The sequence below is a fragment of the Sarcophilus harrisii genome, chromosome 2 (genome assembly GCF_902635505.1).
Source record: "Sarcophilus harrisii chromosome 2, mSarHar1.11, whole genome shotgun sequence".
Taxonomy (NCBI): Eukaryota; Metazoa; Chordata; class Mammalia; order Dasyuromorphia; family Dasyuridae; genus Sarcophilus; species Sarcophilus harrisii.
In genome coordinates, this window is record NC_045427.1 from 661968260 (window position 1) to 662040348 (window position 72089).

General features: G+C 37.9%; 2 protein-coding genes across 2 annotated transcripts in view; both read right to left on the bottom strand.

Moving 5' to 3' along the window:
- Nucleotides 1–29219: 29219 nt before the first annotated feature.
- On the bottom strand, nt 29220–56748 carry LOC111718922 (zinc finger protein 180-like; the record flags this gene model as incomplete). Its single annotated transcript, XM_031957086.1, has 5 exons — nt 56699–56748; nt 55952–56031; nt 32506–32632; nt 31489–31584; nt 29220–29776 (listed from the first exon to the last, which is right to left on the bottom strand). Coding segments are annotated over exons 3-5 (687 nt in total), but the record flags the coding sequence as incomplete, so codon positions are not given.
- A 7663-nt stretch (nt 56749–64411) lies between these two features.
- Nucleotides 64412–72089, bottom strand: part of LOC116421054 (zinc finger protein 2-like) — a 14933-nt gene continuing 7255 nt past the window's right edge. The window contains exons 4-5 of the mRNA XM_031949409.1: nt 70435–70814; nt 64412–64528 (exon numbers count right to left, since the gene is read on the bottom strand). Of these exons, the coding sequence (XP_031805269.1) occupies nt 64412–64528; nt 70435–70814 (497 nt within the window). The remainder of the gene's footprint in view (nt 64529–70434; nt 70815–72089) is intronic.

Here is a 72089-nt window from a genome sequence, read left to right on the forward strand (position 1 = left end):
GGTTAGGTTCACAAGCCACAATAGTCAATGACTATAGTAAGTTAATGTTTGATATTTGGAATATCAGCTTTTGGAATAAAACTCACTATTTAATAAAACAGTGTGGCAGAAACTAGGCATCAGCCAACATCTAAAACTCTATACCAACATAAAGTTGAAATGGGTTCATAACTTTGACATAAGACAAGTAGATTTTGTCTACTACAAGTATATTAGAGAGTAAAGGATATTCTACTTGCCTGATCTGCAAAGAAGGGAGGAATTTATGGCCAAAGAAGAAATAGGGAATATTATGAAATGCAAAATAGATAATTTTAATTATATTAAATTAAAAATGTTTTGCACAAACAAAGCCAGTGCAGCCAAGAGTAAAAGGGAAGCAGAAAGCTGAAGGGAAAAAAAAAATCAGCCAGTGTTTATGATAAAGACCTCATTTCTAAAATATGTAGAGAAGCGAGTTAAATTTATAAGAATGCAAGTCATTCCTCAGTTGATAAATGATCAAAGGATATAAACAGACACTTTTCCGATAAAGAAATTAAAGCATTTCTAATATTATGACAAAAAATGCTCTAAATCATTATTGATCAGAGAAAAGCAAATTAAGACAACTCTGAGGTACCACCTCACACCTCTCAGATTGGCCAAGATGACAGGAACAGATAATGACAAATTTTGGAAGGGATGTGGGAAAACTGGGACACTAATGCAGTGTTGGTAGAATTGTGAATTTATCCAAACATTCTCAAGAGTAATTTGGAACTGTGCTCAAAGGACTATAAAATTGTGCATACCCTTAGTTCCAACATTCTCATTACTGGGTCTAGATTCCAAAGAGATAGTAGGACATGATAAAGAATCCACATGTGGGAAAATGTAGCATTTTGTACTGGCAAGGAACTGGAAATTGAGTAGATGCCCATCACTTAGAAAATGGCCAAATAAATTGTGTTATATGAAAGTAAAGGAATATTTTTGGTCTATAAGAAATGATGAAGAAGATGATTTCAGAAAAGTCTGGGAAACCTTAAATGAACTGATGCTAAGTGAAGTGAACAGAATCAGGAGAACATTGTATACAATAAAAACAAGATGTGGTGCTCAGCTGTGATGGATTTGATTCTTCTCAATAATGCAGTGATCTATGGCAATCCCAATAGACTTGTGATGGAAAATACCAATTGCATCCAAAGAGAGAACTATGGACATTGAATGTAAATTGAAACATAATATTTTTACTGTTTTGTTTCTTTTTTTTTTTTTCCCTTTTGGTCTGATTTTTCTTATACAGTGTGACAAATATTGAAATATGTTTAAAAGGATTGTATGTCTGGGAAATGAGTATGAACACTACATAGAATTCCCAATCCCTCTATTTTTGTCTACCTGCATTTTTTATTTCCTTCACAGGTTACTTGTACACTATTTCAGAGTCCGATTCTTTTTGTACAGCAAAATAACTGTATGGACATGTATACATATATTGTATTTAACTTATACTTTAAGATATTTAACATGTATTGGTCGACCTACCATATGGGAGAGGGGGTGAGGGGAAAGAGGGGAAAAATTGGAACGAAAGGTTTTACAATTGTCAATGCTGAAAAATTACCCACGCATATATCTTGTAAATAAAAAGCTATAATGAGAAAAAAGCCCCCCAAAAAGAATATGAAATCTATAAAAATCTAAAAAAAAAAAAAAAAAAAAGGATTGCATGTATTTAACCTATATGTAATCATATCATTGCTATCTTGGGAAGGGGGGAGGTAACAGAGGAAGAGAGAAAAAATCTGGAATGCAAAGTCTTACAAAAAGAAATGTTGAAAACTATCTTTACATGGATTCAGAAAAATAAAATGCTATTAAAAAATAGTTTACTGGTACATCTGCCTCCCTCAAAGCTCTCTTTCCTCTAAGCCATTACCCAGTCAGCCAGTAGAGTGATTTCCTACAATACAGTTCTTATCATGTCACTGCCCTACTCAATGAATTCTAGTGCCTTCCCGTTTATTTCCTACAGGATCAAATGAAAATTCTCTGAGGGAGAAATTGGGAAGATAGTGAAGTAGGTCAGAAAATTCCAAGCTCTCCAGATTTCTCCCTCCTCTTCTCACCCACAAAACAAGAAAAGTACCTCAGGGTGAATGTAGACTGGTGAAAAACAAGTAAGAGTTGGGCAGAATAGTGGTCCTCCTGGGACAACCCGAGAAGACCTGAAGAAAGACCATAGGATGATCCTAATTAAGTACTAAATTAGATATTTTAAAAATCTAAGGAGGGATAAATTCTTTTTCTTCCTTTCAACAAATGGAAAGTAAGAAAAACTTTTAAAACTAGTAAATAAAATTAAAACTTGATGTTAAGAAAAAATAATAAAGCAGATGAAGTTTTGGCTAATTTGATTAGAAAAAAGGAAAGGAATGCAAATTACTAGTATCAAAAATGAAAAAGAGTGAAGTTACCAGCAATGAAGAAGAAATTAAAGCAACAAATAGGACCTATTTTACTAACTGTTTGCTAACAAATCAGACCATTTAATTGAAATGGATGAATATTTGCAGAAACATAAATTGTCCATATTAACAGAAGAAAATATAAATGCTGAAATAACTCATTTAAAAGTAGAACTTAAACAAGTCATCAATGAATTCCCAAAGAAAAAAAAAAAAATCTCCAGGGCAAGATGAATTGCAAGGATATTCTACCAAATATTTAAAGAACACCAATTTTGGATACAATGTAAAACTACTTGAAAAAAAAAAAAATGGGTGAAAAATGATTGTTACCCACCACTTTTGTGACACAAATATGGGGGTAACATTTAAAATAGGAAGAGCTAAAACAGAAAGAAAATTATAGACCACCTCCCCTAATGAATACTGATGCAAAAATATATAAATAAAACAATAGTAAACAAATTAGATCAATGTATAAACAGGACAATAATATAGTATAACCAAATAAGATCTATACCAGGAATGCAGAACTGATTCAATGTCAGGGAAAGTATCAGCATAATCATATCAAGAATAAAACTAACAGAAACCATCTGATTATATCAATAGATAAAGAAAAAGATTTTGAGAAAATACAGTACCCACTCCTATTAAAAATATTAGAGAGCATGGGAATAAATGGAGTTTTCCTCAAAATGGCAAATAATATCTATCCAAAACCATCAGTATGCATTATATGAAATGGCTATAAACTAGGTACATTCACAATAAGTTCGGGGGTTGAAACAAAGATACCTACTATCACTACTATTGTTCAACATTGTATTAGAAATGTTGGCTTTAGCAATAAGAAAAGAAAAGAAACAGAAGGAATTAGAGTAGGCAATGAGGAAACAGAACTATCCCTATTTTCAGATGGTATAATGGTAGATCTAGAGAGTACTAAAGAATCAAACAAAAAAAAAACTATTTGAAACAAAAGCTTTGCAGGATACAAAATAAACCCACATAAATCAACAGCATTATTACCATGAAACCCAGCAGCAAGAGATAGAAAAAGAAATTCCATTTAAAATAACTGTAGACTATATAAAATATCTAACAGTCTCCCTCCCAAGACAAACTCTGAAATTATATTCATACCATTAAAAAACAATTCTTATAAATAAATTCAGACAGAAACAACTGGAAAAAAAATTGTGTTTATGGGTTGGCCAAGGTAATATAATAAAAATCACAATTCTAGTTAAATTAGTCTGCTTATTCAGTGCCCCACCAATCAAATTGCCAAAAAAATTATGTCACATGCATAGAAATCAATGATAAAAAAAATTGATCTGTAAAAAGAAAAGATCACGAATATGGGGAGGGGAGGCAGCTAGGTGGCACAGTGGATAGAGCACCAGACCTGAGTTCAAATATGGCCTCAGACACTTAACACTTCCTGGGTAAGTCACTTAACCCCAATTTCCTCATAAAAAAATAAAAAGAATAATAAAAAGAAGACTATCAAGGGGGTTAATGAAAACTAATGCAAAAATAGCCTAACAATACCAGAAGTAAAATTATATTTTAAAGAAGCAATCAACAAAACTCTCTAGTTCTGACTGAGAAATAGAACAGTGACCATTCAGTGGAATAGGTTAAATATATAAGGCAAAATATTCAATGACTATATTAATCTATTATTTGATAAACCCAAAGTCTCCAGCTTATAGAATAAGAGTTCACCATTTGCCAAAAATTGCTGGGAACAGAGGAAAATAGCATGTCACAAATTCTACAGAGAACTCATCTAACACTTCAACCCTCAATAAAGTGAAAATAGGTATATAATTAAGTGTAAAGAGTGACACTGTAAACAAATAAGGAGCGCAAAGGATAGATAGATCAGATTTTTAGAGAAGGAAAGAATTTATGGCCAAAAAAGAACAAGAGAACATTATGAAATGCAAAATGGATAATTTCAATCACATTAAATTTGGCTCAAATTTTGATTTACTGCTCAGGACTGAGCCTCATTCTAGAACCTGTGTGCAAGACTTGTGTTTTACGACACTCACCTGAACAAGCAGTATGTCCCTGTTAGGATTGTCACCTCCTAGGGCTTTCACTGGTAGGGAGCCCACAAGGTTGTATCATAGTTAGTGGAACAAGTTCCTAGACACACACAAGGTGACTTTCTGGACCGTGTCCTTGAATGAGCGCTCACTCTCTTAGTGTGGTGTTCATTCTTGTTGCGGCTATCCTGATTGAGAGCTCCAAGGATAAGAGCCTTTTGATCTCAGAGGTGAGATGAATGAGGCAGGACACTCAGAGACTGTGAAAACCAGTTCATCATGCCACACAGCCTTGTTGATGTACATTTTTGTAAGTGTGATCAGCCCGTGAACAGCAGGCAATCCCCAATCACCTTTCAGAGAAGCAGCTCATGGGCTTTGTGTGTGCATGGATCTGCCAGTGGGAGGAGAGCCCATCCAGACATTCCAGCAACCCACTCACAGGCCAGAGGCCCTGTCAAGGCATCTCTGCTCACAGGGCACTGGCTGTGACTCTTGGGCCCATCCCTTTCCCACGACACACATGAGCGTTTCTTGCTCAACAAGGTGTTTCTGCAACATGGCAGAAAACTTAATTGTGCACCACAGGTGGAGGTGGCCTCTATACTCTCTCTCAGCAGGGTCCCATGCCCTAGCACATCCTGTTGGCAAAGCTTTCATTTGGGGAGATGTGAAAAGAGGCAGGAAAAGGCAGAGCATGATCCCACTGAGGTCTTCTCTCTTTTTTTTTTCATAAATTTTTTTTTTGATTTACTAGACTTTTATTTACAAGTTATATGTATGAGTAACTTTACAGCATTAACAATTGCCAAACCTCTTGTTACAATTTTCCCCCTCTTTCCCCCACCCCCTCCCCCAGATGGCAGGTTGACCAGTAGATGTTAAATATATCAAAATATAAATTAGATACACAATAAGTATACATGACCAAACCGTTATTTTGCTGTACAAAAAGAATCAGACTCTGAAATATTGTACAATTAGCTTGTGAAGGAAATCCAAAATGCAGGTGGGCATAAATATAGGGATTGGGAATTCAATGTAAAGGTTTTTAGTCATCTCCCAGAGTTCTTTCTTGGGGCATAGCTGGTTCAGTTCATAACTGCACCATTGGAAATGATTTGGTTGATCTCGTTGCTGAGGATGGCCAGGTCCATCAGAACTGGTCATCATGTAGTATTGTTGTTGAAGAATATAATGATCTCCTGGTCCTGCTCATTTCACTCAGCATCAGTTCATATAAGTCTCTCCAGGCCTTTCTGAAATCATCCTGTTGGTCATTTCTTACAGAACAATAATATTCCATAATATTCATATACCACAATTTATTCTGCCATTCTCCAACTGATGGGCATCCACTCAGTTTCCAGTTTCTAGCCACTACAAAGAGGGCTGCCACAAACATTCATGCACATACAGGTCCCTTTCTCTTCTTTATGATCTCTTGGGGATATAAGCCCCCACTGAGCTCTTCTCAAACACCATCTGCATTATTGCACTCCATGCTGGGCACCTCAGGTGTTTTGTGAATGAAGGGGTAATAGAAAAGATATAATGATTATAGCAATGACCCAGCTTGGGAGTTGATTCTCTATGAGAACTTAGAGACAGTAGAGAATTATGAATAAATCTCAGGTTATGAATTTGGGTGACTAAAGGAATGATGGTATCCTCAGGTAAAGACATTTGGAAGAATCATAACATTTGGGGGTAACATAGTAAGTTTTGTTGTGGATATGGTGAGTTTGCCAGGCCCACTGGCTATCTAATCCAAATTTCTTGAGGGAGAGTCCAAAAGCTAGAAGATTTAGGAGTACTGACTTATTGTTAGAATAGAAACCCCCTAAGGTCAGGGGAACTCAAAAGTATAGCATTCTCCTCTAGAAGCTATTCTCCTTCAGGGAGTGTTTAAAAATTCCCCATTTAAACTGAATCTGACAAACACAGAGGATGTGGTGTGTGCTAAACAGTATCTTATATCATGGAGGGAAAAATAAGATTGCAATTACTAATAAAGAGACTTGTGAACGATGGACTATTATGTTTGTATGCCCCCTTTCAATATCCCTATTGTGCTCATTAAGAAATCAGATGAAACATGGATTAATACAAAACCTTGGAGGAATAAACGAAGAGGTCTAATGTAGCTAATTTAAAAAAAAAAGCTTTTTATTTTCAGAACAATTTGGTTCACTTTAAGTTCTTTAAATGAATCTTTGATCTTGCTTTGATATGTTAAATTTCCCACTGAGCTCTGGTTTGGTTGATAGAAAGTTCAGAAAATCTGCATTTCTCATCCCTGAGGATCCTTAGTTTCAAATCACACCACCTATACTCTCTTGGGGAAGGTGGTTAGGCTGGACCTGCTCAAGCCCCTTATCAGCCTGAACCAGTTAGTGAAAATAGGCCTTCATCTCTAGCTATAAATGAATTTGGGATCCCACTTTCTGTGAGGGAGAGAATGGAATTTTAACTGCTGTCTGCCCCCAAATCCCCACAGGACCTGTTGAACAAATCGACTCTGTGACTTTTTCCCCTTGTATCCCTGATTTGAAACCAATCCAATCACAGGGATTTTTCTATAAACACAGATACCAGGATTGCCCAAAAGTATGCAAAATCTCTTCTGAAAATATCCAATTATTTTTCTGTTTCTTCTTACTCTCCCTTCTACATGACCTTCCGATTCTACTGTTACCTCCATTAAGTGTTTTCACTGGCAAAAAGAGACTTTTGAATCTGACCTCAGAGGCAACAGTAGAGAGTTATTGGAGTGACTGAGTGGAGTTGACATTTGTTTTTATGTGGAAGGAATATCGGTGTGGCAGCTTCCTGGAAAGATTGGAGAGAGGCTTCATTCAAATGAATGCCTGAGGAAGATGGGATAAGAACTTGGATTGTGACCAAAGCAGAACTAGAGATCATTACTGATCACAAAATAGAAAATTTCGATTATACCAAACTGAAAAGTTTTTGCACAAACAAAGCTAATGCAGACAAGATTAGAAGGGAAGCAATAAACTGGGAAAATATTTTTACAGTCAAAGGTTCTGGATAAAAGGCCCTCATTTCCAAAAATATATAGAGAATTAACCTAATTTATAAAAAAATCAAGCCATTCTCCAATTGAAAAATGGTCAAAGGATATGAACAGACAATTCTCAGATGAAGAAATTGAAACTATTTCTAGTCATATGAAAGATGCTCCAAGTCATTATTAATCAGGAGAAATGCAAATTAAGACAACTCTAAGATACCACTCACACACCTGTCAGATTACAAATGACAGGAAAAATAATGATGATTGTTGAGGGGATGTGGGAAAACTGGGACATTGATGCATTGTTATGGAGTTGTGAACGAATCCAACCATTTTGGAGAGTAGTTTGGAACTATGTCAAAAAGTTATCAAATCAGCATACTTTGATCCAGCAGTGTTACTACTGGGATTATATATCCCAAAGAGATTATAAAGAAGGAAAGGGACCTGTATGTGCACGAATGCTTGTGGCAGCCCTTTTGTAGTGGTTAGAAACTGAAACTGAATGGATGTCCATCAGTTGGAGAATGGCTGAATAAATTGTGGTATATGAAAAATTATGGAATATTACCGTTCTGTAAGAAATGACCAACAGATGATTTCAGAAAGGCCTGGAGAGACTTACACGAACTGGATGCTAAGTGAAATGACAGGACCAGGAGATCATTATATACTTCAACAACAATACTAGATGATGACCAGTCCTGATGGATCAGGTCATCCTCAGCAACGAGATCAACCAACTATTTCTAATGGAGCAGTAATGAACTGAACTAGCTATACCCAGAAAAAAGAACTCTGGGAGATGACTAAAACCACTACATTGAATTCCCAGTCCTTATTTATGCACACCTGCATCTTTTGATTTTCACAAGCTAATTGTACAATAATCAGAGTCTGATTCTTTTTGTACAGCAAAATAATGTTGTGGTCATGTATACTTATTGTATCTAAGTTATATTTTTAATATATTTAACATCTACTGGTCATCCTGCCATTTAGGGAGGTGGGGGTGGGGTAAGAGGTGAAAAATTGGATCAAGAGGTTTGGCACTGTTAATGCTGTAAAATTACCCATGTATATATATCCTGTAACCAAAGCATTAAACAAAAAAAAAAAAAAAAAAAAAAAAAAAAAAAAGAATCACATGGAATAAAATGAAGTGGAGGAGTAAAAAAAAAAAAAAAAAAAAAAAAAAAGAAATGACCACCAGGACAGATTTCTCAGAAAGGCCTGGAGACCCCTACACGAACCGATGCTGAGTGAAATGAGCAGGACCAGGAGATCATTATATACTTCAACAACAATACTGATGATGACCAGTTCTGATGGATCGGGCCAGCCTGTGCAACGAGATCAACCAAACTGGTTTCTGGTGGAGCAGGATGAACTGAACTAGCTATGCCCAGAAAGAACCTGGGAGATGACTGAAACCATTACATTGAATTCTAATCCCTATATTTATGCAATACGCATTTTTGATTTCTTCACAAGCTAATTCGGTGTACAATGGTTCAGAGTTCGATTCTTTTGGTACAGCAAAATAACGTTTTTGTCATGTATACTCTATTGTATCTAAGTTATATTTTTAATATATTTAACATCTGCTGGTCATCCCGCTGATCTAGGGAGGTGGGGGGTAAGGTGAAGAATTGGAGCAAGAGGTTTGGCAACTGTTGGTCCTGTGAAGTTGTCCATGTATATATCCTGTGTAGTAGAGATAGAGCTGTTGAACAAAAAAAAAAAAAAAAAGAACTTTGGATTGTAATTCAGTTGTTGTTGAATTAAGGGGCTCATAGAGTAAAATATAGTGGTTAAAGGAATGACAGAATTGGGCAATTGATTCCACATGTGAGTTGAGAGATAATTCAGGAGTTCATAAATTGATTATTAATTTTGGTGACTAGAGGAGTGATGGTATGTTTTGATGAAGGAAACATGGAGAGGGGTATGATCTGGGGAAAAGATATTAGGTTTTGTTGTGAATATGAGAGTTGGAGATGCACATTGCTATCTAATTCAAAATGTCTGGTAGCTATTTGATGTGTGCAATAGGATATTAGGCTGTGTCCTGTAATAAATTTTACATATTGCTGTAATTGTTGGAATGAATTATTTTTCCCAGATTTGCTTTTTGTACCTCATCAGCCTCTAATTATTTTTATTTTAGTGTTTTATTTAAACATTTACTAGTAAAGCTACTTTTTAACTTTCATCTTGATAAAGTTTCAAGTTCCAAATTATTTGACTTCTCTCTCCAGCTCCCTCCCCAAATGACAAGTTGATATGTGGATATAGAATTTACATATGCAATCATGGTCCACACTATGCCACATTAATCACACTGCCAGAAAGAACCATAGCCCACGTTTCTTCTTTCATTTAAAAGTGCCTGATGGGAACTGAACATTTGATGTCACGAGCTGTTTCAATTTTTTAGCTCTTTGAAGAGGACTGAGGCCATCAGAGTGTGATAAGTTTGACCTGCAAGTGAATTGGATGTGGGTAAGGCAGGACTGCTTACAGTCATCAGCCTCACCCTTTCTTCTGGAGTATTTGAGTCAGGTGAGTCGGTCCAGACAACCAGTGGTGATGGTTCTCCACCACCCACCCCTATCCCCGGCCATTTCGCCCAAGGTATGCTTCAACAACGTGACAAACTATAGGTCCTGAGAGTAGTGGTTTTCCCATTGTCACCACGCGTTTTCGTGAGGCGATTTTAAGGTTAATGGAACTCAGGCGCTGGCTGCCTCCATTGCTCTGGCATCATGGGTTGCTGATAAAGCATTTCTAAAGTTCCTCTGCTGATGTTATGTTATTCATGTTTCTCATGAGAATTGTAGAAGACATGAGCCATTTCACGAAGAAGAGCACTGTTAGGACAGCCAGGATATTTCTGCCTGCCCCTGAGATGTCAGGAGAATAAAGGAAGGACCCCATGGGATGGATCCTCTGTTGTTCTTATGTGAGACATAGGCAGAGTCACATTTGATGCACAGATGTGTTGCTTCATTTTTATTAAAAGCTTTTACTTACAGAGCAAATGCATGGGTAATTTTTCCAGCATTGACCCCACAAAACCTTTTGTTCCAAAAATTTCTGCCCTCAGTCCTCGACGATCTGGCAGGTAGTCCAATACATGTCGAATACAGACAAGTTTCACATTGCTGGAAGGAAATTCAAATTCTTTTTCAAAGTCATGGATATGGAGATTTTTCAGCTTTTGCTCACTTCCATCTCACGTTTCTTACATTTTCCCTTTACATTTGCATAAATCCCTTGCTTCTCCACATTCTTCCCAGCCACTGCTCTTATGGCACAATATTCCATTATGTTCATGAACCAAAATGTGGTCTGTAGACTTTCTCCAACTGAAGAGCTCCCATTTTCTCTACTTTTGCATCTATATTATTTTTCACTAATCCCACAAAATATAGAAACCAAAACATTGCAATTAATATTTTAGTGTAGCTAGAACCTGCTCCACTCATGTCCTTATATTAGACCCCTTGGTTTAAGTTCTTTGTGTCCCAAACATGGACATCTGATCACCTTTTCATAAATCCTAAACAAATGGTTTTGAGAAAAGTTGGACCCATTCATAAACACATACACATTGCACCGTTGTGCCTCTTTATGTCCACTCTGGGGTCATCTCCACCATGTGATGGATGAAAGCTGAAAACCTCAGAGTGGAAATCTTTCAGGAAATATCTTAAGGGAAATATTTTTCCTGAACAAATATGACAAGAGACCTATTGCACTAACTGCACAGGACTTGTATTTAGGAATGTAAGTTTCCTGACTCAGCAGGATGTAGTTTAGAATTTCTGTCTTTCTATCTCTCCAAACTGCCATTCATAGCCAGAAAGTTTGGTGAAGTTTAAGAGCCGAGCTGGGAAAAGATCCTAACCAATCTAAAAGCATGAAGACCTGTGGGAGCTGAAATAAGTTCACATGTCACAGAAGTTCAGAACCAGAATTTCAACCCTTGTACTGGAGTCCTGATCTATTTATCTTCAATCCCACTGTACTGCCTTCGCTAGGACCAGGGGAAAGAAGAACCAGTATGCTTCTGAAGCTGTCTCTTATCCCTAGTCACTGTTTCCTTAACCTTCCTCATCCTCCCAGAGGGTGAAATGTAAGAACGCTAATTATGGAAGGCAGTCTCATCACCAATCTCCCAATGATACATTCATATCAAATCGAAATTTGTTCCTTATTTTAATGTTCTTGGACATTTCTGACATATTCGTGGTGAGTTTTTATGCAACTTTTTCCATACATCACATTTGGTAAGGCTTCTTTCCAGTGTGGGTTTCGATGCACATTAAGATCTCCTTTGTTCAGCCCACACTGGTTACATTCATAAGGTTTCTCCAGTGTGGATACTTTTGATGTTTGCAAGATATCCTTAGTTCTAAAAAGGTTTTCCACACTCATTACATTCATGTTTCTCCAGTGTGAACACTCTGATGTAGATCAAGATGTCTCCTTTCATCCTAAAGTTTTTCCACACTGGTTACATTCATAAGGTTCTCACCAGTGTGGATTTCTGATGTGGAATAAGAGATTGTTTACATGTAAACCCTTCCACACTGGTTGGCATTCATAAGGTTTCGCCCAGTGTGGATTCTTTGATGTTTAGTAAGATGCTCTTAATTTAAAAGCCTTCCAATAATTGGTTACATTCATAAGGTTTCTCCATGTGCACGCTCTGGATGCAAAGTGAGAGAGTGTTTGAATGTAAAAGCCTTTCCACACTGCTTGGTATTCATAAGGTTTCTCTCCACTGTGCAATACCTGATGTAACACTGATATTGCTGTAGTTTAAAAGCCTTCCACATTGGTTACATTCATAAGGCTTCTGGCTCAGTGTGGAGTCTCTGATGTGTATTAAAAGCTCCCTTGTTTCTAAAAGCCTTTCCACATTGGTTACATTCATAAGGTTTCTGTTCAGTGTGGAATCTCTGATGTAGAGAAGATATCCCTTGTCTCTAAAAGCCTTCCACACTGGTTACATTCATAAGGTTTCTCTCCAGTGTGGACTTTTGTGTTTAATAAGATCTCTTTAATTCTAGTAAACCCCTTTCCACACTGGTTACATATATGAGGTTTCTACCAGTGTGTGGATTCTCTGATGTACAGTAAGATATCCCTTTGTCTTGAAAAGCCTTTTCCACATTGGTTACATACATAAGGTTTTCCAGTGTGGGTTCTCTGATGTACAGTAAAAATATTTTTATATATAAACCCTTTTCCACACTGGCTACACTCATAAGGTTTCTTCGCAGTGTGGATTTTCTTGATGTTGAGTAAGAGCGGCCTTTACTTGTGTAAACCTTTCCACACTGGTTACATTCATAAGGTTTCTCTACCAGTGGATAATCTGGATGGTATTTGACAGATTTTTTTGGATGTGGCATTCTTCAATACTGGCTACACTTATATGTTTCTCCCTGCGTGAATTCTCTGATGTCCAGTAAGATCCCTTTATATCTAAAACTCTTCCACACACTGCATTCATATGTTTTTCTCCAGTGGATACATTCTGATGTACAGTAAGAGATTGCCTTTCTTAAACTCTTTTCCACACTGGTTACATCTATAAGGTTTTCACCAGTATGGATTCTCTGATGGAATAAGAGATTGTTTACATGTAAAATTTTTCCACTGGTTAAGCATTCATAAGGTTTTTCTACCGTGTGTATTTTCTCATGTGCAGCACGGATTTCTCTCCAAAGGAAGCTTTGGTTCTTGAATACTCTTTCTTCACTTCAAGTTCGACCTCACATCCTGTAAATAATAAAAAAAGGGCAACAACAAACAGAAAAGAGACCCTCCACATACATACATACACACACACTTCCCTCCATCAACAGAATAGAAGCTCACTGCACCCATTCCCAGGCAAAGAAAAACTCTTATGAGGGCAGCATCAGTCCCTTAATGATCCTATTAGTTGACATTCCAAACATGACATAATTTTAATGGACTTTCGAAGCACAACAAATTGAATCATAATGGGAACTTTAGACAACACAGAATACTTCCATTGTCACTACTTTCAATTCAGGCCACCACTTCAGAGGATAGAGAGATTGAGCCAAAGCCCTGTAGCGGAGACAGGAATTCACACTCAGTGAATGGGCAGGCTCTGCCTTCAGTATTTGACAAATTAGTTCAACTCTCATTTTTTTCCCCTTTTCCTTTCACAGTACATTTGGTGATCACTCTCAATTTTATTTTTGTCTGTTACATTATCTGAAGCCTGACTGTGAATATGTTTTTTAACCCGAGACGATTTGTTCCTGATGCAATATTTTTTTTTATTGATAGCAACAGCTCATAATCATATCCCCCTTGCATATCCTTTTTTAACAAACATAATGTTTTAAAATGTTGGAAATCACCCACATCTGAAAATATGTGTCATGTAGGAAACTGAGTTGCTAATCATCCTGTGGCATGAAGGGTGATGCTTGTTATTGCACCTCTTCTTCCTTTTGAAGTTCACAAGCTCCTTGAAGGAAGGAAGGAGACAATAATCCAAGGATTTGACCCAAAATTTGTTAATACAGAGACTGTATGAAGTTGCAAATTGTCTCCTGGGATAAAAAGTAAGTGTACATGTACATACCACCCTTTTAACAAATATCTTTCTCAGTAACTTAAATGATCATGATTGGGAATGTACAGCTTTGGGGTTCATGGGGTCCTTCCTCAAACTCTGATGCATCCCAGTGCAACAGATTCTTTCAGATTCTCAGCTGACAAAAAATCATTTCCAAAATTCCAGAAGGTTGGACGTTCATGCACAAAGGGCCAAGCCTGCAAAGATGCTTAGTGGCCTTTTGCCGCCCCAGAACAGTTCTCCCCTTCGAATTACCGAATAAGATGATCACATCTCATTAAACCTGTAATTCCAGATCAAGATATTATCTTGGGAGAGAGGATTCTGAGAAGATGGTGAAATATGTTGCAAAATTCTTAAGCTTCCTCCTTATTCCCCACAACAGAACCAATTTCGTCTGAGGGCAAAGAGATAGTGAAAATCAAGATATGGAGTAGAAAAGGGGTTCTCCTGATCCAATCTGGGAGGATCTGAAGAAAGAGCCGAGACAGAGGATTAACTCTGTGGCTACTCCTGTGGAAACATCCTGTGGGAATCCTTTGGGAAAGTTGGGTATGGTTGCAGGCCTCAGCGGGAACCAGAGTTTTGCCTACTGGGAAAGTAGAAATAGAACAGAAGACTGGGAAGACCAAGGGAACCTTCAGATTAGAAACTCTAGGCTCAGCTGTGAACTCAGTTTCAGTGACTGACCAAGAATAACAGAAAAGAGATCTGCCTAAAAAGTATCTGAGAAAGAATTCCAAGGCTGGTCTTCCCAAAACCGAGCATTTACTTCATGGTAGCTTCCAGAGCCCCTTAAACCACAACTCTTACACCCCTCCTCACCTCACACTCACCTGAGAGCAGCTACCCAGCTATTTCCTTGGTCCAGCAATCTAGGTGCTTGCTTGCTTAAAGTAAGAGATCATATCTTCTCTGGGAACTGGAAACCCCTGTGCATGGAAATAAGGTAGATATCAAGGAAAGAAGCTTGAAAATTAGCTCATCATCCTGTTGTACAACTTTTATTTGTGACAGAGAGTCAAATAGCCCTTCCCCCACTTGTTATTCTATTAGGTTAATTTATGGAAGAAACTAGAACCCCATTCCTGGATAAAAAGGGTAATTGTAAAATTATTCTGTACATATTTCTATTAGTTCTTTATCTGGATGCAAATCACATCTTTGTTCACTTCAGCTTTTTCTTAATTTGGTTATTTAGAATCAAAGTAACTTAATTGCTGTGAAGTTTTTCCTCAACATATTGTTGCTAATGTATTTAAGAAGGCATAAGGCACAGCCCATGGGAAACAGTAGATGAAAATGAATATGATTCCTTTACCTTTCCTTTTCCCACCACTGGAAAGAAATTTGAAGGAAAGAGGAAAGAAGTCATAGGACAAGTTTCCTATACTAGAACAACTGACGGGCTTTGGGCCACAGAGTGATGTTGCTAAAAAGAAGAGTATTCCCAATCCTAGCCCTGTGCCAAAGAGAAACAGGTTGTCAGCAACAGATCTTTCGGAGTTACCTCAGAACTTTGTAGACTAGTTCAGTCCAGGTAGAGGTCAAATCAAAATCAGCTTATTAGATTCTGTGTGAGATGCTTCCACACTGGTTTGATCTCTAACTTGGAAGCTACTTCAGAACTATTAAGACAGTTTCAGGGAACAACAAGACACCCTCAGTTTTCTAAGTGCAAGATACCAGCCAAATTTATAGGAGGATTCCCTGGTGCTTAGACACAGCAGACAAGAACTTGCTTTCCCACTGGTATACCCCCCAACCTTGTATTTGAGGAAATGATGATACATCCCTAGATTGCAGATTCAGAGTTAACCAGGAAATGTCCTTACCTAGGGACAGCAGGTTTGGCATTCCAGCATGACCTCCTTGTGGCTAACTCCTCTGAGGAGGTGTGGTCCAAGAGTGGCCCCACTCCCTCCTGGGTGAAGTTCACAGTCACATCCCCTGAACGTCACCAAGTCCTAAAGCACCAAAGGCATGAGACATAGAGCTGAAAGTCACTTCAGAATTCAAGAATACAAACCAATCCTCCCCAATTTACAAGAGAAACTCAAGCAGTGAACCAATTGGCTCAAAGTTCATGCCATTTCTGTGTGGCAGTCAGCTCCTGCAAGCACGGGTCATTAAGAGTCTTACTTAAATTTTTGAGAAAGCATTTTTTTAGACAATCAACTGGTAGTTGAGAAAAGTCTTATCATTGAATGCATTTCCTTTGTGGAATCAGAAAGAGTTTGTGTTTTATTTGTGAGATAGATGGATCTGTGGAGAGCAAGAGGGTGATGGAAATTTCTTCCTCAGAAGAAGTGATTTCAGTAATGTATTTAAAGACAATTCTTGCAAAGAGTCTGAGAAGTTAGCAAGCACAGCACGCCTGGGAAAAGTTTTTATTTCTTCTGTGAGGTCCCCTGGGATGATGTTGATGAGTGGACAAAAAACTAATGCCTTTATTTGGGTTGAACCTGATGGGACCTTTGTGTTTCAATCGAAAGTCATTGCTTTCCTTTGTTTAAGGCAAATATTCTCAGTTTAATTTTTCATTACAGGAAACAAGAACTGGAAAAGAGGCTTCCTTAATTTAAAAAATTAAGAGAGAAAATATTGTTTTATGAGAAATAAATGTTTTTTACAAATATGCCTAGCAATGTATAAGCTGGGAGAACAGGAATCATAAAAATAAGTTATGAGCCAAATAGATGGATCCGAGATAGAAGAAAAGTGGCCAGGAGGAATACCCTATACTTGGAAGGGCCAACTCATCTAGATCAGAACAGTTGCCAACACATCGCCTTTTTAAAGTGAAATGACGATAAATTCAGAAGCTGCTTAATGAAAAAAAAAAAAGTAAAATTCTGCATGGTTTACCTGCAGGATGGTACAACCATCTCAAAGAAGGCAATATTTTACACCACTGTGCAAGGCACAAGCAAAAAGCTACAGAGATGCAGGATTTGGGTCAGTATGCCATGTACAATTCACCTTACAATAATAGTAAAATTCAAAGTTCCTTTATGATTCCCTTATAGCTTATTTTGTGGGCTCAAAGGTATATGGTATGCTGATAGAGCCACTTTGATTAGTGCCGATTTCTTGATCCTAGATAGATGAGCTGAACATTTCTGTAATGTTTTCAACTGACCATCACCAATCAGATGAGCAATCTGTCCTGAACACATTTTTATGTCTATAGGGAATATGAATGACAGAATGAGAATCTAGGTAAAACAAAAGGAGAAAATGGAGAATGAAGAGAGGAAGAGAAAGCCTTGTTGGAGAGGGGGAAAAAATGGATGAAATGAAAACAAAACTAGTTAACACGACTAGTTGAGGGGAAAGAGCAGGAAAATTGTATATGATTAACTAAGAGGAAAAATCAGAGAGAACAATGAAAAGAAAGCAGAAGACATGAGCAAATGTTCTGGAGAAACTGAAAGACATGACATCTTCTCAATGGGACAACAAAGGAATATGGATATTTCTTTGCAATATAAAATTAATCACTCGGGAATAGAGATACTGCAAATAAATGTAAAAAAGCAGTAATGATACATCCTTTCATCATAATGAAATGAACATGGAAATTGGTTCAGGAAGCATAAAACAAAAAGGTACAAACCCAAATGGAGACTTAATGACATCCTAGAAGAGACCTCAGTCAAAGAACAAATCATAGAAATGATAACTATGAGACAGTATAACAAAATTTCTATGATTCTGTTGTAGAAGTGCTCAGTGAGGCAACATATTTTTATAATCATACATTCAGAATATTGAAACAGAAAAGATTAATAAAAGGAATGTGTACTTTAAGAACTTTAGGAAAACAAACTTAAAATAAACACAAAAGAGAAGATAGAAAAATTTAAAAGGACATAGATAAATTGGAGAAAAAAACAGAAGTCGCAAATAAAACTAAAAATGGAATCTTTTAACAAAATTTTATTAATGGGAGACCTTAACCTCTCCCTCTAAGAATTAGATAGACAACCACAAAATAAATAAGAAAGAAATTAAGAAAACTAATAGAATATTTTTAAAAAACTTGAATATTATGGAACTCTGGAGAAAACAGATTGAAGATAGAAAGGAATATATGTTTTTCTCAGTGGTACATGGAATCTACCCAAAAATTGACCGTGAATTAGGGCCTAAAAAGTAAATGCATTTTTTCAAATCATGATACAATTAAAAATTACTTTCAATAAAGGACCAGAGAAAGATCAACTAAAAACCAATTGGAAATTGAATAGTGTAATCTGAAGGAATGAGTGGACCAAACAAATCTTAGAAACAACAATTTCATCCAAGAAAATAATAACACATATAACAAAATTTATGGAATACACTAAAGTAGAAGAAATTTTATATGTCTAAATATGTACATGAATAAAATAGAGATCAATGAATTGGTTTTACAGCTAAAAAAGCTAGAAAAAAGAATAAATTTTTAAAATCCTAATTAAGTACTAAATTAGATATTTTAAAAATCTAAGGAGGGATAAATTCTTTTCTTCCTTTCAACAAAATGGAAAGTAAGAAAACTTTTAAACTAGTAAATAAAATTAAAACTTGATGTTAAGAAAAAATAATAAAGCAGATGAAGTTTTGGCTAATTTGATTAGAAAAAGGAAGGAATGCAAATTACTAGTATCAAAAATGAAAAGAGTGAAGTTACCAGCAATGAAGAAGAAATTAAAGCAATAAATAGGACCTATTTTGCTCAACTGTTTGCTAACAAATCAGACCATTTAATTGAAATGGATGAATATTTGCAGAAACATAAATTGTCCATATTAACAGAAGAAAATATAAAATGCTGAAATAACCCCATTTTAAAAGTAGAACTTAAACAAGTCATCAATGAATTCCCAAAGAAAAAAAATCTCCAGGGCAAGATGAATTTGCAAGGATATTCTACCAAATATTTAAAGAACAATTAATTTTGATACAATGTAAACTACTTGAAAAAATGGGTGAAAAATGATTGCTACCTAATTAATTTTGTGACACAAATATGGGGGTAACATTTAAAATAGGAAGAGCTAAAACAGAAAGAAAATTATAGACCAATTTCCCTAATGAATACTGATGCAAAAATATATAAATAAAACAATAGTAAACAAATTAGATCAATGTATAAACAGGACAATAATATAGTATAACCAAATAAGATCTATACCAGGAATGCAGAACTGATTCAATGTCAGGGAAAGTATCAGCATAATCATATCAAGAATAAAACTAACAGAAACCATCTGATTATATCAATAGATAAAGAAAAAGATTTTGAGAAAATACAGTACCCACTCCTATTAAAAATATTAGAGAGCATGGGAATAAATGGAGTTTTCCTCAAAATGGCAAATAATATCTATCCAAAACCATCAGTATGCATTATATGAAATGGCTATAAACTAGGTACATTCACAATAAGTTCGGGGGTTGAAACAAAGATACCTACTATCACTACTATTGTTCAACATTGTATTAGAAATGTTGGCTTTAGCAAGAAAAGAAAAGAAACAGAAGGGAATTAGGAGTAGGCAATGAGGAAACAGAACTATCCCTATTTTCAGATGGTATAATGGTAGATCTAGAGAGTACTAAAGAATCAAACAAAAAAAAACTATTTGAAACAAAAGCTTTGCAGGATACAAAATAAACCCACATAAACCGAATACATTATTACCACATGAAACCCAGCAGCAAGAGATAGAAAAGAAATCTATTTAAAATAACTGTAGACTATATAAATATCTAACAGTCTCCTCCTGGACAAACTCTGAAATTATATTCATACCATTAAAAAACAATTTATAAATAAATTCAGACAGAAACAACTGGAAAAAAAATTGTGTTTATGGGTTGGCCAAGGTAATATAATAAAAATCACAATTCTAGTTAAATTAGTCTGCTTATTCAGTGCCCCACCAATCAAATTGAAAAAATTATGTCACATGCATAGAAATCAATGATAAAAAAAATTGATCTGTAAAAAGAAAAGATCACGAATATGGGGAGGGGAGGCAGCTAGGTGGCACAGTGGATAGAGCACCAGACCTGAGTTCAAATATGGCCTCAGACACTTAACACTTCCTGGGTAAGTCACTTAACCCCACTTCCTCATAAAAAAATAAAAAGAATAAAAAGAAGACTATCATAAGTTAATGAAAACTAATGCAAAAATAGCCTAACAATACCAGAAGTAAAATTATATTTTTAAAGAAGTAATCAACAAAATCCCCTAGTTCTGACTGAGAAATAGAACAGTGACCATTCAGTGGAATAGGTTAAATATATAAGGCAAAATATTCAATGACTATATTAATCTATTATTTGATAAACCCAAAGTCTCCAGCTGAGTAGAATAAGAGTTCACCATTTGCCAAAAATTGCTGGGAACAGAGGAAAAATAGCATGTCACAAATTTACAGAGAACTCATTCAACACTCTGAACCCCTCAATAAAGGAAAATAGGTGATATAATTATGTAAAAGAGGACACTGTAAACAAATATGAGCTAGAAAGGACAGATAGACTGGGATTTTTAGAGAAGGAAAGAATTTATGCACAAAAAAAAGAACAAGAGAACATTATGAAATGCAAAATGATAATTTCAATCACATTAAATTTGGTTCAAATTTTGATTTACTGCTCAGGACTGAGCCTCATTCTAGAACCTGTGTGTAAGACTGTGTTTACGACACTCACTGAACAAGCAGTATGTCCCTGTTAGGATTGGTTACCCTCAGGGCTTTCTCACTGGTAGGGAGCCCACAAGGTTGGGTATCATAGTTAGTGGAACAAGTTCCTAGACACACACTGGGTGACTTTCTGACCGTGTCCTGAATGAGCGCTCACCTCTTAGTGTGGTGTTCATTCTTGTTAAGTGGGTTATCCTGATTGAGAGCTCCAAGGATAAGAGCCTTTTGATCTCAGAGGTGAGATGAATGAGGCAGGACACTCAGAGACTGTGAAACCAGTTCATCATGCCACACAGCCTTGTTGATGTACATTTTTGTAAGTGTGATCAGCCCAGAACAAAGGCAGGCAATCCCCAATCACCTTCAGAGAAGCAGCCTCATGGGCTTTGTGTGTGCATGGATCTGCCAGTGGGAGGAGAGCCCATCCAGACATTCCAGCAACCCACTCACAGGCCAGAGGCCCTGTCAAGGCATCTCCTGCTCACAGGCACTGGCTGTGACTCTTGGGCCCATCCCTTTCCCACGACACACATGAGCGTTTTTGCTCAACAAGGTGTTTCTGCAACATGGCAGAAAACTTAATTGTGCACCACAGGTGGAGGCAGTGGCTCTATACTCTCTCTCAGCAGGGTCCCATGCCCTAGCACATCCTGTTGGCAAGCTTTCATTTGGGAGATGTGAAAAAGAGGCAGGAAAGGCAGAGCATGATCCCACTGAGGTCTTCTTTTTTTTTCATAAATTTTTTTTTTGATTTTACTAGACTTTATTTACAAGTTATATGTATGAGTAACTTACAGCATTAACAATTGCCAAACCTCTTTGTTACAATTTTCCCTCTTTCCCCACCCTCCCAGATGGCAGGTTGGACCAGTAGATGTTAAATATATCAAAAATATAAATTAGATACACAATAAGTATACATGACCAAACTGTTATTTTATGAAAATAAAAAGAATCAGACTCTGAAATATTGTACAATTATTTAGAAGGAACTAAAATGCAGGTGGGCATAAATATAGGGATTGGGACCAATGTAAAGGTTTTTAGTCATCTCCCAGAGTTCTTTTCTTGGGGCATAGCTGGTTCAGTTCATAACTGCACCATTGGAAATGATTTGCTGATCTCTGTTGGTTGAGGATGGCCAGGTCCATCAGAACTGGTCATCATGTATTGTTGTTGAAGAATATAACAATGATCTCCTGGTCCTGCTCATATTTCACTCAGCATCAGTTCATATAAGTCTCTTCCAGGCCTTTCTGGAAATCATCCTGTTGGTCATTTCTTACAGAACAATAATATTCCATAATATTCATATAACACAATTTATTCTGCCATTCTCCAACTGATGGGCATCCACCTGAAGCCTCCAGTTTCTAGCCACCACAAAGAGGGCTGCCACAAACATTCATGCACATACAGGTCCCTTTCTTTATGATCTCTTGGGGATATAAGCCCCTCACTGAGCTCTTCTCCTCAAAACACCATCTGCATTATTGCACTCATGCTGGGCACCTCAGGTAAGTTTTTGTGAATGAAGGGGTAATAGAAAAGACATAATGATTATAAGCAATGACCCAGCTTGGGGAGTTGATTCTCTATGAGAACTTAGAGACAGAGAATTATGAATAAACTTGTGGTTAAGAATTTGGGTGACTAAAGGAATGATGGTATCCCCAGGTAGACATTTGGAAGAATCATAAACATTTGGGGGTAACATAGTAAGTTTTGTTGTGGATATGGTGAGCTGTTGGTGTGCCCACTGGCTATCTAATCCAAATTTCTGAGGAGAGTCCAAAAAGCTAGAAGATTTAGGGAGTACTGACTATTGTTAGAATAGAACCCCTAAGGTCAGGGGGAATCAAAAGCATAGCATTCTCCTCTAGAAGCTATTCTCCTTCAGGGAGTGTTTAAAAATTTCATTTAAACTGAATCTGACAAACACAGAGGATGTGGTGTGCTAAACAGCATCTTATATCATGGAGGGAAAAAATAAGATTGCAATTACTAATAATAAAGAGATTCTTGTGAACGATGGACTATTATGTTTGTATGTCTCTTTCAATATCCCTTATTGTGCTCATTAAGAAATCAGATGAAACATGATTAATACAAAACCTTGAGGAATAAACGAAGAGGTCTAATGTAGCTAATTTAAAAATAAAGCTTTTTATTTTCAGAACAATTTGGTTCACTTTAAGTTCTTTAAATGAATCTTTGATCTTGCTTTGATATGTTAAATTTCCCACTGAGCTCTGGTTTGGTTGATAGAAAGTTCAGAAAATCTGCATTTCTCATCCCTGAGGATCCTTAGTTTCAAATCACACCACCTATACTCTCTTGGGGAAGGTGGTTAGGCTGGACCTGTTTCAAGCCCCTTATCAGCCTGGAACCAGTTAGTGAAAATAGGCCTCATCTCTAGCTATAAATGAACTTGGGATCCCACTTTCTGTGAGGGAGAGAATGGAATTTTAACTGCTGTCTGCCCCCAAATCCCCACAGGACCTGTTGAACAAATCGACTCTGTGACTTTTTCCCCTTGTATCCCTTGATTTGAAACCAATCCAATCACAGGGATTTTTCTATAAACACAGATACCAGGATTGCCCAAAAGTATGCAAAATCTCTTCTGAAAATATCCAATTATTTTTCTGTTCTTCTTACCTCTCCCTTCTACATGACCTTCCGATTCTACTGTTACCTCCATTAAGTGTTTTCACTGGCAAAAAGAGACTTTTGAATCTGACCTCAGAGGCAACAGTAGAGAGTTATTGGAGTGACTGAGTGGAGTGGACATTTGTTTTATGTGGAAGGAATATCGTGTGGCAGCTTCCCAAAGATTGAGAGAGGCTTCATTCAAATGAATGCCTGAGGAAGACGGGGATAAGAACTTGGATTGTGACCAAAGCAGAACTAGAGATCATTACTGATCACAAAAATAGAAAATTTTGATTATACCAAACTGAAAAGCTCTTGCACAAACAAAGCTAATGCAGACAAGATTAGAAGGGAAGTGAATAAACTGGGAAAATATTTTTACAGTCAAAGGTTCTGGATAAAAGGCCCTCATTTCCAAAAATATATAGAGAATTAACCTAATTTATAAAAAAATCAAGCCATTCTCCAATTGAAAAATGGTCAAAGGATATGAACAGACAATTCTCAGATGAAGAAATTGAAACTATTTCTAGTCATATGAAAGATGCTCCAAGTCATTATTAATCAGGAGAAATGCAAATTAAGACAACTCTAAGATACCACTCACACACCTGTCAGATTACAAATGACAGGAAAAATAATGATGATTGTTGAGGGGATGTGGGAAAACTGGGACATTGATGCATTGTTATGGAGTTGTGAACGAATCCAACCATTTTGGAGAGTAGTTTGGAACTATGTCAAAAAGTTATCAAATCAGCATACTTTGATCCAGCAGTGTTACTACTGGGATTATATATCCCAAAGAGATTATAAAGAAGGAAAGGGACCTGTATGTGCACGAATGCTTGTGGCAGCCCTTTTGTAGTGGTTAGAAACTGAAACTGAATGGATGTCCATCAGTTGGAGAATGGCTGAATAAATTGTGGTATATGAAAAATTATGGAATATTACCGTTCTGTAAGAAATGACCAACAGATGATTTCAGAAAGGCCTGGAGAGACTTACACGAACTGGATGCTAAGTGAAATGACAGGACCAGGAGATCATTATATACTTCAACAACAATACTAGATGATGACCAGTCCTGATGGATCAGGTCATCCTCAGCAACGAGATCAACCAACTATTTCTAATGGAGCAGTAATGAACTGAACTAGCTATACCCAGAAAAAAGAACTCTGGGAGATGACTAAAACCACTACATTGAATTCCCAGTCCTTATTTATGCACACCTGCATCTTTTGATTTTCACAAGCTAATTGTACAATAATCAGAGTCTGATTCTTTTTGTACAGCAAAATAATGTTGTGGTCATGTATACTTATTGTATCTAAGTTATATTTTTAATATATTTAACATCTACTGGTCATCCTGCCATTTAGGGAGGTGGGGGTGGGGTAAGAGGTGAAAAATTGGATCAAGAGGTTTGGCACTGTTAATGCTGTAAAATTACCCATGTATATATATCCTGTAACCAAAGCATTAAACAAAAAAAAAAAAAAAAAAAAAAAAAAAAAAAAGAATCACATGGAATAAAATGAAGTGGAGGAGTAAAAAAAAAAAAAAAAAAAAAAAAAAAGAAATGACCACCAGGACAGATTTCTCAGAAAGGCCTGGAGACCCCTACACGAACCGATGCTGAGTGAAATGAGCAGGACCAGGAGATCATTATATACTTCAACAACAATACTGATGATGACCAGTTCTGATGGATCGGGCCAGCCTGTGCAACGAGATCAACCAAACTGGTTTCTGGTGGAGCAGGATGAACTGAACTAGCTATGCCCAGAAAGAACCTGGGAGATGACTGAAACCATTACATTGAATTCTAATCCCTATATTTATGCAATACGCATTTTTGATTTCTTCACAAGCTAATTCGGTGTACAATGGTTCAGAGTTCGATTCTTTTGGTACAGCAAAATAACGTTTTTGTCATGTATACTCTATTGTATCTAAGTTATATTTTTAATATATTTAACATCTGCTGGTCATCCCGCTGATCTAGGGAGGTGGGGGGTAAGGTGAAGAATTGGAGCAAGAGGTTTGGCAATTGTTGGTCCTGTGAAGTTGTCCATGTATATATCCTGTAGATAGGGAGCTGTTGAATAAAAAAAAAAAAAAAAAAAAAAAGAACTTGGATTGTAATTCAGTTGTTGTTGAATTAAGGGGTCATAGAGTAAAATATAGTGGTTAAAGGAATGACAGAATTGGGCAATTGATTCCACATGTGAGTTGAGAGATAATTCAGAGTTCATAAAATTGGGATTATTAATTTTGGTGACTAGAGGAGTGATGGTATGTTTTGATGAAGGAAACATGGAGAGGGGTATGATCTGGGGAAAAGATATTAGGTTTTGTTGTGAATATGAGAGTTGGAGATGCACATTGCTATCTAATTCAAAATGTCTGGTAGCTATTTGATGTGTGCAATAGGATATTAGGCTGTGTCCTGTAATAAATTTTACATATTGCTGTAATTGTTGGAATGAATTATTTTTCCCAGATTTGCTTTTTGTACCTCATCAGCCTCTAATTATTTTTATTTTAGTGTTTTATTTAAACATTTACTAGTAAAGCTACTTTTTAACTTTCATCTTGATAAAGTTTCAAGTTCCAAATTATTTGACTTCTCTCTCCAGCTCCCTCCCCAAATGACAAGTTGATATGTGGATATAGAATTTACATATGCAATCATGGTCCACACTATGCCACATTAATCACACTGCCAGAAAGAACCATAGCCCACGTTTCTTCTTTCATTTAAAAGTGCCTGATGGGAACTGAACATTTGATGTCACGAGCTGTTTCAATTTTTTAGCTCTTTGAAGAGGACTGAGGCCATCAGAGTGTGATAAGTTTGACCTGCAAGTGAATTGGATGTGGGTAAGGCAGGACTGCTTACAGTCATCAGCCTCACCCTTTCTTCTGGAGTATTTGAGTCAGGTGAGTCGGTCCAGACAACCAGTGGTGATGGTTCTCCACCACCCACCCCTATCCCCGGCCATTTCGCCCAAGGTATGCTTCAACAACGTGACAAACTATAGGTCCTGAGAGTAGTGGTTTTCCCATTGTCACCACGCGTTTTCGTGAGGCGATTTTAAGGTTAATGGAACTCAGGCGCTGGCTGCCTCCATTGCTCTGGCATCATGGGTTGCTGATAAAGCATTTCTAAAGTTCCTCTGCTGATGTTATGTTATTCATGTTTCTCATGAGAATTGTAGAAGACATGAGCCATTTCACGAAGAAGAGCACTGTTAGGACAGCCAGGATATTTCTGCCTGCCCCTGAGATGTCAGGAGAATAAAGGAAGGACCCCATGGGATGGATCCTCTGTTGTTCTTATGTGAGACATAGGCAGAGTCACATTTGATGCACAGATGTGTTGCTTCATTTTTATTAAAAGCTTTTACTTACAGAGCAAATGCATGGGTAATTTTTCCAGCATTGACCCCACAAAACCTTTTGTTCCAAAAATTTCTGCCCTCAGTCCTCGACGATCTGGCAGGTAGTCCAATACATGTCGAATACAGACAAGTTTCACATTGCTGGAAGGAAATTCAAATTCTTTTTCAAAGTCATGGATATGGAGATTTTTCAGCTTTTGCTCACTTCCATCTCACGTTTCTTACATTTTCCCTTTACATTTGCATAAATCCCTTGCTTCTCCACATTCTTCCCAGCCACTGCTCTTATGGCACAATATTCCATTATGTTCATGAACCAAAATGTGGTCTGTAGACTTTCTCCAACTGAAGAGCTCCCATTTTCTCTACTTTTGCATCTATATTATTTTTCACTAATCCCACAAAATATAGAAACCAAAACATTGCAATTAATATTTTAGTGTAGCCAGAACCTTGCTCCACTCATGTCCTTATATTAGACCCCTTGGCTTGGGTTCTTTGTGTCCCAAAACATGGACATCTGATCACCTTTTCATAAATCCTAAACAAATGGCTTTGGAGAAAAGTTGGACCCATTCATAGCCACATACACATTGCACCGTTGTGCCTCTTTATGTCCACTCTGGGGTCATCTCCACCATGTGATGGATGAAAGCTGAAAACCTCAGAGTGGAAATCTTTCAGGAAATATCTTAAGGGAAATATTTTTCCTGAACAAATATGACAAGAGACCTATTGCACTAACTGCACAGGACTTGTATTTAGGAATGTAAGTTTCCTGACTCAGCAGGATGTAGTTTAGAATTTCTGTCTTTCTATCTCTCCAAACTGCCATTCATAGCCAGAAAGTTTGGTGAAGTTTAAGAGCCGAGCTGGGAAAAGATCCTAACCCTAATCTAAAAGCATGAAGACCTGTGGGAGCTGAAATAAGTTCACAAGGCCACAGAAGTTCAGAACCCAGAATTTCAACCCTTGTACTGAGTCCTGATCTATTTATCTTTCAATCCCACTGTACTGCCTTTCAAGCAGGGGACCAGGGGGAAAGAAGAATCCAGTATGCTTCTGAAGCTGTCTCTTATCCCTAGTCACTGTTTCCTTAACCTTCCTCATCCTCCCCAGAGGGTGAAATGTAAAGAACGCTAATTATGGAAGGCAGTCTCACTACCAATCTTCTCCCAATGATATCTATCAAATCGAAATTTGTTCCTTATTTTAATGCCTTGACATTTCCTGACATATCTGTGGTGAGTTTTTTTATGCAACTTTTTCCATATTAATTACATTTATAAGGCTTCTTTCCAGTGTGGGTTCTTTGATGTACATTAAGATCTCCTTTGTTCAGCCCACACTGGTTACATTCATAAGGTTTCTCTCCAGTGTGGATACTTTGATGTTTAGTAAGATATCCTTTAGTTCTAAAAGGTTTTCCACACTCATTACATTCATAAGGTTTCTCTCCAGTGTGAACACTCTGATGTAGATCAAGATGTCCTTTCATCCTAAAGCTCTTTCCACACTGGTTACATTCATAAGGTCTCTCACCAGTGTGGATTCTCTGATGTGGAATAAGAGATTGTTTACATGTAAAACCCTTTCCACACTGGTTACATTCATAAGGTTTCGCTCCAGTGTGGATTCTTTGATGTTTAGTAAGATGTTCTTTAATTCTAAAAGCCTTTCCACACTGGTTACATTCATAAGGTTTCTCTCCAGTGTGCACGCTCTGATGCAAAGTGAGAGAGTGTTTGAATGTAAAAGCCTTTCCACACTGCTTGCATTCATAAGGTTTCTCTCCACTGTGCAATACCTGATGTACACTGAGATATTGCTGTAGTTTAAAAGCCTTTCCACATTGGTTACATTCATAAGGCTTCTGCTCAGTGTGGAGTCTCTGATGTGTATTAAAAGCTCCCTTGTTTCTAAAAGCCTTTCCACATTGGTTACATTCATAAGGTTTCTGTTCAGTGTGGAATCTCTGATGTAGAGTAAGATATCCCTTGTCTCTAAAAGCCTTTCCACACTGGTTACATTCATAAGGTTTCTCTCCAGTGTGGATTCTTTGATGTTTAATAAGATCTCCTTTAATTCTAAAACCCTTTCCACACTGGTTACATATATGAGGTTTCTTACCAGTGTGGATTCTCTGATGTACAGTAAGATATCCCTTGTCTCTGAAAGCCTTTCCACACTGGTTACATACATAAGGTTTCTCTCCAGTGTGGGTTCTCTGATGTACAGTAAAATATTTCTTATATATAAAACCCTTTCCACACTGGCTACACTCATAAGGTTTCTTCGCAGTGTGGATTTTCTGATGTTGAGTAAGAGCGGCCTTACTTCTAAAACCCTTTCCACACTGGTTACATTCATAAGGTTTCTTACCAGTGTGGATAATCTGATGGTATTTGACAGATTTTTTGGATGTAAGAGCCTTTCCACACTGGCTACACTTATAAGGTTTCTCCCCAGTGTGAATTCTCTGATGTCCAGTAAGAGATCCCTTATATCTAAAACTCTTTCCACACTGCTTGCATTCATAAGGTTTTTCTCCAGCGTGGATACTCTGATGTACAGTAAGAGATTGCCTTTTCTTAAAACTCTTTCCACACTGGTTACATTCATAAGGTTTCTCACCAGTATGGATTCTCTGATGTGGAATAAGAGATTGTTTACATGTAAAACTCTTTCCACACTGGTTACATTCATAAGGTTTTTCTACCGTGTGTATTTTCTCATGTGCAGCACGGATTTCTCTCCAAAGGAAGTTTTGGTTCTGAATACTTTTCTTCATTTCAAGTCTGACCTCACATCCTGTAACAATAAAAAAAAAGGGCAACAACAAACAGGAAAAGAGACCCCTCCCACATACATACATACACACACACTTCCCTCCATCAACAGAATAGAAGCTCAATTAAAATCTATTTCCCCAGGCAAAGAAAAAACTCTTATGAGGGCAGCATCAGTCCCTTAATGATCCCATTAGTTGACATTCCAAACATGACATAATTTTTAATGGACTTCAAGCACAAATAAATTGAATCCTCATAATAAACTTGTGACAACACAGAATACTTCCATTGTCACTACTTTCACAATTCAGGCCACCACTTCAGAGGATAGAGAGACTTGAGCCAAAGCCCTGTAGCTGAGACAGGAATTCACACCCAGTGAATGGGCAGGCTCTGCCTTCAGTATTTGACAAATTAGTTCAACTCTCATTTTTTCCCCTTTTCCTTTCACAGTACATTTGGTGATCACTCTCAATTTTATTTTTTGTCTGTTACATTATCTGAAGTCACATTCAGAATATGTTTTTTTTTTTTTTTAACCTGAGACGAGATTTTGTTCTGATGCAATATTTTTTTTTTATTGATAGCAACAGCTCATAATCATATCCCCCTGCATATCCTTTTTTAACAAACATAATGTTTTAAAAATGCTGGAAATCACCCACATCTGAAAATATGTGTCATGTAGGAAACTGAGTTAATCATCCTGTGGCATGGAAGGGTGATGCTTGTTATTGCACCTCTTCTTCCTTTTGAAGTTCACAAGCTCCTTGAAGGAAGGAGACAATAATCCAAGGATTTGACCCAAAATTTGTTAATACAGAGACTGTATGAAGTTGCAAATTGTCTCCTGGGATAAAAAGTAAGTGTACATGTACATGTCTACCTTAACAAATATCTTTCTCAGTAACTTAAAATGATCATGATTGGGAATGTACAGCTTTTGGGGTTCATGGGGTCCTTCCCTCAAACTCTGATGCATCCTAAGTGCAACAGATTCTTTCAGATTCTCAGCTTGACAAAAAAATCATTTCCAAAATTCCAGGAAGGTTGGACGTTCATGCATAAAGGGCCACAAGCCTGCAAAGATGCTTAGTGGCTCTTTTGCTGCCCCAGAACAGTTCTCCCCTTTCTGAATTACCGAATAAGATGATCACATCTCATTAAACCTGTAATCTCCAGATCAAGATATTATCTTGGGAGAGGATTCTGAGAAGATGGTGAAATATGTTGCAAAATTTTAAGCTCTCCTTATTTTCCCCACAAATAGAACCAATTTCTGTCTGAGGGCAAAGAGATAGTGAAAAATCAAGATATGGAGCAGAAAAGGGGTTCTCCTGATCCAATCTGGGAGGATCTGAAGAAAGAGCCGAGACAGAGGATTAACTTGTGGCTACCTCTGTGGAAACATCCTGTGGGGAATCCCTTGGGAAAGCTGGGTATGGTTGCAGCCTCAGCGGGAACCAGAGTTTTGCCTACTGGGGAAAGTGAAATAGGAACAGAAGACTGGGAAGACCAAGGGAACCTTCACAGATTAGAAACTCTAGGCTCAGCTGTGAACTCCAGTTTCAGTGACTGGACCAAGAATAACAGAAAAAGAGATCTGCCTAAAAAGTATCTGAGAAAGAATTCCAAGGCTGGTCTTTCCCCAAAACCGAGCATTTACTTCATGGTAGCTTCCAGGAGCCCCTTAAACCACAACTCTTACACCCCTCCTTTCACCTCACTCACCTGGAGAGCAGCTACCCAGCCATTCTTGGTCCAGCACCCAGGGTGCTTGCTTTTGCTTAAAGTAAGAGATCATATCTTCTCTGGGAACTGAAACCCCTGTGCATGGAAATAAGGTAGATATCAAGGAAAGAAGCTTGAAAATTAGTCACATCATCCTGTTGTACAACTTTTATTTGGTGATAAGAGTCAAATAGCTTCTCCCCCTTCCCCACTTGTTATTCTATTAGGTTAATTTATGGAAGAAACTTAGAACCCCATTCCTGGATAAAAAGGGTAATTGTAAAATTATTCTGTACATATTTCTATTAGTTCTTTATCTGGATGCAAATCACATCTTTGTTCACTTCAGCTTTTTCTTAATTTGGTTATTTAGAATAATCAAAGTAACTTAATTGCCAGAAGTTTTTCCTCAACATATTGTTGCTAATGTATTTAAAGAAGGCATAAGGCACAGCCCATGGGAAACAGTAGATGAAAATGAATGCTGATTCCCTTACCTTCCTTTCCCACCACTGGTGCTGAAATTTGAAGGAAAGAGGAAAGAAGCTTCAGGACAAGTTTCCTATACTAGAAACAACCACGGGCTTTGGGCTACAGAGTGATGCTTGCTAAAAAGAAGAGTATTCCCAATCCTAGCCCTGTGCCAAAGAGAAACAGGTTGTCAGCAACAGATCTTTCGGAGCAATTTTCAGAACTTTGGTAGACCAGTCTGTGTCCAGGTAGAGGTCAACCAAAATCAGCTTATTAGATTCTTGTGTGAGATGCTTCCACACTGGTTTGATCTCTAACTTGAAGCTACCTAGAACTATTAAGTGACAGTTTCAGGAACAACAAAGGACACCCTCAGTTTTCTATGATACCAGCCAAATTTATACAGGAGGACTCTGGTGCTTAGACACAGCAGACAAGAACTTTCTGCTTTCCCACTGGTATACCCCCCCCCCCAACCTTGTATTTGAGGAAATGATGATACATCCCTAGATTGCAGATTCAGAGTTAACCAGGAAATGTCCTTACCTAGGGACAGCAGGTTCTGGGCATTCTCCAGCATGACCTCCTTGTACAACTCCCTCTGAGGAGGGTCCAAGAGGCCCCACTCCTCCTGGGTGAAGTTCACAGTCACATCCCTGAATGTCACCAAGTCCTAAAGCACCAAAGGCATGAGACATAGAGCTGAAAGTCACTTCAGAATTCAAGAATACAACCAATCCTCCCCAATTTACAAGAGGAAACTCAAGCAGTGAACTAATTGGCTCAAAGTTCATGCCATTTCTGTGTGGCAGTCAGCTCCTGCAAGCACGGTCATTAAGAGTCTTACTAAATTTTGAGAAAAGCATTTTAGACAATCAACTGGTAAAGCTGAGAAAAGTCTTATCATTGAATGCATTTCCTTGTGGAATCAGAAAGAGTTTGTGTTTTATTTGTGAGATAGATGGATCTGTGGAGAGCAAGAGGGTGATGGGAAATTTCTTCCTCAGAAGAAGTGATTTCAGTAATGTATTTAAAGACAATTCTGCAAAGAGTCTGAGAAGTTAGCAAGTACAGCACGCTCTGGGAAAAAAGTTTTATTTCTTCTGTGAGGTCCCCCTGGGGATGATGTTGATATGGACAAAAAAACTAATGCCTTTATTTGGGTTGGAACTTGATGGGGACCTTGTGTCGCACCGAAAGCCATTGCTTTCCTTTGTTTAAGGCAAATATTCCTCAGTTTTAATTTTTCATTACAGGGAAACAAGAACTGGAAAAGAGGCTTCCTTAATTTAAAAAAAAATTAAGAGAGAAAATATTGTCTTTTTTTATGAGAAATAAATGTTTTACAAATATGCCTAGCAATGTATAAGCTGGGGAGAACAGGAATCATAAAAATAAGTTAAGGAGCCAACAGATGGATCCTATATAGAAGAAAGTGGCCAGGAGTGGGAATACCCTATACTTGGGAAGGGCCATCTCTATTTCCCACCTGCTATAAGTACAACATTTTAGATGTCTTCTTTGAAACATCTGTTTTTTGTTCTGATGTGAACTTTGAGCTTATTCACTCCCTTTGTCAGCAAGAACCCAACCTGCCATTATCAGGCATAAGAAGTCCCAACTAGCCTGTCTTCATAGAGTGACTGGGAGAATGGAAATCTATCCCTCAAACTTCTGGGCATCTGTAAACAACATCTGAAATTCTGATTACCATGTTTTGGGTATGTGAACCAGTCTGCCAGGTGGATCCCATCGGGCTCCTCTTTGATACCTCCCTGTGAGCTCCCAAATGCTTGCCTGGTACTTCTCCCTCCTGCCCTAAGAAAGCGAAGTCTACACCCAGAGAGAGGAGCATGGGGACTGAGTGCGCATTATGACATAGCATTTTCACTCTTTTTGTTGGTGTTGCCTTGAATTTCATTTTCTTTTCTCTTTTTTTTCCCTTTATGATCTGACTTTTCTTGTGCAGAATGATAATGGTATAAATATGTATGGTTATATTAGATTTAACATATATTGATTACTTGCTATCTAGGGGAGGGGGTAAGGGGAAAAGGGTGGAAACTGGAAAAGTTTTCTATTGGTTAGTGTGAAAATTTATCTTTCAATGTTTTCAAAATAAAAAGCTTCAAAAAAGAAAAAAAAAATAAAGTCCTTCCATACATTTTTTATTCTCTTTTGCTGAGGCAATTGGAGTTAAGTGACTTGCCTATGATTACACACATAAGAAGTATTAAGTGTCTGAGGTCAGATTTGAACTCAGGTCCTCCTGACTTCAGGGATGGTGATTGTGATTGCTGATGTGGGTCAGGTCTGGATGGAGGGCACTCACCTGACCAGGTCTCAAGCTCACAGGGCTCATTGCCTCTGGCTCCAGGTTCTCTGTGTACACAGAAAATTAATCGAGGTGACTCCATGTTGTAAAGTTCCTCTGACTGGGCCCTAGTCTCTATCTACCCCAGAGTCCTGCTGCCTCCAGCCTTTATGGTCCCAAATAGGGACCAGCTACCAAAGGTCTGAATAATGTAGGTCAGAGCCTCTGCTGTGCTTTCTAGAGCCCCCAAATTGTGGTATCACAATAAACTATGCATTCTAGAGCCCCCACAGTGGGGTGACAAAATACACCATCCAGACTATCTCTCTGGAGGATCTCAGGACCAGCTCAAGTCTTTGGGTTTAGTGGAGGAGTGTAGGCAGGAGATCCACCAGGATGATCAAACATGGAGTTCTCTTATTTCACCTCCTTGCAGCCCTTAAATACCTAAGTATGATTACATCATTACAGTACACGGAGCATGTAACAACTAGAGAACCATTATATCACCACAGCACATGGTGCAAGTGCTAACTATAAGCACCCTGCTTTTGGTATGAAAATGTCTCTTTTTTAAAAATTATACCTTTTTATATACAAAACATATGCTTTGGTAATTTTTCAACGTTGACCCTAGCAAAAATCTCTGTTTCAACTTTTCTCCTCCTTCCCTCCACCTCCTCCCCTGGATGGCAGGCAGTCCCATACAAGTTAAATATGTTAAAGTATATGTTAAATACAATATATGTAATATATATGCCTCTCACTGTAAATATCCCTTATTTCAGGTAGAACACAGGTGGTCAAGCCCTCCTTCACTTCTCAGGAAGGGTGAGAACAGCAAAGAAAGGTGGGGAACCAAACCAGACACTGTCAGCGGGTTCCCTCTGTGCTAAAGGATCTTATACCTTACCCAGAGTTCCCCCACTATCTGTGGCCCTCTACATCTCCCCCTTTCTTTTGTTTTAGTTGAAACAGGTATACATACTGGTTTTTATATTATATCTACTGTCACCTGATTTAACAAATGTCACAGAACTATCCCCGTCTCCTCACCTCAGTGTCTCCCAACCCTCAACACCATGGAGAAACCAGATACTCAGTCTCTATAATCTTGTTTTCTATGTTTTACTTCCTCCAAATTATATATTAACTGTGAGAGACCAAGCTTCTAGGTCTTTGCATGAACAAAAGTCTTGAACTTGACTTATTTTGCAACTATATGCATTGCCAAATAAACTGTTGCCTGGAAAAAAAAAAAAAAAAAGAAGAAACAGGGATACATAAATCCAATAGCATGGGAGGTATTACACAAGCAAGTAGTAATATAAAAGATTTCCTATAGTGTTCTTTTCTAAAATACAACTGTTCTCTGGGAGCACATTTCTCGGGGAGGGGCAGGAGAGGGGACTTTCGGAGGCAGCCTTAGTTTCGGTTCCATGTAATAATCACCTCAAAATGCAGGCAGGTGTTAAAAGTTCAGTCCTTTATTGTCTCCTTTAAAATAGCCTGGTAAGTTTTCTTAGGTTCCGAGAGCTCTTATTGCTAGTCCTTTACCTATGCCAGCTTCAGTCTCCAACTCCTCTGAATCCTGGCTCTGAATCTCCCAACTGATTTCTGGCTCTCAATCTCATCTACTGACTCCTGCTTTTTCTATCTCCTCCTCTGATTCCTGCTTTCTCAATCTCCTCAAGAGCTCTAGTGCTTGTCCTTTTATATGCTCTTTTAGAGGTGTGAACTCAAAGGTTGATTCCTCCTCCAAGAGAGTGGGATTGTGGGTTCCTGACTTATGAATCTCCTCCACTGAACTTGTGAATCTCCCAAAAGTGTGAACTCCAAAGATGCTAAATACATTAGTGAGCTAGAGAACTTGTTAAGTACCATTCTAAATTAGACAAGCAACTTATCATTTTGTAAGAATCCTAACAATTTCCATGAGTCCTGGAAGAAGGTATATAAATAACAATCACATATACTTCCTTCAGAATTTTTGGAGGCTATATACAATTGGTAGTTCCTTAGTGTTTCTATGGTCTTTTGTAGACATGCTTCTTACATTTGTTTCTCAGGTGCACACCTCAAGATATCATCCATGAAATGTAATAATATTACTTTTGGAAATGCTTTTCTTACTAGAATAATAGCAGCAATCATAAACATTTGACACATAGTAGGACTATTTTTCATTCCCTGTGGTAAAACTACCTATTCATATCTTTTATAAAGCTCAGCTAAACTAATGCCAGACACTAAAAAGTCAAACCTTTTCATATCCTTCTTAACTAGAGGGATAGAATGGAAACAATACTTAATTGTGTATTACCCAAAGAGGCCATTCTCTAGGCAACTGAGTAGGGCATGGAAGTCTAGCTAAAATGTTCCTATTATTTCCATCTGTTCATTTGCTTTTCTCAAATCAGTACCATCCTCCATTTTCCAGATTTCTTTTTTATAGCAAATACAGGAGAATTCCGAAGACTTAGAGAATGTTGTAAACGACCTTGCTGAAGTTGTTCCTGTACTACATCTAATCATTCTTGAATTTTTGACTAGTCAAGGGCCACTGTTCTACCAACACTGTTGTATTAGTTTTACATTGAATGGGAACAGGTCAGAGCACAGGCAGGCCTTCAACAGCAGCTCTGCCTAAAAAGCCCAAGTACTCAATTGTAATTGTGACATGGGGTGGGCAAAAGTGCTGTATGGACGGTGCTGATGGTGTCAATGCCCCTACCACTCCTACTCCCTCTCCCAAGAAGATGAAGTTGAGAGAGCAGGGTCAGGAGATGGTAAATGCCCTAAGGGCACCTACTTGGGTGTAGGTGGAGGGAAACTGAGCTGTGAAAGTAAGAAGTACTTTCAACTGACGAATGACTTGTATTCTTATAAATTTGACCCAGTTCTCTATATATTTTAGAAACAAGGCCTTTATTCATAAACACTGGCTGGAAGCTTTCTGCTTCCTTTCTAATCTTGAGCTATATTGGTTTTGTTTGTGGAAACCCTTTTTAATTTAATGTAATTAAAATTATCTAATTCTAATGTTGCCTACTCCTCTTTGGCCATACATTTTTTCCTTCTCCAAAAATCTGATAGACAAACTATGCTGTGCTCTCCTAATTTGCTTATATTATCACTCTTTACACTTCAGTCTATGATCATTCCAGCATTCTGCATCACATATGGCCTTTGTCACTCTCTATCTTGTTTCTTCCCTTACAATTATACAGTCTACTAAATGACAATGTTTGCTGTAAATGTGCATGCATGAAATTTTGTTGCGACAGTGTTGGTGATAGGGTCTTCAGATGCACAAATCTTCACTAATAACTGACCAGTGCTGTTGCTGTTTTCAACCTATTCCACCCAAAGACATTCCCTTGTCTGAGCCTAGTATAACCTTAAAATTAGCCAGGATTAGATAAGCTTGTCCTCTTTTGGCAAATTGAGGATGAGCATCTCTAGTCTTCTGAAAATTTTCCTTTGACCTCATCAAGGTTCCTCATGGTGGGAAGATAGTCACTGATCATGTAACCATGGCATTTTCCTACAGGTGCCAAGGGCATTGTTATAAGCCTGACATTAAGTCTTTTTGGCAGACATACAGGGTTGCTGATTTGAACTGGTTCATTGCTAACCTATACCAACTTCACAATGCTCCCTCCACTGCACTCCCTGCAGAAAACCTTGTATGTAGCTCCGACTTCAGTAAGGTGGCCTTTATTTGCCAGCCTTGTTTCACTCAGGGCTGCCTTTTGGATGAGACACCTACTGAATTCTCTGGCCACTAGAGCTGTCCATCTTTCAGGTTTGCTGCATTATCCATAATGGTGACACATTCCAAGGACTGATGGTGAATGAAATCTTTGTACAAGTTTTTATATGTATCTGTTTGTGTGTGTGTGTCTGTATTTCTATCACAGGATGGGGTCCACCAACCATGGTAGACAGCCAGGGCTGATTAAGCAGATTTTATTGTACCTTTTCTGGTCCCTTCCTCATAAAGGGGGATTTTTTTTTAAGAGCTCATACATCTAGGGAACTGCTACATCTCACTGCTGTGTCCAGTGAGAAGATGGCTGCATAGCTTGGGTACTTGTGTGTAAGTTGTGACTATAGCTTCTAGTGTATCCCTCCTGTTGCTTCATCACTTACCTGTCACTACAGGACTTTGAAATAGGAAGAATGGTTAAAATAGTCTTTTGACTCAGGCCCAAATTGGATTTAAGCAAGATAAGAGTTGCACAAAGTTATTGTCTTCCCTTTCTCCTCCATAATGTTCACAGTGCAGCGGCAGGACAGAGTGAGGAGTCGGGATGATTGCAGTGGATGATGTTTTTGATGACTACGGAAGCTCTAAACACTCTACTTTTTGGACAACAGAGGGAGGAGGCAGTATGAAGTAGGAAGACCTGGTCATGAAAACTCAATGGCTCTAAAGACTCAAGATAAGGAAGGCTACTTTATTCTTGCTGCCCTACCCTTCATGCCATGAATGCCAAGGGAAGGGGGTAAATACACTAGAAGCTGAGATCTGGCTTGAGTTGTCAGTCATCCTGAGCTTCTCAGTATTTCTTTCTTTCTTTCTGTCTTTTATTTTTATTTTTAATAGCTTTTTATTTGCAAGTTATATGCATAGGTAATTTTACAGCACTGACAGCTGCCAACCTTTTGTTCCAATTTTTCCCTTCCTTCTCCCTCCCTCCCTAGATGGCAGGATGACTAATACATGTTAAATTTATTAAAGTATAAATTAAATCCAAAATAAGTATACATGTCTGAACCGTTATTTTGGTGTACAAAAAGAATCGGACTCGGAAATATTGCACAATTAGCCTGTGAAGGAAATAAAAAATGGAGGCGGGGAAAATATAGGGATTGGGAAGTCAATGTAATGGTTCTTAGTGATCTCCCAGAGTTCTTTTGCTGGGTGTAGTTGGTTCAGTTCATTACTGCTCCATTAGAACTGATTTGCTTCATCTCATTGCTGAAGAGGGCCAGGTCCGTCAGAATTGATCATCCTATAGTATTGTTGTTGAAGTATAAAATGATCTCCTGGCCCTGCTCATTTCAGTCAGCATCAGTTCATTAAGTCTCTCCAGGTCTTCCTGAAATCATCCTGTTGGCCATTTCTTACCTGAACAATATTATTCCATAATATTCATATTTCTTAATATCTATCTATCTATCCAATATGATGCAAATGTCCATCAGTTTCACCTGTTGCAGCCTCTGTAGACACTGCCCCATTCTACCTCCGTTCATGTCCCTGTCTAGATCACCTCTGCCTGGTTATTAAGAGAGCCTAATTCCCAGTAAGATCAGGGTGAAACAATGGTGCCATTTTCATCACTATAATGCAACATTGTACTAGAAATGTTAGCTTTAGTAAAAAGAAAAGAAATTGAAGTAATTAGAGTAAACAACTAGGAAACAAAACTACCATGCTTTGAAGATGATATGCTGACCTACAGAATTCTAGAGAATCAACTGAAAACTACAAGAAACACTTAACAACTTTAGCAAAATGGAAGGACATAAAATAAACCGATATAAATCATCAGCAGAAAGAACTAGAAAGAGAAATCCATTCAAAATTCCTGGAGACAATATAAAATATTTGGGTGTCTCCCTGCCAAGACAAATCCAGGAATTATATCCACACAATTAAAAAATACTTTTCACAGAAATATAATTATATATAAGAAATTGGAAGAGTGTCAAGTGTTCATGGGTAGCTACATGTATAATAAAAACAATAATTCTATCCAAAATCAATCTACTTATTCAGTGCCATACCAATCAAACTGCCAAGAAATTACTTTATAGAGATGAAAAAATACTAACAAAATTCATCTGGAAGAACGAAAAGTCACAAATGTCAAGGGAATTAATGAAAAAATGCAAAGAAATGTACTATAAATGTACCTAAAACTATTATAAAATGGCAGGCATCAAAACCATTTAATAATATAGTGGATCACTGCTATAGTTTAGGTTCACTAAGCCACAATAGTCAATGACTATAGTAAGTTAATGTTTGATAAACTCCAGCTTTTGGAATAAAACTCACTATTTAATAAAACAGTGTGGCAGAAACTAGGTATTAGCCAACATCTAACACTCTATACCAACATAAAGTTGAAATGGGTTCATAACTTTGACATCAGACAAGTAGATTTTGTCTACTACAAGTATATTAGAGAGTAAAGGATATTCTACTTGCCTGATCTGCAAAGAAGGGAGGAATTTATGGCCAAAGAAGAAGTAGGAATATTATGAAATGCAAAATAGATCATTTTAATTATATTAAATTAAAATGTTTTGCACAAACAAAGCCAATGCAGCCAAGAGTAGAAGGGAAGCAGAAAGCTGAAGGGGGAAAAAAATCAGCCAGTGTTTATGATAAAGACCTCATTTCTAAAATATGTAGAGAAGTGAGTAAAATCTATAAGACTGCAAGTCATTCCTCAGTTGATAAATGATCAAGGATATGAACAGATACTTTTTAGATAAAGAAATTAAAGCCATTTCTAATATGACAAAAAATGCTCTAAATCATTATTGATCAGAGAAAAGCAAATTAAGACAACTCTGAGGTACCATACCTCTCAGATTGGACAAGGTGACACGAACAGATAATGACAAATGTTGGAAGGGATGTGAGAAAACTGGGACACTAATGCATTGTTGGTGGAAATGTGAATTTATCCAACCATTCTGAAGAGTAATTTGGAACTGTGCCCAAAGGACTATAAAATTGTGCATACCCTTAGTTCCAACAGTCTCACTACTGGGTCTAGATTCCAAAGAAATAGTAGGAAATGGTAAAGGATCCACCTGTGGGGAAATGTAGTATTTTGTAGTTGTGGTATTCTCTTCTTTTATATAATATATGATGGTTTTCTCTGGGAACAGGTTTCTTGGGGAGGTTTTCTGGAGGCAGCCTTCGTTTTAGTTCAGAGTAATAATCACCTCAAATACAGCCAGCTGATAAAATCCACATATTTATTTCTTATCTCTTTCCTTGGGCCTGGTGAGCTTTCTTAAGAGGCCTATCTCTCTGCTTGATTCCAAGAGCTCTTGCAGCTTGTCCTCGGTTTCTGCCTCTGCCTCAAATCAGACTTGTGGTTTTCAATCTTCCGAAATGACTTCTGGCTCTACCTCAACTCCCACTCATGGCTTTTCCTGAACTGACGATCCTCCACTCTCAATCTTTTCAATTGAACTTCCGACTGATCCTCTGTCAGTTTCTTATATATGATCTCCCAAAGGTTGACTCCTGCTCTGGGAGAGTGGGATTATGGGTTTCTGACTTGTAAATCTCAAACTGAATACTGCCTTGTGAATCTCCCAAAAGTGTGAATTCCAATGAGTACTTAAATACATTAGTGAGCCAGAGGATTTGCTAAGTACCATGTTAAATTAAGCAACTGATTTATCACTTTGTAAGGATTCTAACAGTAAGGAATTGGAAATTGAAGATGCCCATCACTTGGAGAATGGCCAAATAAATTGTGTTATATGAAAGTAAAAGAATATTTTTTATCTATAAGAAATGGTGAAGAAGATGATTTCAGAAAAGTCTGGGAAAACTTAAATGAACTGATGCTAAGTGACATGAACAGAACCAGGAGAATATTATACACAGTAAAAACAAGATTATGTGGTGATCAACTGTGGATTTGACTCTTCTCAACAATGCAATGATCCAAGGCAATCCCAATAGACTTGTGATGGAAAATACCAATCGCATCCAAAGAGAGAACTATGGACATTGAATGTAAATTGAAACATAATATTTTTACTTTTTGTTTCTTTTTCCCCCTTTTGGTCTGATTTTTCTTACACAGTGTGACAAATATTGAAATATGTTTAAAAGGATTTTATGTCTGGGAAATGAGTATGAACACTACATAGAATTCCTAATCCCTCTATTTTTGTCCACTAGCATTTTGATTTCCTTCACAGGTTACTTGTACACTATTTCAGAGTCCGATTCTTTTGTACAGCAAAATAACTGTATGGACATGTATACATATGTTGTATTTAAATTATATTTTAAGATATTTAACATGTATTGGTCAACCTGCCATCCAGGAGAGGGGGTAAGGGGAAGGAGGGAAAAATTGGAACAAAAGGTTTTGCAATTGTCAATGCTAAAAAATTACCCATGCATATATCTTGTAAATAAAAGGCTATAATAAGAAAAAGCCCCCAAAAGAATATTAAATATAAAAAAATAGGGATTGCATGTATTTAACCTATATATAATCATATCATTCCTATCTTGGGAAGGGGAGGTAACAGAGGAAGAGAGAAAAATTAACACAAAGTCTTACAAAAATAAATGTTGAAAATGATCTTTACATGTATTCAGAAAAATAAAATGCTATTAAAAAAATAGTCTATTGGTACATCTGCCTCTCTCAAAGCTCTCCTTCCTCCAAACCCTTATCCAGTCAGCTAGTAGAGTGATTTCCTACAATGCAGTTCTTATCATGTCACTGTCCTACTCAATAAATTCCAGTGCCTTCCCATTTATTTCCTACAAGATCAAATAAAAATTCTCTGGGGAGAATTTGGGAAGATAGTGTAATAGGTCAGAAAATTCCAAGCTCTCCAGATTTCTCCCTCCTCCTCTCACCCACAAAACAAGAAAAGTACCTCAGGATGAATGTAGACTGGTGAAAAACAAGTAAGAGTTGGGCAGAATAGTGGTCCTCCTGGGACAACCCGAGAAGACCTGAAGAAAGACCATAGGATAGAGATTTGGCCAGTGTGAAATATAAACACGTCCAGGTTAAGTCCTCTGGAACAGCACCTGGGGAAGCACTGGGGCTAGCAGGATTCAGAGATGGCCTCAATCCCAATCACAGGAACTTTCACCTCCTAGGTAGTTCCGGGAATTGGGGTTTGTGTCCAGGAAGATTGAGAGAACCTCTGCTGATAAGGAACCCCAGCTGAGGTTGTGGCCCTGGGTAAGAAAGAACCAGACATGCCCAGTGAGTGCAGAAGCAGTGGGATAGGCTAGTTGCTTGGCACTTACAGGGAGATGAAGTTCTGGGTTGGGAGTTCCAGAGGGATGAACTGAAGTAAAGCCATAAACTTCTTTTCCTCTACCCCAGAACTACAACTGAATGTACTAATAAGCTTATTTGAAAGAAATTAGTAAGCAAAGGAAAAAGAACCCAAGTATAGAAACTTAGGATAAGAATGTAGAAGATTAGGGTCCATCTTCAGAGGATGCTGAAGTAATTAAAAAAAAATCTTTTCTACCCCAAAGAGTAACATTAAATTGGTTCCCTGCCCAGAATGAATTTATAGACTGTAAATTAAATGAGACGGGTTGAGGAAAAACTGAAAAAGTGGGGAGGGAAAAGCAATAATAATAATAAAAAAAAAAGATAGTGAAAAGAAAATTATCCAACTAGAAAAAGAAATTCAGAGTCTTAAGAAAGAATATGACTCTTTGAACATTAGAATTGGTTAAGAAGAAGCCTGTAAAGTTATGGGAGACTAAGACAAAAAACTAAATATAAAAAATGAAAAAAATTGAAGAGAATGTGAGACATCTCATAAGAAAAAGAACAGATATGGAGAACAGATCAAAAAGAGAAAACATAAGAATAAATGGACTACCTGAAAACTATGATCAAAAAAATAAAATCTTGTATAATATGACAAGAAAGAATTGAAGAAAATTTGTCTTAAGTATAGAACAAGAATGGAAAGTTGAAAGAGAAAAAAAAAATCTGCTGATCATCACGTAAGATCCTACAAGGAAAACATACAGGACCACCATTGCTAAATTTTGAAACCCCACAATCAAAGAGAAAATGTCATAAGGAGCACCAACATCAACCAAAAATTCAAATATGCTGAAGTTGTGAAATACCATATACTGACAATCAAAAGAATTATAGGGTTGTGGGCAAAAATATATCCAGGAAAATTATGTATAATATCGAGTGAAAAAAAATGAACATTAAATGAATTGTTAGATTTTCAGGATTTTATTGCAAAGATGAACTAGAGAAAATTTAAGACATAAGAGCCAATATCAAAGGTTAATTTCAAGGGACCTCAAAAGAACAAATTTTTTTATTTTTTTTAATGTGGAAATATAAATCTTATGTCTGAGACTGTCATGAATAATTGGATAGTCCAAAAGAAAGACTGGGATAGAGTTCAGTATGATGTGACTAATAAACCTAGGAAATAGGGGCAGCTAGGTGGTTCAGTGGATAGAGTGCCAACCCTGAAGTCAAGAGGACTTGGAGTTCAAATTTGGTCTCAGACACTTAACACTTCCTACCTGTGGGACCCTGGGCAAGTCACTTAACCCTAATTGCCCCAGCAATCAATCAGACTAGGAAATAGTAAATATGGTAATTACGCTATACAAATGAGGTTTGAGAGCAAGGACCAATAAAGAAGAATTAGAAAAGGAGGACTGGTAGTTCTGAAATCCTACATGTATATGTATACATACACTATGTATATGTATTGGTGAGTGTGTGTGTGTGGTTGTGTGTGTGTGTATATCATATCTAGATAGGTATGTATGTATCTATATGTATGTATCTATACCAAGAAATGCTAGGGGCAGGTCACCTCTCGGAGAGCCTCCACAGCTGTGGATCATAACATCTGAGGGAGTTGCAAGGCAGCCTTTGCTGACACAGGAGTTCCTTGTGGACTGGGAAATAAATTGGAGGAAGAGGGAAGAGGAGAGAAGTCAGACAATGCAATGGCCTCTGTGTCAGAGGGGTCAAGAGAACAGCAACTGCAGCTCAGTCTCCTTGTATCACCATCATCCTCTCACAAGAAGGGATCCATTTGGGACTGAATCGGAACCCCAGCAGCCACTGGTAGGTGGCTTCCAATATCACAAGAAAGAAAGGTATAATAAAACTCTCCAAAATCTATAAAGAAGAAATATAATAAGGCAGGAGTGATGGTGGGAAAGGAGATTGGAGATAAGTGTGCAAATTAATGAAAATGGGATAAAAAGGGAGGGAAAAGGTGGGAAGGATCCTTGGAATGGTGGGGGAGGCTTAGCAAGGGAAGGAAATAAAGTAGAAGAGTTACCAAGAATAGCAGAGGGGATACACAGAAACACACTAACAGTGAGTAGGAATAGAATTTGTTACGAAAAAAAATTGGGGTAGTAATCACTGATCTCAGACAAAGTCAAAGTATAAAAAACTATTCATGCAAAAGAGAAATCTACATTATGTGTCAGCAATATTAACATTGTTTTTAATGTATGTGTATCTGCATCTATTTGTATTTGTATATGTGTGTGTATAAATGTATGTTTACATAAATATATCCATTTTTGGGGGACGGAAGTGGGGAAAAGGATTAAGTAAAAGGGCACAGCACAGAACAAGAAAAACCTACAAGGAAACAAAGAAAACATGGATAGTTATGAATACAAAGACTTCTATTATTATGTTTTCTTCAAATGTAAATTTATTTTTACATGTTTTGAATTCTCCCCTATGTTCTGCTGGGCACATGATAATGTGTTGTTTTTAATCCTTTTTCTAATTTCTTTTCTTTTATTTTGTATTTACTTTTTTAAATAATGAAGTTAAAAAGTGAAACAAAAGGTTTTTCAAAAAGGAGAAAAAAGAAAAAGAAATTGCTTCTCCACACCCTTTCTAGTCTTAGAGCTTACTCTCTAACACATGTCCTTTAATTCAGTGGCAGTAGCTTCCTGGTTTATCTCAGTTCCAGGCATTTTCAATGGCTATTCCTTATTCCTGTAATAGTTTTCCCTTGAAGTTTAGACTGCCAACCTCATTATTTTCCTTTATGACCCAACTGAAAACTAAAACCTACAGCAAGTATTCACTAATCCCTCTTAATTCTTGTTCCTTCCCTCTTCTAATTAAGTCTAATTAAGTCCTAATTAAGTCCGTTCTGGATTTAGCTTGCTTTGTACACATTTGTATATTATTTCCTACAATGTATTGTACATTACTTGAAGGAATTGTCTTTGCCTCCTAATTATTTTTTTTAATCCTCAGTGCTTATCATTGTGGCTGGCACTCAATAGGTGTTTGATAAATGTAAACAGAATTGAATCGAAAAGTTTTAGTCCTTGATAAAATAAATGATAAATAAAACAAATGCCATATCATTCTCCCTGTCCTTTCTTCCCCCTCCTTTCATGCATCTTCTCATGTTGTAATGTAATCCCACAAAAAGAGATCAGAAGATTCTGTCCATAATACCCTTTGTCCTCCTCCACACTGTTACCTCCCCAGATTTCTTCATTCACTCCTTTTCCCTTGTGTACTTTTAGAAAAAAGTCTCTTACTGGTCTTTCTTTTGTTACTTTTTACTGTTGTCTACCTTCAATTTTGTACTTCCTTAGTTTGGGGTATTTAAGAAATAAATGATCTCTTCCATTGTGGTTTTCATTTTCCAAATGTTTTGGGCTCCCTTCGTTAATAAACATGTACTTTTTGTCCCATATTGTTAAACTCCCATCTGCAGGATAGGTCACATTGACTGTATCCTGAGCTCCCATGCTCTGTGGAGCACTTCCTTTCCATCCTCAGTTCTAGAAGGTTTGCATCAGTCTGGCATTATTTCAAAGTCCTTTCCTTTATATTTGAAAATCTTTCTCCTGGTGGCTTGTGGGGTTTTTGTTCCTAAACTGAATTGTTAAATGTAACTACTATCAGTTTCAGAGGTTGCTGTTTTATTTTTAAAGTCATTATTACATTTTAATTTATAGAATAAAAAGAATTTCCATAACATAATACAATACAAAATTATTGCATATGAAACAGCAAATTTATTATTCAAAACTTGCTATTCCTTTCAAATATACAAGAAATTTTGTTAATTTCAGCCAGTTCTCAATTGATGGGCATCCTTGCCATTTCCATGGCACCACGAAGAAACATTTTATAATATATTTTCCCCCCTGGGACACTGATACTTCGTTGATGGAATTGTGAATGCATCCAGCCATTCTGAAGAGCGATTTGGAACTATACTCAAAAAGCTATCAAACTGTGCATATCCTTTGATCCAGCAGTGTTTCTACTGGGCTTATATCCCAAAGAGATCTTAAAGAAGGGAAAGGAACCTCTATGTGCCAACATGTTTGTGGCAGCCCTTTTTGTAGTGGCCAGAAACTGAAAACTGAGTGGATGCAGGTTGGAATCTTTACAAAGTGTTAAGACATTGGAGTTGATAGAGACAATAATTATCTAATTTGGCCTGGTTCAATATGATTGATTTGATCTTAAGAGATATTTTGGGCCAGAACTTGAAACAAGTTACTAAGTACAACTGATGGAAAACAATGCTTGTGTTCACACCTTTAGAGAACTCATAAGTATCTAAGTACTCAATGGAGTTCACACATTTGGGAGAATTCAGGGTTTAGAAAGAGATAACTGAATTCACATCTCCCTTAGGGCCAGAGAGCACTCTGGGAGATAACCCAGAATCCTTCTCTCTCCAGAAGGCGGAGTTAACCTTTGAGAGATCATATATATATACAGGAAGCTCTTAGAGCTTGGGTTAGTTACTTGAGAGTTTACTTGAGAGTTTTCTGGGGAACATCCACTGGGGTCGGAGACAGAGCACTCTGAGCTCACAAGCCCTGTCTTCGAGGCAAAGAGATTCACTGAATCTTCCAACTTGGTGCTGGCTGGAAGCTGAAGAAAGCAGAGGCAGAAGCCAAGGATAAAGCTGCAAGATCTCTTGGAACCAAGCAGAGAGATAGGCCTCTGAGCTAACTGGGCTATATTGATGGATTTATGTACACAATAAAAGATCTGAACCCTTTTATCACCTGGCTGTGTTTTGGAAAAAGAACACCACAGATGCTCATCAACTGGAGAAGGGCTGAATAAATTGTGGCATATGAATGTTATGGAATATTATTGTCCTGTAAGAAATGACCAGCAGGAGGATTTCAGGAAGGCCTGGAGAGACCTGCATGAACTGATGCTGAGTGAAATGAGCAGGACTAGGGAGACCATTATATACTTCAACAACAATAGTATATGATGATCAATTCTGATGGACGTGGCCATCTTCAACAATAAGATGAACCAAATCAGTTCCAATAGAGCAGTAATGAACTGAACCAGCTACCCAGTGAACGAACTCTGGGAGATGAGTATAAACCACTACAGAGAATTCCTAATCCCTCTATTTTTGTCTGCCTGTACTTTTGATTTCCTTCACAAGTTAATTGTACACCATTCCAAAGTCCAATTCTTTTTGTGCAACAAAATAACATGTATACGTATATTGTATTTAATATATACTTTAACATATTTAACATGGATTGGTCTACCTGCCATCTGGGGAAAGAGATAGGGAGAAGGAGGGGAAAACTGGAACAAAAGGTTTTGCAATTGTCAATGCTGAAAAATTATCCATGTATATATCCTGTAAATATTTAATAAACTCAAAGACTCCAGCTTCTGGAATAAGAACTCACTAATTGAAAATATTTACTGGGAAAATTGGAAAATGGTATTACAGATACTAGGCATAAATTAATATCTCACACTCTCTACCAAGATAAGGTTGAAATGGACACATGATTTAAACTTAAAGGGTTATGCTTTAAGAAAACTTGGAGAGCAAGGAATACTTTACCTGTCAGATCTTTGAAAAAGGAGGAATTCATGACCAAATGAAATAGAGAACATTATGAAATGCAAAATGGATAATTTTGATTATATTACATTAATTTTTTTCACAAAGAAAGCAAACACAACCAAGATTTATAGGAAACCAGAAAAACTGGAAAATAATTTTGACAGGCGGTGTTTCCAATAAAGGCATTATTTCTAAAATATATGGAGAACAGTCAAATTTTTAAGAATGTAAGTCATTCTTCAATTGATAAATGGTCAAAAGATATGAACAGTTTTCAAATAAATTAAAGCTATTTATAACCATATGAAAATTCTTTACTTTACTTGATGATTAGGAAATGCAATTTAAAATAACCCTGAGGTGCCAACTCACACCTATCAGATTGGATAATATGACAAAAAGAAAATGATAAATGGTGATGTGGGAAAACTGGGACACTAATGCATTGTTGGTTGAGTTGTGAACTGATCCAAGCATTCTAGAGAGCACTTTGGAACAAAGCCCAAAAGGCTGTAATACTGAGCATATCCTTTGATCCAACAATACCACTAGTAGGTCTATAAAACATAAGACCGAAAAGGACTTCTTTTTCTGTTTTTTCTCTTTTTCCCTTTCCCAATCTGATTCATAAAAAAATGTTTAGTTTGAAAGTTAATATATATGTATAGCCAGAATAAATAAATCAATTTAAAAATAAAATAAACATTAAAAGCTGGGAAAAAACTAATTTAAAACCCTCAATTAAATACCAAATTAGAGATTCTGAAAATGAAAGGAGAGACTGAATGTAAATCAACACATGCTATGTTCACTATTTTTTCCTTCTTCTTTGTTCTGATATTTCTCCCATGATTCATAAGGAAATATATTAAAAAGATGAATGTACATGTATAATCAAAAAAGTTGTTTTTACATATAACTGGGGAAAATGTTTTTAAAAAAGAATGATTAAGTGGTTGATACAGCTATTTGTAGGACTTAGCTCTTATTCTATTAATTACTGAAACTAAATCAGATATATCTTCAGTGTGATTTGGTGTAATGGGCTGAAGCTCGAGTTGATGCACTGAGGTCCCAAGTATGTGAGGCTAAATAGCAATTGGACAATACTCTATTACTATATGCTTGAGAAAGAATGACCCTGCCCACTCTCTGTGCAAGTTTTGATGTGTTGTATAAGAAATGATGTAGAGACGATTTGGTGGGTGGAGTGTGAGGGGCAGAGGGCTGCTGGTGGGGTTTGTGTTGCTGCTCTCACTTCCCATCCCCATTCCCCTTCACCTCCACCAAGAATAAGGATCAAGGATTTTCCTTAACCTGAATTCCTGACTCGGCTGATTTTAAAATATGTGGTCATCACAGTTTGGAAAATAGAATTTAGTACAATCCTTTTTCTTAGACTCATGTAACATATGGGAACATTTTTACATCCCTGGAAAATCAAATTTATTTAAGTTTACTGCTAATTAACATGAGTTTGTGCTATGTGTTCTATGATAAAAACACCTTTTTATATACAACTTATTTGACATGGACTGTTTTGAATTGAGAGCTTAAGCACCCTCTCAAGTTATTTTTTATAATCAGAACAAAAAGTAAAATCATTTATGTAATTATTGAACTCAAGGGTACTTGCAAGAGTATTGTTACTTACATTTTAACATATGAAATTGAATTTACATTATCATCTGACCATCTAAAGGCATGAAGGGTAGAGCAGCTAAAATAAGGTGGCCTTCCTTATCTTAACTGTTGAAAGCCAGTGGGGGTCTCATGACCACCTTTTTTATTTCATACTCCTTTCCCTCTGTCCTCCAAAAAGATAAAAACTTTTTCCTGGGTCCCTTTGTTTGGGAAATAAGTGGACATCTCCCAGATTGGTAGATTTCTACCTATTATCTCAATTAAAAAGCTTTTACTCCAAATCATGGCTTTGATTTATTTCAGGACTTAAAACTCCTGATTTTGATCCTGAAGAAATGGGAACATAGTGATGCCCTTCAGTAATAGGGAAAGTGTGAGGGTGGGTTTTGAAATATGGGGATAGAAAAATAAGTTCTTTTAAATAGTTTGGTTCTATTGGGCCATTCAATTTGAGCCATCTATAAGGGAAATTGAAGATATAAAATGGGGTAGAGAGATTGGGGCATGAAAAAGGATTTTGAAAATCATAAAAATATTAGAAATTAAATTCATGGTGCTGATAAAACCCAAAAAAGTAATAATGAGGCAAAAGAAGGGGATCAAAGATAGAAGAAGGAACCCCTTTATGGTTGGAGGTTTCAATCTCAGGAATATCCAAAAGATAGAAAAAAGGGTGAGAATGGAAGAAGGGAAATAGGAGAGAGGGGGTGTCCTAAAACCTAGAAACAGAGAGGATCGTGATGGGAAGAGTACGCCTGAAGAAGTCAAGGATAATGAGGATGGAGAAGGTGACCCTTGGTCTCAAAAAGAGCAGAGCAAAAAGGAGATAGAAGAGGTGGTGAAGGTGCAGAAAGAAAGGAATCATTGCTTTGTCCATTGCAGGCTGCCCCTACTGCACAATAAAAAAAAAAAAATCAGGGATACCTCTGGAAGCTTCTCCATCTTTCACCCTACAGAGCGAAGTAATCAGACAATTGCAGAGAAGGAGATTATAAGAGCCCTGTCGCCACTGGGGCAGGTCTCTCTCTTTCTCATACTTGGATCTAAGTAAGAGGAAGTCCCAGGATTAAAGCTTGTGGCCACTGGGGTGCAACTCTCCTAAAAATTTTGAAGGAATTTTTCTGAAAAGCCTCTTAAAATAAGAAAAGAGTCAAATTTTAAAAATAAGAAATTTCCCTTAAAATTAAAAAAAAAAGGAAGAGTCAGTTTCAGAGAAAAAAAACGAATAGACAAATACTATCTTGGAGAAACAATTAAAAAATTTGGACAAAAATTTTAATTGGCTATTAAAAAGAAAAAAAATAAACAAATTTAAGGGATAGGGAAAATTGGAAATTTACCTTTTCTGAAATTGAATACAAATTTATAAAGTTTAACTATCCCCAAAATTTAAAAATACAAACCCGATAGCAATTCCCTGAAATGGTAAAAAAAGGATGAAAAAAAAAGGGAAAACAATTAAAAAATATTTTTAAATTTTTTATTACAACTTTTATATCAAAACATATGCCGGAAAACATGATTCAAAACCTTTTGGTTCCATTTTCCCCTTTTTTCAATTTTATTTGGATGTCCCACAAATGAAATATAAAATTAATTAAAAATTTATAGATCAATTTAAATTATTGTTCTGAAAAATTTTTTAAAAGGAAAATAACTAAAAAACAAAAATGTAAAAATAAGAGAGTCTATGAGTTATTAGGTTGAATCTCAAGCTGAGGATCCAGAAAGAAGCAGCAGTGAGTGGGGTTCACCTTCCAATCTCCCACTTTGGGTTCTCTCAAAGCAGTTAGAGAGTTGGAAAGAGATCCTAACCTAATCTAAAAGCATGAAGACCTACCTGTGGAGTTAAAAGTTCTAGGCCACAGAGCTTCAGAACCCAATTTCAACCCCTTGTAATGAGTCCTGATCCATTTATCTTTTCAATCACTGTACTGACTTTCAAGCAGGACCAGGGGAAGAAGAATCACTAATAGCTACAGGCTGTCTCCCCATCCCCTAGTCACCGTTTACTTTCCCTTCCTCATCTTCCCCATTGGGTTAAATGTAAAGGCTGAAATTATGGAGGAGCAGTCTCACTACCAATCTTCTCCCAGTGATCTCTACCAAATCCAATTTCCTCCTTATTCCTAACATGTGACATTTCCTCACAGATCTGGTGAGAACCAATTAGGGTTTTTATGAAACTTTTTTTCCTTAGTAATTACATTTATAGGTTTTCTTTTCCAGTGTGGATTCTTGATGTTTAGTAAGATGTCCTTTAGTTCTAAGTCTTTCCACACTGATTACACTTACTCATAAAAGGTCTCTCGCCAGTGTGTGGATTCTCTGATGTAATGGGACCAGAGAGGAATTTTTACATGTAAACCCCTTCACACTGGTTACACTTATAAAGGTTTCTCCAGAGTGCATTCTCTGATGTACACGTGGATTCTGCGCTTTTGTCACACAAAACCCCTTCCACACTGGTTACATTTGTAAGGTTTCTCTCCGGAGTGCATTCTCTGATGTATGGTGAATGATTCCTTATACCTGAAAATCTTCCACACTGGTTACATTCATGGGTTTCTCTCCAGTGTAGGTCTCCTGATGGAAGAGTGAGAGGTGTTTGTATGGCAAAACCCTTTCCACACTGCTTGCATTCATGGGTTTCTCTCCACTGTGGAATAGCTGATGTACAGTGAGATATTGTTTGTTGTCTAAAAGCCTTTCCACGGTAGTTTACATTCATAAGGCTTCTCTCCAGTGTGTGGAGTCTCTGATGTACAGTAAGAGTTGCCTTATCTCTAAAGTCTTTCCGGTAGTTTACATTCATAAGGTTTTCTCGTCGAAGTGTGGATTCAGCCCGATGTACATTAAGATGCCCTTATTCTGAAAACCTTTCCACACTGGTTACATTCATGGGGGTTTCTTACAGTGTGGGTGCTCTGATAATAATGCACTAAGAGCTCCTTTATCTCTAAAACCTTTCCCATTGGTTACATTCATGGGTTTCTCTCCAGTGTGGATTTGATGTGCAATGAATATCTCCTTTTCTAAAACCCTTTCCACATTGGCTACACGCATAAGGTTTCTTCCCAGAGTGGATTTTCTGATGTTCAGTAAGAGTTGTCTTACCTCTAAAACCCTTTCCACACTGGTTACACTCATAAGGTTTCTTGCCAGTGTGGATTCTCTGATGGTATGTGAGAGATTTTTGTATGTAAGCCCTTTCCACACTGGTTACATTTGTGAGTTTCTCTCCACTGTAGGTCTCTGATGTGAGAGTGAGGGTGTTGGTGTCTAAAACCCTTTTCCATTGGTTACATTCATGAGCTTCTCCCCAGTGTGGATTCTGTGATGTTCAGTAGAACTCCCTTATATCTAAAGTCTTTCCACATTGGACATTCATAAGGTTTCTCCCCAGTGTGGATTCTCTGATGTACAGTAGAACTCCCTTATTTCTAAAAGCCCTTTCCACACCCCAGTTACATTCATAAGGACTCATCAGTATGTATTCTCTGATGTACAGTAAGATTTCGCTTATATAAAGTCTTTCCACACTGGTTACATTCATAGGTTTTTCTCCAGTGTGGATACTCCTGATGTATAGTAAAGGGTGCCCACATTCTCAAACTCTTTCCACACTGGTTACATTGATAAGGTTTCTCTCCAGTGTGGATCTTCCTACAATCATCGAGGAGTTAAAGTTGCCTTTTCGTAAAACTCTTTTCCGCACTGGTTACATTCATAGGTTTTTCTACAGTGTGTATTTTTCATATGCAGCATGAAGTTCTCTGCAAGTGAAGTTTTGGTTCTGAATACTTTAGCTTCATTTCAAGTCTGATCTCACTACCTTAACAATAAAAAAAAGTTCAAAAAAAAGGGTACAACAAACGGGAAAAAGACCCATACACACACACACACACTTCCCTCCATCCAACAGAATAGAAGCTGAGGTTAAAATCTATTTCCCCAGACGAGAAAAAAAACTTACACTTAAGGCAGAATCAGTCCCTTAATGTGGGAATAGCCAGCACTAATCTACAGCCACATAAAGACACATTCCTAACCTTAAATAGGAATCTTCTAATCACATCCTAGAGACCAAGCACTGCCTAACTTTGAATAAGAGCGGAGAGTATCTAGGCATCCCTAATCACATCCTTAGAGCTTCCCCTATGATACGAGACACCTGACAGCTCATCCTTGGGCGGGATACCAGCCGCTTGCTTAGGACCCCCACCCTGTACAGTGTTTGCAAGCCCTGCCTCCTTTCCCTAGTGCTATATATATCTGTACTGTGCACCCATTAAAGAATGAGGCTTGATCAGATTGATTTGTCTTGTCTCCATTTTGCTAGTCCTCTCTCTCTTGCCCTTATCTCTTTTCTTCCAGGGTCCCACACACTCTGTCTCTGCACAAGAAGCTGCTGTATATGTTTGTGATGGAATATTATTGTGCTATGCGAAATGATGGGCAGGATGCTCTCAGAAAAACCTGGGAAGATTTTTATGAACGGATGCAAAGTGAGACGAACAGAACCAAGAGAACACCGTACACAGGAGCAGCAATATTGTATGATGATCAACTGTGAATCCTTAGCTATTTTCAGCAATAAAGCGATCCAAAAAAATTCTGAAAGAATTATTGTGAAAAAATGTTATCTTCTGAGAACTGATGGAGTCTGGATGCCTACTGAAGGGCACTTTTGTTTACTTTCTTTTTTCTGTTTTCTACCACATCATGACTAACATGGAAATGTTTTGCATGACTGAAGATTCTTACCCTATATCAAGTTGCTTGCCTTCTTAATGAGGGTGAAAGGGAGGGAGGGAGAGAATTTGGAACACGCATTCTGAAATAATTAAAGTTTAAAATATTTTTACATGCCGTTGGGGAAAATATAAAATATTAAATGAAGAACAAAGAAAGTATCCTACCAGTATCCATTCACGAAGGAGACAAAAGTCAAAACACAGAAAATAAACCCCAAGCCAATATCATTAGTGAATATTGCCTCAAAAACTTAAAATCAAATCCTATCCTATTCTTGACAATATAGCTATGACATCTATGCAACAGATGGGCCCCCCTCCCCCACTCATGGTGCCCATTGCCTTTGAAATGGATACAAACAGCGACAGCAAACGTGCTTGGCTGTATCTTGTGCTGCCTTATCCAGGTTGTCACCGTTAACAACCCTGACAATTGTGGCAACTGGATCAAATGAGAGAAAGTGTATAAGCTGAATAAGGTGGCACATAATGGGGAGATATAAACGGCCCCAACCTCCTTCCCAGTCTTCCTACCCCTCATTCCCTTCTCCTTCCTCTCCATCTCCTGACTCTGCCTTTACAAGGATCAAGGCGGGGGAGGGGAGATGAGTCTCAGGCTCGGACCTACCTGGGGACCTGCGAGCACAGAGCGGGCTTCCAGAAGGCAGAGAGAGCTCAGCTGCAGGCAAGGGAGGATGATCTCAGCACCTGGGGAAGGAAGAGGGATCTCTGACGCAGGGGAGTGATCTCAGCTTCAAGGGAGGGCGGGGGCTCCCAGCTCTCAGGATCTCAGATGCACGGAAGACCGAATGTCCTTAGCTAAAAGACTTCCTCCTTGCGGCCTCACCTGAAAGACATCCTGCTTCCGGATTACTGCGGAGGCGGGGTGGGGAAGGGGGGTCCTCCTAGTCCCAAAACCGAGACTCTGTCCTGCAGCTGAAGCCTCTGGGCTGATTTAACACTTTCTTCTCATCACACCCTGTGTCATCACTTAGGACTCCTCCCGCCTTTGCTCCCTGATCCCCTCCCCCACCACACAATGACCCCCTCTCCTGCCCGAGACCCCTCCCAGGCTCCCAAACTCCGCCTCCGGGCTCACACTCCCCCTGGGCCACCCCCTGCCAGGCTGCGCCCCCCTGAGAGCTCCTCCTTCCCAAAGCCGCCTCCCATCCCCTCCTCCTCCTCCTCCCCAGCAGAAAGACTATCCAGCTACCCCGGCAGCCCCACATTAAGCCAGAGCGATGGATCTTATTCTTTGAGGAACTTGCCCCAAATGGCTCGCGGGAAAATCGGGGCGCTACCCACGGTTACTACTTGCGGTGGTAAATGGGGATTGGATTGCACGGAGCTCTCCCACTAGGACTGGGATCTTTACCCCTTTTGGGTCTCCCTTGACAAGCAGACCGGACTTGAAGCAAAATACCCTTCACATTGGGCTTTTAGGTCATGTGATCGGAAGCTGTAACAGTGCGCATGAAAGGTGATCGAGTCGGCCTGGCTCTCTCTTACTGGGCTACAGGGTGTGTTCAGAGAAGGCTAGTCCCAGGGACTCATCTGGGACTCCAAGAAGCTCCAGCACGTTCCGTGGCCACAGCCCAGTAAGCCCTTGTGGCAGACGGGCTATCCCGGGGTGAGGGTGACCCAAACGTGCGGGATCTACCCCAAACATGTGAAGACTGTCCCTAGTGGAATGGATGGGTGAGAATAAAGGCCGCTGAAGTACCTCTGTGGAGTGCTCAGAGCTTCCTTAGACATCAAAAACATGATCCACTGCAACCATCCCCACTCCTCACTCTCTCTTGCCACTGCACTGTGAACATTATGGAGGAGAAGGGACTTTGTGCAACTCTGCCTTGCTGAAATCCAGTTTGGGCCTGAGACAAAAGGCTATTTTGCCATCCTTCCTATTCCAAAGCCCTGTAGTGACAGGTAAGTGATGAAGCAACAGGAGGGAATGCACTGGGAGCTGTAGTCACCCACCTACACACAAGTACCAGAGTCATGCAGCCATCTTCTCACTGGACACAGCGGTGGGATCTAGCAGCCCCTTAGATGTATGAGCTCTGAAAAAAAAATCCCCCCCTTGTGTGAAGAAGGGATCAGAAAAGGTGCACTAAAAATCTGCTTATCTAATCCTGGCTAATGTTAAGGCTAGACTAGGCTCAGACAAGGGAATATCCTTGGGAGGAATAGGGTTGAAAAGAGCAACAGCTCTGGTCACTAATAAGTGAAGATTTGTGCATCTGAAGACTCCATCACCAACACTGTCTTCTGCTCACCTAAAAGCAACAGAACTTCATGCGTGCATTTTTACAGCAAACATTGTCATTTAGTAGACTATATAATTGTAAGGAGAAGAAACATGATAGAGAATGACAAAGGCCATGTGTGATGCAGAATGCTGGACTGATCATGGACTTGTCCTTGCCAAGGTTGATATTCTCATTCAACAAAAGCAGTAGCCCCAAAGGCTACTAGAAGAGTTAAGGTCTTAATGACTTCTAAGGTCAGAGAAGAACACTAAATTAGAGGGTAAGTTGAGCCAACACATAGTTGGGAATGGTGACATTTAAAAGGATTGGGCAGTTTTCCTAGATAGGGTAACTACACTGAATTTGCTCATCTAGATCAGAACAGTTGCCAACATCAAGCCTTTTTTTAAAGTGAAAATGACGATAAATTCAGAAGCTGCTTAATGAAAAAAAAAGTAAATTCTGCATGGCTTACCTGCAGGATGGTACATCTATCTCCAAGAAGATAGTATTTTACACCATCAAAAGTAAGGCACAAGCAAAGCTTACAGAGATGCAGGATTTGGGGTCAGTATACAGCCATGTGCAATTCAATTTTACAATGACAGTAAAAATTCAAAGTTCTTTTATGATTCCTTTTAGGTTATTTGCGGCCCAAAGGTATATGGTATGCTGATAGAGCCACTTTGATTAGTGCCGATTTCTTGATCCTAGATAGATGAGCTGAACATTTCTGTAATGTTTTCAACTGACCATCACCAATCAGATGATTAATCTGTCCTGAACACATTTTTATGTCTATAGGGAATATGAATGACAGAAGGAGAATCTAGGTAAAACAAAAGGAGAAAATGGAGAATGAAGAGAGGATGAGAAAGCCTTGTTGGAAAGGGGAAAAAAATGGATGAAATGAAAACAAAACTAGTTAACAGGACTAGTTGAGGGGAAAGAGCAAGAAAATTGTATATAATTAACTAAGAGGAAAAATCAGAGAGAACAATGAAAAGAAAGCAGAAGAAATGAGCAAAGGTTCTGGAGAAACTAGAGTTAAAAGACATGACATCTTCTCAATGGGACAACAAAGGAATATGGATATTTCTTTGCAATATAAAATTAATCACTCAGGCATAGAGATACTGCAGATAAATGTAAAAAGGCAGTAATGATACATCCTTTCATCATACTGAAATGAGCATGGAAATTGGTTCAGGGACCATAATATAAAAAAGATACACACTCAAATTGAGACTTCATGACATCCTAGAAGAGACCTGAGTCAAAGAACAAATCACAGAAATGACAACTATGTAAAAGAAAATGATAACAATGAGACAGTATACCAAAATTTCTGTGATTCAGTTGTACAAGTCCTCAGTGAGACAACATATCTTTACAATCATACATTTAGAATATTGAAACAGAAAAGATTAATAAAATGAATGTGTACTTTAAGAACTTTAGGAAAACAAAATAAGCACATAAGAGAAGATATAAAAATTTAAAGGACATAGATAAATTAGAAAAAAAAACAGAAGTGGCAAATAAAACTAAAAATGGATGCTTTTAACAAAATTATATTAATGGGAGACCTTGACCTGCCCCTCGAAGACTTAGATAGACAACCACAAAATAAATAAGAAAGAAATTATGGAAACTAATAGAATCTTTAAAAAAAGACTTGGATATTATGGAACTCTGGAGAAAACAGATTGACATTAGAAAGGAATATATATTTTTCTTAGTGGTACATGGCGCTTACACAAAAATTGACCATGCATTAGGCCCTAAAAAGTAAATGCATTTTTTCAAATCATGATAACAATTAAAAATTACTTTCAATAAAGGGCCAGAGAAAGATCAACTAAAAACCAATTGGAAATTGAATAGTGTAATCTGAAAGGATGAGTGGACCAAACAAATCTTAGGAACAATTCCATCCAAGAGAATGATAATAATGACAAATATAACAAAACTTATGGAATACACTAAAGTAGAAGAAATTTTATACCTCTAAATATTTACATGAATAAAACAGAGATCAATGAATTGGTTATACAACTAAAAAACCTAGAAAAAGAACAAATTTTTAAAATCCCCATTAAATACCCAATTAGATATTTTTTAAAATTTCAGGAAGGATAAATTCTTTTCTTCCTTTCAACAAAATGGAAAGTAAGGAAAGTATTAAACTAGTAAATAAAAAAAAAAAACACTTGATTTGATGAAAAAACAAATAAAGCAGATGAAATTTTCGCTAATTTGATTAGAAAAAAGGAAAACAAATTATTAGTATCAAAAATGAAAAGGGTGAAGTTACCAGCAATGAAGAAGAAATTAAAGCAAGAAGTAGGACCTATTTTGCTCAACTGTTTGCCAACAAATCAGACCATTTAATTGAAATGGATGAATATTTGCAAAAACGTAAATTGCCCATATTAACAGAAGAAAAAATAAAATGCTCAGATTACCCCATTTTAAAAATAGAAATTAAACAAGTCATCAATGAATTCAAGGAAAAAAAAAATCTTCAGGCTGAGATGAATTTGCAAGGACATTCTACCAAATATTTAGAGAACAATTAATTCAGATACAATGTAAACTATTTGAAAAAATAGGTGAAGAATGATTGCTACCTAATTCATTTTATGACACAAATATGATGCTAATACTTAAAATAGGAAGAGCTAAAACAGAAAGAAAATTATAGACCAATTTCCCTAATAAATATTGATGCAAAAATAAATAAATAAAAAAACATTAGCAAACAGATTATGTCAATTTATCAACAAGACAATAACACAGTATGAGCAAATAAGATCTATACCAGGAATGCAGGGCTGATTCAATATCAGGCAAACTATCAGCATAATCATATCAAGAATAAAACTAACAGAAATCATCCTATTATATCAAAAATGCAGAAAAAGATTTTGAGAAAATACAGTACCCATTCCTATTTACAAACATTAGAGCACATGGGAATAAATGGAATTTCCCTCAAAATGGCAAATAACATCTATCCAAAACCATCAGTATGCATTATATGAAATGGCTATAAACTAGATACATTCACAATAAGATCGGGGATGAACCAAGAATGCCTATTATCACTACTATTGTTCAACATTGTATTAGAAATCTTGGCTTTAGCAATAAGAAAAGAAAAGAAACAGAAGGAATTAGAGTAGGCAATGAGGAAACAGAACTATCGCTCTTTGCAGATGTATGATGCTGGATATAGAGAATACTAGAGAATCAACCCCCCCCAAAAAAAAAAACTCTTTGAAACAACAGCTTTGCAGGATACAAAATAAACCCACATAAATCATCAGCATTATTACCAATGAAACCCAGCAGCAAGAGATAGAAAAAGAAATTCCATTTAAAATAACTGTAGACTATATAAAATATCTAGCAGTTTTACCTCCCAAGACAAACTCAGAAACTATATTTACACCATTACAAAACAATTCATACAAATAAATTCAGATACAAACAATTGGAAAAAAAATATTGTGTTTATTATTATATTAGCTTGCCTAATATAATAAAAATCACAGTTCTCCGTTAAATAAGTCTACTTATTCAGTGCCATACCAATCAAATTGCCAAAAAAAATTTATTTTATATGCTTAGAAATAATGATAAAAAAAATTGATCTGTAAAAAGAAAAGATCAAGAATATTGAGGAGTGGAGTGGCAGCTAGGTGCCGCAGTGGATAGAGCACCAGACCTGAATGGAAATCTAACCTCAGACACTTAACACTTTCTGGGCAAGTCACTTAAACCCAATTTCCTCATTAAAAAAATAATAAATAAGAAGAAAACTATCAAGGGGGTTAATGAAAAATTATGCAAAAATAGCCTAACAATACCAGACATAAATTTACATTATAAAGAACAGTCATCAAAACCACCTAATTCTGACTGAGAAATAGAATGGTGACCATTCAGTGGAATTAGGTTAAATATATAAGGCAAAATATTCAATGATTATATTAATCTATTATTTAATAAACCCAAAGTCTCTAGCTTCTAGAATAAGAGTTCACCATTTGCCAAAAATTGCTGGGAACAGAGGAAAATAGTATATCACAAATTCTATAGAGAACTCAACTCACACCTCAGCCCTCAATAAGGTGAAAAGGGATATATGATTAAGTGTAAAGATTGACACTATAAACAAATTAGGAGAGCAAAGGATAGTTTATCTATCAGATTTTTGGAGAAGGAAAGAATTTATGGCAAAAAAAAAAAAGGAGAGAACATGAAATACAAAATGGATAATTTTCATTACATTAAATTTGGCTCAAATTTTGATTTACTGCTCAGGACTGAGCCTCATTCTAGAACCTGTGTGCAAGACTTGTGTTTTACGATACTCACCTGAACAAGCAGTATGTCTCTGCTAGGACTGTCACCTTCTAGGGCTTTCACTGGTAGGGAGCCCACAAGGCTGTATCATGGTTAGTGGAACAAGTTCCTAGACACACACAAGGTGACTTTTTGGACCGTGTCCTTGAATGAGCGCTCACACTCTTAGTGTGGTGTTCATTCTTGTTGCGGCTATCCTGATTGAGAGCTCCAAGGATAAGAGCCTTTTGATCTCAGAGGTGAGATGAATGAGGCAGGAGACTCAGAGACTGTGAAAACCAGTTCATCATGCCACACAACCTTGTTGATGTACATTTTTGTAAGTGTGATCAGCCCGTGAACAGCAGGCAATCCCCAATCACCTTTCAGAGAAGCAGCTCATGGGCTTTGTGTGTGCATGGATCTGCCAGTGGGAGGAGAGCCCATCCAGACATTCCAGCAACCCACTCACAGGCCAGAGGCCCTGTCAAGGCATCTCTGCTCACAGGGCACTGGCTGTGACCCTTGGGCCCATCCCTTTCACATGACACACATGAGTGTTCCTTGCTCGACAAGGTGTTTCTGCAACATGGCAGAAAACTTATTGTGCACCACAGGTGGAGGTGGCTTCTATACTCTCTCAGCAGGGTCCCATGCCCTAGCACATCCTGTTGGCAAAGCTTTCATTTGGGGAGATGTGAAAAGAGGCAGGAAAAAGCAGGGCATGATCCCACTGAGCTCTTGTCAAACACCATCTACATTATTGCACTCCATCCTGGGCACCTCAGGTGCTTTGTGAATGAAGGGGTAATAGAAAAGATATAATGATTATAGCAATGACCCAGTGTGGGAGTTGATTCTCTATGAGAACTGAGAGACAGTAGAGAATTATGAATAAATCTGGAGTTATGAATTTGGGTGACTAGAGGAGGGAGGGTACCCTCAGGTAAAGACATTTGGAAGAATCATAAGATTTGGGGGCAACATAGTAAGTTTTGTTGTGGATATGGTGAGTTTGACAGGCCCACTGGCTATCTAATTCAAATTTCTTGAGGGAGAGTCCAAAAGCCAGAAGATTTAGGAGTACTGACTTTTTTTTTTTTTTTTTTTTTTTAAGTGACCAATTCAATAGTTTATTAAAAGGAGAGAAATACTGGGACCAATGGATCCCAGGGCTAGACAAGACTATCATCTCAAAGGGTCTAGCCCCCAGTATCTGGGCAGTAAGCCTTTTATGGAATAACATTAACAATGATATAATGCAGAGACTTAGGTGGGGATAGCCTCATAGATGGAGGTTACTGATATTCTAATGACATTAAGGAATGTCTATAACACCTTTATCTCAACCATATAGAGGGGATGGTCATAACCTTAAGGCAGAATACGAAATAGGACAAATGGAGGAACTGATCAACCCATTAAAAGTGACCTTTAACATTACATTCCCTCCTTTTTCTCTTGGAACTATTCAAATCTTTGAATTACCTTCCTCTAGAAGGCCTTAGCACTATAATTTGAACAACCCTATGTGAAGTCAATAAAAATCAAAATGAAGCTAGACCAATGCAAGGGCAAGTCTCTCCCTGATAACCCCAAAATTAATCAGCTATACACAAAGTTCCTTATTTCAATTATTTCTGACAATCAATTATCAGATCCTCTGCAGTTGGGGAGCATATATATGGACAGCTGTGGTCATTTGTGCATGACTCGGCCTCTGCTTACGAAGAGCAGCAGGGCTCAAGGCAGTTGTGTTGCCCATTCAGAGGAGCAGCCGGCTCCAGGAGAGAAGGGTGAGACTTGGAGCTGCTCCACCTGTCCCGCCCAGAGGAACAAACAGGGCTGCTACTAGAATGCAGATTTCTCAGCAGATTATGCACAATTAGACCAAGGCAGGCAAACCCCAAACTTTTTAGAGGCCTCTATCAACAAGGTCCTTTTAAGTACGCTGAAATACTAATTAAGGGCCTGGGGTAACAGGAGTGGAGAAACAGCTCAGAGAGACTGCCAGTTCCAAGACAGGTATCCAATTTCTGGTTGTTTCTAAGAAATAATCCCAAAAACTGAGTCTGCCAGGGCAATTCCAGCAGAATAAGGGATTTCCAAGTTAAAGCACCATCAGCAAATCGTAGTCTAATAAATTTAAGCAAGGAGTAAAGGCCTTCCAATTAAATCTGAACTAGCAAGATACCAGATTTCCCAACTTCCAATTAAATCTGAACTAGCAAGGTACCAGTTTTCCCAATTTCCTATTTCTTCTCCCTTTTTTTTCTTTTGGAAAGGAATTATCAAATGATCATCCCACATACAAATCGTACCCATATGCATATACATAACAGACTAAAAGTCCCTCAAACATAACAGCAATAGTTACCCAAGTTTAACAATTTCCATTCCAAGTCTTAAACACAGCACAGTAATACAGTGAAAATTTTAACAAGTCAACCACTTTCCCTTCCACTCCCCCCCATCAGTCCAAATTACATCAGGACAAGTGGGCGCAGGCGATGGCTGTCATTTGCTTCTTCAAGCTGGACAGGGACGATGCTAGGGATGATGTTCAGTCCGTGAGGGGGATGGGTCTGTAGTGTGGCGTGCTGACAAACAAAGGTTTGATCTAGGTCCCAGAAGCAAGTCAATATATCGGCAATTTGACCAAATCTAGAAATAAAAACAAATCTAACAAAGAAAAGTTAGAACAGTCTGAGATAGAAAGACTGGTCCACAAGGACTGCTACAAGATGTGGCCTCTCATTAGTTAAAAACCTTAAAAAAAACTTGAATATCCAGATACAATATCTGGTAACCAATAGATGACCAGACTAAATACATATTTGCTCAAGTATTTAGGATATAGTGGTTACACATAACTAGATTGGAAACAACAAGGTATGTCATAATTAAATTAACAATTTCTTATTGACCATTATAGAAATCAGTTACAGGAGTGTGTGGTACAGCATTTACTAAAAAAGCTGGAGAGATATCTAGAAGCAAAGCAAACTTTATTAAAAGATCTCTAGAGAATCGGGAGTCCCACACTTCAAGCAGACAATCGAAGGGAGGAAGCACCATATGGGGCAGGGTCAACACTTTTTATCCCTAACGCAAATACCCCCTCCCACCACTGACCCTCATCCTTATTGGCTGAGGATCTTACATTCTAAACTCCGGAACTACCCAAGAAATTGAACTTGACCAATAAGTACATAGTTGCCCATATTTGACCTAACAGAAATACACTGATGTCATAGGAGGATAACAAGGGGATTTAAGTATGCCCTTAGGGGATAGCAGGGAGGGAACTTAAGTATGCCCTTGACTTGATGCTTAAAGTCCTTCAGGCCTACTCCAACTCTGAAATAGATGAAGCCTTACTCGATTTTCACAACTGTCTTGAAAGATCTCACCTCATCTCGTTCAGGAGGAAAAAATGCAGTGACACATTACAAACCCAAGATATTTTACCTCTAGTAACAAATAGGAGTACTGACTTATGGTTAGAACAGAAACCCCTTAAGGTCAGGGGAACTCAAAAGTATAGCATTCTCCTCTAGAAGCTATTCTCCTTCAGGGAGTGTTTAAAAATTCCCCATTTAAATTGAATCTGAAAAACACAGAAGATGTGGTGTGTGCTAAACAGTATCTTATATCATGGAGGGAAAAATAAGATTGCAATTACTAATAAAGGGACTTGTGAACGATGGACTATTATAAGTTTGTATGCCCCCTATCAATATCCCTATTGTGCTCATTAAGAAATCAGATGAAACATGGATTAATACAAGACCTTGGAGGAATAAACTAGGAGGTCTAATGTAGCTAATTTTAAAAAATAAAGCTTTTTATTTTCAGAACAATTTGGTTCACTTTAAGTTCCTTAAAATGAATCTTGGATCTTGGCTTTGATATGTTAAATTTCCCACTGAGCTCTGGTTTGGTTGATAGAAAGTCTAGAAAATCTGCACTTCTCATCCCTGGAGGATCCTTAGTTTCAAATCATACCCACCTGTACCCTCTCAGGGGTGGGCTTTTAGGCAGGACCAGCTCTAAGCCTCTTATCAGCCTGAACCAGTTAGTGAAGATAGGCCTTCATCTCTAGCTATAAATGAATTTGGATCCCACTTCTCTGTGAGGGGAGAGAATGGAATTTTAACTGCTGTTCCGGCTCCCAAATCCCTGTGACCCTTTTGAACAAAACGACCTGTGACTTTTCCCCTTGTATCCCTGATTTGAAACCAATCCAATCACAGGGATTTTTCTATAAACACAATTACTGGGATTGCCTAAAAGTATGCAAAATCTCTTCTGAAAATATCCAATTATTTTTCTCTGTTTCTTCTTACTCTCCCTTCTCTACACAGACCTTCACCTGATTCTGCTGTTACCTCCATTAAGTGTTTTCAATGGCAAAAAAGAGGACTTTGAATCTGACCTCAGAGGCAACAGAGAGTTATTGGAGTGACTGAGGAGAGGACTGACATTTGTTTTTACATGGAAGGGAATATCGGTGTGGCAGCTTCCTGGAAAGATGGGAGAGAGGCTTCATTCAAATGAACGTCTGAGGAAGACGGGATAAGAACTTGGATTGTAATTCAGTTGTTGTCGAATTAAGGGGTCATAGAGTAAAATATAGTGGTTAAAGGAATGACAGAATTGGGCAATTGATTCCACATGTGAGTTGAGAGATAATGCAGAGTTAATAAAATTGGGATTATTAATATTGGTGACTGGAGGAGTGATGGGTACCCTCAAGGAAGGAAATATGGAGAGGGGCATGATCTGGGGGAAAGGTAATAGGTTTTGTTGTGGATATGGTGAGTTGGAGATGCCCATTAACTATCTAATTCAAAATGTCTGGTAGCTATTTGGATGTGTGCAATAGGATATTAGGCTGTGTCCCACAAATTTTGGTATATTGCTGTAATTGTTGGAATGAAATTATTTTTCCTGTGATTTGCTCTTGTACCTAATCAGCCTCTATTTTTATTTTAGTGTTTTATTTAAACATTTACTAGTAAAGCTACTTTTTAACTTTCATCTTGATACAGTTTCAAGTTCCAAATTATTTGACTTCCTCTCTCTCCAGCTCCCCTCCCCAAAATGACAAGCCATGTGATATAGAATTTACATATGCAATCACGGTCCACACTTTGCCACATTAATCACACTGTGAAAGAACCATAGCCCACGTTTTTCATTTAAAAGTGCCTGATGGGAAAACTGAGCATTTGATGTCACGAGCTGTTTCACCCTTAGCTCTTGAAGAGGACTGAGGCCATCAGAGAGTGATAAGCTTGACTTGCAAGTGAATTGGATGTAAGTAAGGCAGGACTGCTCACAGTCATCAGCCTCACCCTTTCTTCTGGAGTATTTGAGTCAGGGGACAAGACATAGGTCCAAACAACCAGTGGTGATGGTTCCCCCCCCTCATCCCGCTGCCCATTTCTGCCCAAGGTATAAGCCCTTCAATAACTGACAAACTATAGGGTCCCAGAGTAGTGGTTTTCCTATTGTGATCACAAGCAGTTTTCAAAATGAAAGGATTTTACAAGCTAATGGACCTCAGGCAGCTGGCTGCCTCTCCATTTGCTCTAGAAATCAGGGGGTTGCTGATGAAGCATTTTCTGAAGTTCCTCTGCTGGGATAAGTTATGTTGTTCATGCTTCTCATGAGAGAATTGTGGAAGACATGAGCCGGCTTCACAGGAAGAAGAGCACTGTTGGTGGACAGCCAGGATACTCTACCTGCTCCCCTGAGATGTCAGGAGAAATAAAGGAAGGACTCCATGTGGGATGGATCCTCTGTTGTTCTTATGTGAGACATAGGCAAGAGTCACACTTGATGTACAGATGTGCTGCTTCATTTTTTTTATTAAAGCTTTTTACTTACAGAGCAAATGCATGGGTAATTTTTCCAGCATTGACCCTTACAAAACCTTTTGTTTCAAATTTTCCCCTCCTTCTCCCCACCCCCTCCCCCATCTGGCAGGTAGTCCAATACATGTCAAATACAGACATGCTTCTACATTGCTGGAAGGAATTTCAAATTCCTTTTTCAAAGTCACAGTATATGGAGATTTTCTGCTTTTACTCACTTCCATCTATCACGTTTCATTTACAAATCCCCTTGCTTCTCCAGATTCTTCCTAGCCACTGCTTCTTATGGTACAATATTCCAATATGTTCATGAACCAATATGTGTTCAGAGTTTCTTCAGCTAAAGAGCTCCCATTTTCTTCTTTGCATTTATATGATTTTTTGCTACCCACAAAATACACAAACCAAATGGTTGCAATTAATATTTTAGTGTAGCCAGAACCTTGCTCCCCTCATATCCTTACAGTAGACCCCTTGCTTTGGGTTCTCTGTGTCACAAAACATGGACATCTGATCACCTTTTCATAAATCCTAATGACAAATGGCTTTGGAGAAAAGTTGGACCCATTCATAGCCACATATACATTGCACTGCTGTGCCTCTTTTTATGTCCAGCCTTGGGGGTCATCTCCGCCAATGTGATGGATGAAAGCTGAAAACCTCAGAGTGAAAATCTTTCTGAGAAGTATCTTAAGGAAACATTTTCTTCCTGAACAAATATGACAAGAGACCTATTGCACTAACTGCACAGGACTTGTATATTTAGGAATGTGTAAGTTTCCTGACTCAACAGGATGTAGTTTTAGAATTTCTCATGTCTTTCTATCTCTCCAAACTGCCAATCATAGCTAGAAAGTTTGGTGAAGTCTATGAGTTATTGGGTTGAATCTCAAGCTGAGGATCCAGAAAGAAGCAGCAGTGAGTGGGGTTCACCTTCAATCTCCACTTTGGGTTCTCAAAGCAGTTAGAGTTGGAAGAGATCCTAACCCTAATCTAAAAGCATGAAGACCTGTGGAGTTAAAAGTTCACAAGGCCACAGAGCTTCAGAACCCAGAATTTCAACCCTTGTAATGAGTCCTGATCCATTTATCTTTCAATCCCACTGTACTGACTTTCAAGCAGGGGACCAGGGGGAAAGAAGAATCCACTATGCTTCTGAAGCTGTCTCCCATCCCTAGTCACCGTTTACTTTCCCTTCCTCATCTTCCCCATTGGGTTAAATGTAAAGAAGGCTAATTATGGAAGGCAGTCTCACTACCAATCTTCTCCCAGTGATCTCTACCAAATCCAATTTCCTCCTTATTCTAACGCCTTGACATTTCCTCACAGATCTGGTGAGAACCAGTCAGGTTTTTTATGAAACTTTTTCCATATTAATTACATTTATAAGGTTTCTTTCCAGTGTGGATTCTTTGATGTTTAGTAAGATGTCCTTTAGTTCTAAAAGTCTTTCCACACTGATTACACTCATAAGGTCTCTCGCCAGTGTGGATTCTCTGATGTGGAATGAGAGAATTTTTACATGTAAAACCCCTTCCACACTGGTTACACTTATAAGGTTTCTCTCCAGAGTGCATTCTCTGATGTACAGTAAGTTCTGCCTTTTGTCTAAAACCCCTTCCACACTGGTTACATTTGTAAGGTTTCTCTCCGGAGTGCATTCTCTGATGTATGGTGAATGATTCCTTATACCTGAAAATCTTTCCACACTGGTTACATTCATAAGGTTTCTCTCCAGTGTGGAGTCTCTGATGGAAAGTGAGAGATTGTTTGTATGTAAAACCCTTTCCACACTGCTTGCATTCATAAGGTTTCTCTCCACTGTGGAATAGCTGATGTACAGTGAGATATTGTTGTTGTCTAAAAGCCTTTCCACATTGGTTACATTCATAAGGCTTCTCTCCAGTGTGGAGTCTCTGATGTACAGTAAGAGTTGCCTTATCTCTAAAAGTCTTTCCACATTGGTTACATTCATAAGGTTTCTCGTCAGTGTGGATTCTTCGATGTACATTAAGATGCCCCTTATTCCTGAAAGCCTTTCCACACTGGTTACATTCATGAGGTTTCTTACCAGTGTGGGTGCTCTGATGTGCACTAAGAGCTCCTTTATCTCTAAAAGCCTTTCCACATTGGTTACATTCATAAGGTTTCTCTCCAGTGTGGATTCTTTGATGTGCAGTAAGATATCTCCTTTTTCTAAAACCCTTTCCACATTGGCTACACGCATAAGGTTTCTTCCCAGAGTGGATTTTCTGATGTTCAGTAAGAGTTGTCTTACCTCTAAAACCCTTTCCACACTGGTTACACTCATAAGGTTTCTTGCCAGTGTGGATTCTCTGATGGTATGTGAGAGATTTTTTGTATGTAAAGCCCTTTCCACACTGGTTACATTTGTAAGGTTTCTCTCCACTGTGGAATCTCTGATGTGAAGTGAGAGATTGTTGGTGTCTAAAACCCTTTCCACATTGGTTACATTCATAAGGCTTCTCCCCAGTGTGGATTCTGTGATGTTCAGTAAGAACTCCCTTATATCTAAAAGTCTTTCCACATTGGTTACATTCATAAGGTTTCTCCCCAGTGTGGATTCTCTGATGTACAGTAAGAACTCCCTTATTTCTAAAAGCCTTTCCACACTGATTACATTCATAAGGTTTCTCATCAGTATGTATTCTCTGATGTACAGTAAGATTTCGCTTATACCTAAAAGTCTTTCCACACTGGTTACATTCATAAGGTTTTTCTCCAGTGTGGATACTCTGATGTATAGTAAGAGATTGCTTGTTCTCAAAACTCTTTCCACACTGGTTACATTGATAAGGTTTCTCTCCAGTGTGGATCTTCTGATGTCGAGTTAGAGATTGCCTTTTCGTAAAACTCTTTTCACACTGGTTACATTCATAAGGTTTTTCTACAGTGTGTATTTTTTCATGTGCAGCATGAAGTTCTCTGCAAGTGAAGTTTTGGTTCTGAATACTTTTCTTCATTTCAAGTCTGATCTCACTTCCTGTAACAATAAAAAAAAGTTCAAAAAAAAAAAGGGTACAACAAACAGGAAAAGACCCATACACACACACACACACACACTTCCCTCCATCAACAGAATAGAAGCTGAGTTAAAATCTATTTCCCCAGGCAAAGAAAAAACTTACATAGGCAGAATCAGTCCCTTAATGTGGGGAGCCAGCACTAATCTACAGCCACATAAGGCCACATTCCTAACCTTAAATAGGAATCTCCTAATCACATCCTACAAGACCAAGCACTGCCCTAACTTTGAATAGGCAGATATCTAGGCATCCCCTAATCACATCATAGAGCTTCCTATGACCAGAGACACCTGAGCAGCTCATCCTTGGGCGGGATACCAACCCTTTGTCTAGGACCCCCACCCTGTACAGTGTTTGCAAAACCCTGCCTCCTTTCCTAGTGCTATATATATCTGTACTATTGCACCCATTAAAATGAGGCTTGATCAGATTGATTTGTCTTGTCTCCATTTTGCTAGTCCTCTCTCTCTTGCCCTTATCTCTTTTCTTCCAGGGTCCACACACTCTGTCTTACGGCCTAGGCACCTTAATGATCCTATTAGCTCACATCCCAAATATGATGTAATTTCTAATGGGCTTCAAACACAAATATATTGAATCCTCACAATAAACCTGTGACAACAGAGAATACTTCCATTGTCACTACTTTCACAATTCAGGCCACCAGTTCAAAGGACAGAGGGACTTGAGCCAAAGCCCTGTAGCTAAGACAGGAATTCACACCCAGTGAATGGGCAGGCTCTGCCTTCAGTATTTGACAAATTAGTTCAACTCTCATTTTTTGCCTTTTCCTTTCATTGTGCGCATTTTCTGGTGATCACTTTCAATTTTATTTTTTGTCTGTTACATTATCTGAAGTCACATTCAGAATGTTTGTTTTCTTTAAGCTGAGACGTGAGATTTTGTTCTGATGCAATACTTTTTTTTTTTTTATTGATAGCCACAGATTATCATCATATCCCCCTGCATATGCTTTTAACAAACACTGTTTTAAAAATGCTGGAAATCCCCCACATTTGAAAATATGTGTCTCATGTTGGAAACTGAGGGCAGAGCTTGCTATTGCACCTCCTCTTCCTTTTGAAGTTCACAAGTTCCTTGAAGGAGGGAGACAATGATAAAAGGATTTGACCCTAAAATTTGTTGATATAGAGACTGTATGAAGTTGCAAATTGTCCACTATTTGTGGACAACAAATATGTGCATATATATATATATATATATATATATCT